Consider the following 72,089-nt stretch of genomic DNA (forward strand, 5'->3'; position numbering starts at 1 on the left):
GTATCATATCCCATCACCTCAAATGAAACCAATACAAAAACCTTATTCACAGAGTATCCCAACACTATCATAGCCAATACCCTATATTGTCGAGGTTATCATGATACTTTTTCTAGGTGTTTAGACCAAAGTGAGGTTACCATGACATTAAATGAGGTACATTCTGGAATTTGTAGTGCTCACATGAGTGGTATAGTCCTAGCATGATAAATCTTGAGAGCAGGTTACTATTGACCTATTATTGAGCATGATTCTTGTGAATTTTTCAAAAGGTTTCTAACTTGTCAACATCATGCAAATTTTATATGAGCTTCAGCTCAAGATATACAACCTATCACTACACCATGGTCGATTGCATGCTAGTGGTTTGACCTTGTTAGTGTAATACACCCCTATCTTTAAAAGGCCACAAATAGAACATCACTCCTAAAAATTATATCATCAAGTGGGTTGAGGAAGTCACACTTGTCACTACCACACATTCAAGTATTTAAATTCATCCTCTATTATATTATATGCTACTTCGGTATCCCTACTACCATTTTTACAAACCAAGGAGGTAAATTTAAAAACCTAAATATGGAAGATTTGTGCACCTCCCTCCACATTCATCACCATTTCTTTAGCCCATACTTTCCACAAGGTAATGGTTAGGATGAAGAAACTAACAAAACCTTACTCAAAATCCTCAAGAAAGATGTTAATTACTCTGGCAGTGATTGGCATCTACAAATCAACCCATCCCTATGGGGTTACTGCACCTCATTTTGCACATCCACAGTCATAACTCCATACTTCCTAGTTTATGATGTTAAAGTAGTCCTACCTATTGATGTTGAGCTCCCATCCTTGCACATATCTTTATGAGGAAAAATATCAAATGAGGACTACAAAGTTTCCTAACTCACACAACTAGATCTACTAGATGAATAAAGGAAAAAGGCCTATGACCACCTCACAATTTATCAAAATCATCTCAAGTGCAACTTCAACAAAAAATTTAACCCTTGATAATTTCAAGTAGGTGACATGGTCCTCAAAGAAAACATGAAGGTATAAGAAAATTGAGAAAAGAAGGGAAAGTTTGAACTCACATGGCTTGGTCTATATGTTGTTACAACATCTTTTGGCTTAGGAGCATATCAGCTATCAACACTAGAAGGTGAAACTCTAAATGATCCCACCAACATTATTCAACTTAAAAAGTTCTATGCATGAGCCCCTCAATGTATCCTGGGTAAAAGTACAAAACTATGTCCCCCTTTTACAAAGGAAAAGGCTAACAAAGGTATAATTGTTCGTCTTCAATGACATAAAACTAGTATTACTATTTAGAATTTGAAAATAAAGTAAACTAATGAAATGTGTAGAAATAGATGAAGTTTAGGATCATAATTTTTAATAATTATTTGGAATAAGAATTGATATATTTTCCTAATTATTAAAGTCAATATTTGAGTTGCTAAAAAATGTTGAAAATTAGGGGTCTAGTTCTCACCACAAAATTATATCGAAATAAAATTAAATCTCTTTGATCTTATTTTATGTTATATATATCATGTATAGATAGAACAATCAAAAATAAAAATTGGATTTCATCCTATATTTTATCTTTTATAACAATTCAAATTCCAACTCACTTGAAATCGATAGTTTCCATCTCCCACCACATTTTTCAAAACAAATTTATTCTAACCAAAAGAAAAATTATACATTCTAGAAGAGGACTCTCTCCTCTAGATCGTCGTATGATTTTCAATTTTTTTATATGATTTAATATTTTTTTCCTTCTGAAAATTGACATCATCCCAAGTGTTAAAATACATACTTGTCGAATTTTGTAATTATAATATAGCATATCTAATTAAAACACTATAAAATCTATATGAGAATATTCTTGACTTTGAGCTCTACAAAATGGTATTTATATGTTATTTAAAAAGTATCATAACAAATAGTAAGAGTTATTGCAACATCAATTTTTAGAGTTTTTTTTTAATATAGTAATTACATACAAAGTAGTATAAAAACATACATTTAATAGATATTTCCAATTGGAAAAGTGTGAGACCATATGCAACTTAGCTAGAGTGAATTTACCTAGATCATATGTTTGAAAAAAAATAACTTTTAGATAGAAATATCCAAATTTAGTCATTCTAATAAGTTAGTCTGGAAGGTGACACAACTTTGTACTTTCACCCTCCTACTAATCTTGAAAAAAGAAAAAATAGTAAAGAAAAAAATGTCCAATGGTGAAAACTTGGTAAATCAAGTGCCTTGGATAGGTGCATTGGTGAAAACCTAGCAATAGGTGCCATGTATACTTGGCCTTCTCATTATCTATTACCAATCCACACCCTCCCACTCTCTCCCTACATCCAATCACCCATCTCCCCACATTCCTATGATGTTCCAACATCACAACACTATCGATACCATTATACAAATTCCTGAGCTTGGAGACAAAATCATACCAGTGTATTATATCATGGTATTCCCACATGTATAATATCCATGTGTCTCATCTATGTATCATATCTCTATATCCTATCAGATGTATTGTATTTTTATATTCTACCCTCATACTCTGTTGTCTATACAATCTCTCATATACTATATCCAACCGCATTCACCCACTATCTCATCATCCTGAGCTTTTTCACATTGTACTATATCATATCCATTCCTCTATCTTCTCATCCAAAGATTTTTGCATTGTACCATATCATATCATTTCCTACACTATCTCTGCATCTTGAGTTTTTTCACATTGTACTATGTCATATTAATTCTGCTATCCTATCATACTAATCTTTTGTATAGTAATTCTTGTAAATAAGTTGGTCAGTTAGTTATAAATCCTATAGAGTCAGTCCTTGGCTTAGTCCCATTATATATATCACAACTTTGTGTAACCATTCATGTCTGGTCACAAATTGCAGTTCTCTTGGTTATGTGCTTTAATGCATCCTTATACGATATCCCTTGTCATCAAAGTGTTATCCTAAAGGTTATGATTGCCCATATTGTGTCATCATAGTCCTAGATGCTACTGATAAGTCCTTGAAAAATGCATCCTTCCTCATGTCTAACCTTGGTTCGTCAGTATCCAATCCTATCGATCTTTTTGGAAAAAGGTTCCCTTTTTATGGATTTACATTTTCTTTTGATTGCTTTTCTTTTTAGGATTTCAAGTTTGGTTCTTAAAGTATCTTTTTCCAAGTGATTTGGCTTTTTTCCTCCTCAAGGTCACCACAGTCCCTTTATATCATGGTGCATTGTAAATGGGGCAATTCGTGTAACAAGGTCTTGATTAGGTCTTTTCATCTTTTTCTTTTCTACTTGTGAGTTAGTAAAATGTGACCCTTGCATATTCCAAACATGTGATCACTTGTGGTTCACGATGCACTTGGGAAATATCATTTTCCTATGGGTTACCCATTGTCATTTCCACTCTAGTTCCTTCAGGATTCACATGTGATGTTGGGGTAATCCTTGCATATTTTTTTAAGTCAGTCCTATGTAATATTGATGAAAAGGCCTTGATGTTCTTCATAACCTTGGCATGTTCCCAATACTCCTATATAAAAATAAGTGCTCAACTACATGATCATGCTCCCCTATGGGGCACCACCATGCTCAAGCTTCAATGAATTTCCTCACCCCTCCATTCTAAAAAAAATACACCACTTTTTCAAATCTTGCCAAATCCACGAGAAAATCCCATCCAAGCATCCAATCCGATCAATTGTACAATCCTAATCTAATAGCTCTATCCATCCCCAAAATATCCAAAGTCTCCAAAATCTCCTTCCTCCCATAGTCTCCACCCCTAGGTTCATTTTACAAAGCCAACCATCCCCCTTCTCCTCTCCAACCCGAGTCCTTAACCCTTGGTTATTCTTGTGTACATGGTTCTCCTTTGTCTCATTCTCTCATAGGGAGAGTTTGAGTCCCTATTAATCCTATCTTAGCCAATATAAGTCCTCCCTATTGCCCTAGATTCTTGTACATTTCAAGAAATCATTGGGCCTCATCTTCTCTCCCCTCTGCCTTCTCAAGGGGGTATCACATAGTCCAGTCTATCCTCTTTCTTTTTGAGATTGGGGCAACTTTGCTTCTTCAAAAAATATTCTTTGTGTTGTATATCTTCAAACTTCTTTGAAATAGTATTGTTCCAACACTACGTCAAAGAGGGGCAAAATGTAGACACCTAAATCTGATTACATCATTTAGTTAATCCTATTTAGTCATCTCCTAAGACATCATTAATTAAGTATTTAATATTTAATTAATTCAATGTCATCCCCTAGTTAATTAATTCAATTAATTTATTGTAGCCCAATTGATAAAATTAATTGATAATCAAAAGTGTAAATTATCAATTAAATCCCTATTCTCCTATTAAATAAAATAATTGCACCATTCCTATTTAATTTAATTCCACATCTCATTTTATTAAATAAATCACTTAATAAATCAATCCCCAACCTATAACTATCCTAAATACCTATCATTACCTAACTCCAACCAATTGGCCCATGCTAACCTTGCTTAGCCAACTAATTAATCCACCTCATTAATGCTAGCCCACTTGCATCCCTCTAACATGCCACTTGCCTCCTAAATCCCCTTGTAAGCTAAGCCTAATCTTTTACCCAAACATGTTCACAACTCTAAGAAAAGGCTAAGAATTCCTAAGCCAAAGAAAATGCAAACTCTCATTCCATCCCACTTATATTCCTATCCAAAAGTATTAAAGGCTCTTACATAGAATTCATATCCTCTTACGTTCCTCTTCCACACTCCATCTCCATCATAACTCCCTTTGACCATCTATTTTTCCCATCCTCTCACATCCAATCTCTTTGTGTCACTTGTCACATGGCTATAATCAATTTAAGAAAGCACAATCCATGTGCTTCCCTCTCCTTGAATCCTAGCCTTCCCTCATCCATCCATTCATCTTGACGCTCCATCCTCACATCCTTGGCTTATAATTGAACCCCTCTCCCTTCACAATTTATCATCAACTCTTATACAAACTTATAATTCCATTTTGGAGAAAAAATCACTAAATCATACCCTTACCATGTAGGAATCCATTCTCACCTCATACACCATGTTTCATCCCTCGAAGGATCTCATCCATTGAAGGCTTGGAGCAATCTTGAGCATACATATCACCATCTTGGATGTATCTACTCATCAAAGGAGGCTTGGAATGTTGATCATGTGGTTTGCATTCTCTTGTGTACCTTGTTTCCTTTTGTCCATTCATAGATGCTAACCTTATTGCTTTTTTTGAGTGCTTTGTCTAATCATTGTATTCCATTGAAAACTAACAATTTTTAGGTGATACATGATGTACTCGCTGATAACAAACACCAATCTTCTAACTATCATGAACATGCAACCTTAATGATACTAGTTATGAGCATAGTAGATAGAAAACTAAACCATAATTATAGTGAAAATATAAAATTAAGTATTTGATTATTCCCAAATGTATGTTATACTATTTCCTAATTGACTTTCAAAGAGTTAATATCTTATAAAAAAAAAAATAGGAGAATGTAATTGATCAAACTAACCTATCCAAATTATTTATCTAGTAGTTAATTTCAAAACTTCAACAAACATTTTTACTATTATTTTTATATGGTCACCTTTAATTTTAAGACTATATTCAAAGAGATTAATTTTTTTTTTGAATAATTTACTATTTATCTAAATAATATAACACATTAACGAAGATATTTCATACGTAGTACTAAATATGAAATGTTTGTAAGTGAATAGCTAAAGAATAATCATTGAAGAGAATGTGGTAGAACATCGTTCCATTTGAAAGGAGCATCGATCGATTCCTAATACTTACATGTAAAATATCAATGAAATAAATTCTAATGCAAATTTTTATTTTATTTTCATTAAAATTATTTATATATCTTCCAATTACAACCTTAGCTAGTCTAATACCAATTAAAATCCTATAATGCTATATGTCTTAGGAAAATGATCTTACTTTAGGCACAAAAAAAGGTATAATTACGATAAAGAATCATAAGATAATCCCATTTTTGTATTAACTATCTTGCATGATATGAAATCATTTTATAGTATATCCACCATTTCCTAAACCCATCTATCTAAGTTCATTATAGATTTTATAAAATATAATATTTGGTTTGGTTAATTCATTCTTCAATAGTAATTTTTAGTACATAGAAATGGATTGTACATTTTAAAAAACTAATTTTATTATATCAGCATTTTATTTGTGGTGTTTACATCAAAGACATTAATATTGCCACAAATTTTAATTAGATAGAGTCTGACAATATGTAGATCAAATCTTTCTCAATCTTATTGAGAAGAGCTTGATCTTTATTTAAAAAAATCTCAATTAGAATGACATGCATTGATGATTGTGTAATATCTATGATGATATTCTAAATGAGAAGAAACCAAATGATGGATTTTTTTATTTAAAAAAATTATGCCTCTCATTAGTAGAAACATATTTTCTAGCATAATTGTGCACCACTTTTTTTAGGATGTAAGAAAATTCCCCATATAGTATTGGCACCCAAACAAATATCTTGCTAAGCGATTTGTATTAAACTAATACCAATTTTTTAAAATACATTTCTCATCCCAAATAAACAATATTATCCTTTTATTTTCTGTTCATATCTTATATAAAAGGAATCTCATTTTTTATTTATTGCATGGGTAGTGGTGTGAAAGAAATTTAATTTTTTTATTAATAAATTATTTAAGTAGAATGATTGTTCTAGCTAAATACGGTTATATCCCCTTTCATGTTGAAATAATTTATTGGTTAGAAGATAGTGACCATTTCAAACATATCAACTTGTGAACACTAGAAAAGAAAGGGGTACATAAATACATGGGAATTCACTAAGCTTATACTTTAAATTTTTGGAGATGCAAATTCTATCATGAATAAGGGCATTGAAAAAGAATATACAAAATGTATCATTTTCTATGGCTTGACAAAATGATAAACAATAACTTTAGAGGGTGTTCTTAATAGGCTTAGCTTTGTTAATAGATGACATGTCAAATTAAACAAGTCATATTAGATGAATTTTCTAGTGGATGATAGGTTTCACATGTTTTATGATTTGTATTCATTTCAAATTATTTTCCCCTTGGCAAAAATGGATTGTCCTTAGCTAATAAGATAAATAGAAAATTATTATTGGATCTCTCTCAATATGACTTGTGAAGATTGAAACCCGTAATACTTTCAATAAAATGGATAGAGAATCTTGCACTAAGGATGCATGAGATCACCTTATATCTCCTATAAATGCAAATTGTATCTTAAATGTGTATAAAGAAGTGTCATATAGAATTGAACATAAATAAATCTATAACTAAATAGTGTAAAACCATGGCTAGAATGAAATTTTCAAAACTAGATTGTATAAATACTAAGTTAAAAGTGAAACTTTTTAAATTAAGTTATTATCTAGAAAATAATCAAAGAAAACATTGTTATAGAACACCATTCCATCGAAAAGGAGCATGGATCCATTCATGACATTTACATGCAAAATATCAATGTAGCAAAATATGACATATTTTCATTTTACTCCTCCATAAAAAATATATTAAATTTCTTTCAATTTTGACCTTAGCATGGATTCTAATGCCAATTAAAATATTCATATGCTCTATCTTTAGAAAAATATTTTTATTGTGATAAAGAATCATAAGATAATCCTTATTTTTTGTATTAACTATGTTTTATGATATACCATTGTTTTATACTATATCCACCACTTTCTAAGCCCATCTATCTAAGTTCATCATAGATTTGGTAAAATATAAACTTTGGTTTTGGTTAATTTATTCTCCAATATTAATTTTTAATATGGAGTAAAGGATAATCTGTAAAATCTTTCAGTTTCATTATATCATAATTATATTTACTACATTAGCATTAAAAGCACTCATATTACAAATAGTTTCAATTAGATAGTGTCTCGTACTACATATATCAAATATTTTTCAAGCTTACTTAAAAGGAACTTGATCTTTATTAATAATAGACCAACTAAAATGGCATTCAATAATAATTGTGTAATACTGATGAAATTTCAAATGCACAAACCAAATGGGAGTTTCATTTATTAGAAAAAACTTTGTGCCTCACCTTAATAAAAAAATATTTTCTTGACATAATTGTATACTATTTTCTTTAGGATGTGAAAACATTCCCATATAATTTTGGTACCCAATCAAATATTTTTTTAAGTGTCTTTTATTAAACTAATACTATTTAAAAAAAAAAAAATTTCATCCTAAATAAACAATAGAATCCTTTTCTTTTCATTCGCAAATTAGATAAAGAAATCTCATATTTTTGTTTATGACATAGGTAGTGGTGAAAGAAATTGAAAGTTGTTATTAATAAATTATTTAGATAGAATGACTCTTTTAGGTAAAGTTGGTGATAGGTCCCCTTTCATGTTGAAATCTTTATTTTCTTAGAAGATAGAAACAATTTCTGACATGTAGATTTGCCAACTCTAGAAAGAAAAGAGTACCTCAATACATGGAAAATTACTAATCTTATACTTAAAAATTTTGGAAATACAAATTTTAACATGAATAAGGGTATTAAAAAAGAATATATGAATTGACCATTATATATGGATTGACTAAATAATAAACAATAATTTAAGAAGGGCTTTGTTAAAGGATGACATGTTAAATATCTTACTTAAAAAGGTTTTGATCTTTTGAACCCTTGATATACATGTCTGATCTTGTTTTAATTTTGTGAAGATTAATTCCAAGCTTAAACATAGTTTACTTTCATGAAAATACATGTTTGATAATTCTTGGTTTGATTGCTCAATTGGTTGATACATAGACTAAAGACAGAGTTTAATCAAAAGCAAAGAGTATTGTAATCAAGACTGAGACTATCCAAGTTAGCTATATTCTCCTATTGTAGAAATATCTTCTAATTCCAGCAGAGAGTAAGTATAGTAGGAAACTGAACTCAACTTAGTTGTAATACTAAATAATTTTTGATTGCTTCCAAATAATTCCAATTTTAGTATGATAAAGTTTCAGGGTATTTTATGGCTATTAAAATTGTGGCTCTTTTCATTGATTTTCTTTCACTCTGAGAGTAATTTGATTTCTGTTAGTTGTATTAATTTTAAAGAATTGAATGCAGCAACGATGAGCTGGCTATTTCTTAGGAACAAAATCATCATGAATATGGTTAAATCAATTGCAAAGTATTTGTATCAGCATGACTGTACTATAGAAATAGCACAAACCTAGATGTATTTAAATTAGTTGCAAAGTACTCAATCAGCATTAAGTGCTCTACTATACCATAGGGAAGAACAATCATATTTGTATTAAATTAGTTTCAAAAGTATACAAAAAGCCTTGATATGATTATTGTACCCTATAAAAGGAATCACCATAAGTGTCCTTTTTAATAAAATTTAGATTTTGTTGAACATCTTGTTGTAGAGTAGCGTCGAGATGTGTGTTTTCCTTCATGGTTGGGTGTAATGTTGCAATTATGGGAAAGATAGATGGATACTTCACATTTAGTTTCTTCTATCTACCAGTTCTAGAGATTGGATACATGTTGTTCTTGTTTCTTCTACCATTAAATTTGGCTTATAAAGTGCTTAGCCAAGCTATTTGATTTTTTAGATAATGCATATGTGTGTATGTGGCTATGTTTATTTGGTTTTACTACATATGTGTAGATGTGTAGTTTATTTGTATTCCTTGCTACATTCTATGATTAGGCTGCTAGGCACATGGTTGGAATGTAGTGCATTTCACGGACGCACCAAATCCATCCAATCCATCTTGTTCTAGGAAGCTAGGTTTCTCATGCCAGGGTTGGGGAATTCTTCTTGTTAGGAAGAATACCAAGGGATTATTCACTCTATGGTTGACAAGGTTAAAAGTGCCTGGGCCACACTCCCATCTTAGATAGCAAATGGACAACATCCTATGACTTTGGAGACAGGATACGCTAAAGAACACAAAAGGAAAGGTTATCTCAGTTTTGATTGTATTTGTTCATCATTGAGATGTATCGATATATGTAATTGTAATTTGAGAGTTATGTAAATTCTAGAAAATTTTTTAAATGTATATATCACTGCAACAGTTGTATGTTGGATCAGCAATCTAGTTTATTATGGATGTAATTTTTTAACATCATTTTTAAACATGTGGAAGATGTGATATTGCAGATCAACATCTTGATGTTATGTTATGCTAATAAACTAGTTGTTAATGATTAATGATTAATCAGTTTGACATTTTCAAAAAAAATTGATTGATTCTCTTCCACTTTTTCTGTAATTTGATGATGTGGTAAAGTTTAAGTAGGGCATGGTTCTTAAACAAAATTGTGCTTTAAAATCATTGCATCAGAAGAATTTTATAAATTTATACACTAGGCATCATTTTTCTTAGATGCATTAGTTTTCATGGCTAACATTTATGGCTCTACATTTATCTTCATAGCCATTTAAGAGAAGATTGTCTAAAATTGAAACTCTGATTATATTTGGTTTCTATTATCAGGGTCAGTGATTAAATCAGTTGCATCCAATAACTATCCAATCATAATGAAAATGTGTAATATAGCTCTTCATGTCCATAAAGAAGATCTGCTAGAGCTAAGAACATGTCTTTGGAAATAAATTAAAAAATTCTGGAAAATCTAAAACCATTTCTTTGAAATCAAGGAGGTAGTCTACTAGAGATAGTAAAAGGCAAGTTAAAGATGGTGTTTGTGGCTGTTAGTAGAAGATAAGGAAGATGCTCAATGTAGTTCCTTTAAAAAACAAGTGAGAAAGATAACTAAAACATCGATAGAAAGGATGAGTGGAAAAAAGGTTCCCTTTGATAATGGTTCTACTAACAAAGGAAAAATGGATACAGAGGGAAAAGAATTGGAGCTTGGAATGGCTACCATTCTAAATATGAAAGGAGGATTTGAAGAAGCACCAAACTCCCATTCTAAACATGAGAACAAATTCCAAATGACTATTCCTTGTCTTGAGTTGGTTTGAAAAGCCAATTATGGTTAGCACCATTTATTAGAGTAGGATGAGGTAAACTCAAAGCACATTATTTAGTTTTAGTTTGTGCAAGAAAGAGCCGTTAGTAGATACAATACGAAGGAAATATTTTGTGAAGGGAATTATGCACCTGTAAGAAAAAAATGTTTTGTGAATAAGCTTATTATATTGTAACAACATCTTCACCCATAGTGTAGGCATTATAGATCAACTTGCAAGATAAATGCAATCAAATTTATATGGCATATGACATCTCCTTAGCCATTATTGAGCCCTTCCCCTACAACCTAACACCAACATAAGTATCAAGAAAAAGTTGGAGCCTTAATTTCAATTCCCTTCTTCCTAACACTGAATTGTTGAATTTTGGAACCCCTAGCAAAGAAGCTCTTAGCTCTAATTTTAATTCAAGAATAGGACACAATGATTCAAAATGGGAGGGATCTATTAAATAGGTACGAATCAAGAGGCACTGATTTGGATGCCCTAGAAGGCTCGCAAAGGGAAATATGAAATGAAAATTCAAGATTATTATTTACCAATGATGCTAATCAAATAAATGACAAGTATTAGTTTTTTGGAAATCAAATTAGGACCAACAAATAGACAGTGTTCACCTTCTTGTCTTGTAATCTCTTCAAGCAGGTTCATCGAGTCACTTAAATCTATTTCCTTTTGCTTATTATATTCAATCAACTTCCATGTCTACAAGTTTTTAGCAGATTCTCTTCTTTTATTCCACTTACATGTGTTTTTCTTATTACTACTATCAAAAATAGATATGAAGATTTTCACAAGCATTGCTCTAACTGAACAAAGAGTAATATAAGTGCAGAGGCAGGAAGGGAGTTTTCAACTGAAGGGATGTAAAAAGATTAGGGTTTGTACAGTGGTGAAAATTAATGCAAAAGAAACATTAACCCTTACTTGTGACATTGTATTGTTGGGGAATAGTGATTCTAGTGGGGTTGCTTATATTAGAGTATTTTTTGTTTTTCTTATTAATTAAATATTATTGATTTAATTATATAAGTTTATATTACTCTAGTTACTTAAGCTTCATTTAGGTACATTATTAATTAATTATTAATTAATAATGTGCAACCTATCTTTTTAGTTTAGGGTTTCTATCTCACCTTTTTAAGGTTGAGCCTTGTACTTTTTTCATTATCTCTTTTGCATTTTTCATTTAAGAGCAAATTTTTTTCTATCTCCATTTTTTAGCAAAACCCTTGCTTTTTCTCGTCTTTTTCTTCTATGATAGGTTTTTGCATGCAGGGATTCGAAGGCTTTGTGGATTTGATTAGCTTATTTGGTCAAATCCTACATGGTGTCAGAGCCAGATCTACTACAGCTTGTTCATGATTTGGAGAAAAAGGAGAAAGAGGGTTTTGTAGAACAGATCTAGAATTTTTTGGGTATTTTTTTTTTAGAAAATAGGGCTGTTACTATTTTTCAGAGTAGGTTGAGGCCAAACGCACATTACAAATGGATCCAAAAGGTGTCAAAACCCCTATTTCCATATAAAATTTGTCTAATTTGACAATGTTGCTCCGAGAGGCAAATTTTTTTAGACTAGTAGGGTCGTACGGCCTCCTGTACACATATCAAGGCATTAAATTAAAAAAAAAAGAATTTTAGGGCCACTCCACCCCATAGCCACTGGAGTGCCTCCTGCGCCTGATCGGAGCTCAACTGCAACCAATGGACCACCCGCAACATGGCCTCCACCTCGCTGCCACCAGCGAACAACCCCGCTGCCACCGCTGCAGGCAGCACCATCAATGTTTACTATCCAACCACCACCTCCTACAGTGGTGCTGCCACCTACAACAACCCCGACATGACATCATTTCTTGGCAGATTACATCAGCTATTCGTGGCATGATGTCAACTTTTTGCAACATGACATCATCTTCATGGCAATGACATCATCTTTTGCAAACTACCTGCTGACGTAATTTCATAGTATGATGATGTCATATTATGGCTACTGATGTCAGCATATCGACTGCTATTTTCTTTTTTCGGTGACTAGTAGTTGACAACCGTATGGCCATTAAATTTTTTCTCAGGTTTGTAATTTTCTAGAGAGCTCCTTTTTTGGATCTACAGTTGATTTTTCTGCCATAACTTGGGCATACGAAGGTCTTTTTTTGATTCGAAAGAAGCGTTGGAACACTGGTTCAAAGATGGAGATAATGGTGCTAGTTTTATTTGATTCTAAGTTTGTTTGAGCTTCCAATTTTGGCATTGACTTAGAGGCTTCTATTTTCCTCTTCTTTGCATCTAAAATATAGGTTCTTTTCTCAGTTTTTATGATTCCTATAGTTTTTTTCTTTTGGTATTTGAGGGATATCATTATCTATTGTGGGGGGGGGGGGGGGGGGGGGTCATTTTCTTTTTTGTACTCTAATTTAGAATAAGAACCTTCTACTTCTATCTTCTTCTCTTAATGGCAGACTCTTATGTTGCCTACCTTACACCACACAACTACCATACTTGGGTTGCTTATGGAAAATGGGTTATGGTCATGTCTTGATGCGGCTCAGCTAGTCCTATAGAGGCCTTATGAGCTTCTTATGTAGTGCAATAAGATGGATGAGGCAATGGGCCTCATTGCAATGAATATTTTAGATGGCTTACTATTTCACCTAGATGGTTTGAATACACCTAGGGCTATGTGGGACAAGTTTGCAATCTTATTTAACACAATGAATCAGTTTAGGGTTCTACAGATAGATGCAGAGTTTACCTCCTTGATTCCTGAATCATTCAGCAACATTGAGGATTTTTTGATGAAATTCAAGGCTCTTCGATCTATGTTACGGGTTGCTGGAAAGAAAAAAATCTGATAATGAGTGTATCTTCCTGATATTGTCCAAGCTTCGAGGACCTTATCAGATTTTCACTTCTACCTTCTATTCCACTATGGATTCTCTAGGTGTACGACATGTTATGCCCTCTTTCGAGACCTTTTGTGACCAGTTGACTCATGAGAAATCAAAGCTCACTCAAATGGATTCTCTTACAAGTTCATAGTCATAGGCATTGATTGCCAAGCCACCTCAGAGTACACATAAGTCCTAGTAGATATTAGATTCCTCTTCTTAGCACTCTATTGGCCCACCATATTCTTCTAAGAAGGAGAAATAGAAGACTAAGAGACCTAAATGTTCCTATTGTTAGAAGGGAACACATGATGAGTCACTTTGCTATCAGAAGAAGTTTGATGGTTATGAGAAATAGATAGCAAATTTGCAAGCTCTTCTTCATAAGAGCAATCTTTCCTCTCCATCGTCTTCTGCCTCATAGGGGTCTGCTTATCAGTCTTCTTCTATCAATCCTACAACTGGACAAGATCTTGGAAAGGGTCATGCATTATGGGCTTCTTTCTCATCCCCTTCACAGGTCCCTTGGATAATAGATTCAGGTGCTTCTCATCATATGGCATGTTCTCAAGAGATCTTCTCTTCTTTTGAGGCTTCTCCTATTCCCCATATTATCATTGGGAACAACACTATTATGACAATCTGTGGGAAAGGCACTGTATGCATTCAGGATGACACATTCAATGATGTGTTGTATGTTCCATCTCTGTCTGCAAACCTTCTCTCAGTTTATTAGATTTCTCATAGTGGGTTCGAGAAGATAGTTGAGTTCACTACAGATTCAGTTTTCATCTGAGATAGTATGATAGGAGGTATTGTTGCTACAGGGATAGTTGATCTTTCCACCTGTCTCTACTCCTTTTCACAGTTTGGTCCACCTTTACCAGAGCATGACTCTCCTCCTTTGAGAGAGCATCATGTGGTACATTCAGGTTTCTTAAACCTCTGTGTGGTTCCTAAGACTACTGTTGTGACTGCCTTGCCACCTCCTCTTGAGCTCTTTTCTATTCAACGGAGTTCTTCTTTAGCACTGCTTGATCCTTCAACTCCATTCGTTGAGCCACCAGGTGCATTTGTTGAGGATTCTACAAAGGACATTCATCTCCTCTTTGATGACAATGTCAACACACCTGTCATACCACTTACATTGGGGATTCCCTTTCAAGATCCTCGTGCCTACTCCTTTGAGCATCAACTTGGCCTTCTAGTGACTCCTCAACTTTTGAGGTTCCCTCTACAATGTCCACTGACTTTCAATCCTCTGCATTGGAGTCACAATGGTTTGTTCATTGATCCAGGGGTTCTTTCATTTCAAGGGGGGCTTTAGAGCCTCAACCCTTTCTCATGGGGGGGGTGTTGAAGTCATGCTTTGTACTTATGGCTTTGAGAGAGTCTCTTGAAGTCATTACATCTCTTTTTGGAGAGGGGTTTTTCCCACTGGGTTTTCTCCTTTACTTCGGTTTATAGAGATTTCCTTATACTGGGTACCTAATCAGGCCTTGTTTGCCAAGACCCATTTGTTTTTTTTCTACTTTCATAGCTTTGCTAGGTAAGTTTACTCCCTTCTTTTGGCTCAAGGGGGGGTATTAGAGTATTTTTCATTTATGCTTATTAATTAAATCATATTGATTTAATTATATAAGTTTCTATTACTCTAGTTACTTAAGCTTCATTTAGGTACATTATTAATTAATTATTAATTAATAATGTGCAACCTAGCCTTTTAGTTTAGGGTTTCCATCTTACCTTTTAAAGGTTGATCCTTGTACTTTTTTCATTATCTCTTATGCATTTTTCATTTGAGAGCAACTTTTCTTCTATCTCCATTTTTTAGCAAAACCCTTGCCTCTTCTTGTCTTTTTCTTTTGTGACAGGTTTTTGCATGCAGGAATTCAAAGGCTTTGTGGATTTGATTGGCTTATTTGCTCAAATCCTACAGCTTATATATCCAAAGAATCAATCTTCATGGAGAATGAGATCTTAAAACTAGATAGGGCAAAAGGAAATGCTCTTGCCAACACCAAAGAAAGAACCCATTTCATGTACCATTCGTTGTGAAAAGCCAAATAGCAACATTTAAGGATTTCATGCATACATGGAATTTGAAGGAAAACATATTTCACGTGGCCTATCAAACATAATATTGCGTGGTTGCAAGCTAAATAATACTCTACCTTACTTCAAAAATAGGTATTTCAAGGTTGAGGAGAGCACAATTTATGATATCTGATATACTACGAAATAGTTCATTTATATGGTATATCTTTACCAAATCATAATGGAAAATCAAAAAGGCAAACCAACAAACCTGTAAATTGGAAGCTTTTGCAAGTCAAGCAAGACAGAAAAGCAAATTTCTTTTAAAAAAATGATGCCTATAGGCAAGTCAATTATAAATCAAGTTGGAGGTAGTTTTTCATGCCAAGAAAATAGGGAGAGCCACTTGCTATCAGTTCGAAGAATGTGCAAACACATCTACATTAATGCCCAGTGAATTACTATTTCAAATATTCATATATTTTCTTACTAAAATCACTTAATCCACTAGAAAAAATGAAACAATGAATCAAAATAAATATCCAATAATAGAAAATTCAACTTAAATAATAAATTTTAGTAACTACTATAGTTGAAGCTATAGATTCACAATTTAGAAAAAAAAATTATAATAAACATAAATGAGGAGGAAACATAAGTCTCCTACCTATAAGGCAAGGACTAATAAGGGCATTGAAAAAATATACAAAATGTATCATTTTCTATGGCTTGACAAAATAATAAACAATAGCTTTAGAGGGTGTGCTTAATAGGCTTAGCTTTGTTAATAGATGGCATGCCAAATTAAATAAGTCATATTATACAAATTTTCTAGTGGATGATAGGTTTCACATTGTTTATGATTTTTATTTTTTTCTAATTACTTTTCCCCTTGGAAAAAATGGATTGTCCTTAGCTAATAAGATAAATAGAAAATTATTAGTGGATTTCTCTCAATCTAACTTGTGAAGATTGAAATATGCAATACTTTCATTAGAAGGGATAGAGAATCTTGCACTAATGATGCATGAGATTAGTTTATATCTCCTATAAATGCAAATTTTATCTTTAATGTGTATAAACAAGTGTCATATAGAATTAAACATGACAAAATAAATCTAGAACTAAATAGTGTAAAACAATGGCTAGAATGAAATTTTCAAAACAAGATTGTATAAATACAACTTGTTAAAAGTGAAACTTTTGTAATTAAGTGATTAGCTAGAAAATAATCAAATAAGAGATTGTGATAGAACACCATTCTATCTAAAAGGAGCATAGATCGACTTATGACATTTACATGCAAAATATCAATGTAGAAATATATGACATAAATTTTATTTTATTGCCCATAAAAAATATATTGAATTTCTTTTAATTTCAACCTTAACATGGATTCTAATGCCAACTAAAATATTCACATTTGCTATCTTTAGGAAAATATTTTTATTGCGACAAAGAATCATAAGATAATCTTTATTTTTCTATTAACTATATTTTATGATATACCATTGTTTTATACTATATCCACCACTTTCTAAGCCCATCTATCTAAGTTCATCATAGATTTGGTAAAATATAAACTTTGGTTTTGGTTAATTCATTCTCTAGTGTTAATTTTTAGTATGGAGAAGAGGATAATCCATAAAATCTTTTAGTTTCATTAAATATCATAATTCTATTTACTATATTAGAATTAAAAGAATTCATATTATAATAAAATTTAATTAGATAAAGTCTAGTACTACATAGATCAAATATTTCTCAAGCTTACTTAAAAGAACTTGATCTCTATTGATAATAGACCAACTAAAATGGTAGTCAATAATAATTGTGTAACATCGGATGAGATTTCAAATGCACAAACCAAATGGGAGTTTCATTTATTAGAAAACTTTATGCATCACCTTAATCATCATAAACTATTTTTCTTTAGGATGTGAAAACATTCCCATATAATTTTGGCACCTAATCAAATGTTTTGATAAGTGAATTTATTTAACTAATACTATTTTTAAAAACATATTTTTCATCCCAAATAAACAATAGAATCCTTTTCTTTTCATTAATCTATTAGATAAAGGAATCTCATATTTTTATTTATGACATAGGTAGTGGTGAAAGAAATTAAAAATTGTTATTAATAAATTATTTCGATAGAATGACTCTTTTAGCTAAAGTTGGTGATAGGTTCCCTTGCATGTTGAAATCTTTAATTGGTTGGAAGATAGAACTATTTCCCACATATAGATTTGCAACTCTAGAAAAGAAAAGGGTAACTCAATACATGGAGAATTACTAATCTTATGCTTTAAAATTTTGGAAATAGAAACTTTAACATAAATAAGGGAATTGAAAAGGAGTATATGAATCAATCATTATATATGGCTTGGCCAAATAATAAACAATAATTTAAGAGAGTGTTCTTAATAGGATGGATGACATGTCAAACAGAATAAGCTATTTATCAATCTCATCTAAAAAGAGCTTGATCTCTATAAGAAAACCCCAACTAAAATGACATGAGATTATGATTGTGTAATACATGATGAAATTTCAAATGTGCAAAAAAAAATAATAGATTCATTTATTAGAAAACTTTGTGCCTCTTCTTCTTAGTAAAACTATATTTTCTTTACATAATTGCACACAGTTTTTCTTTACAATGTGAGAACATTCCCCATATAATTTTAGCATGCAAACAAATAACTTGATAAGTGATTTTGATTATAATAATGGCCATTATCATAAGTTCAAACATAAATAATTAATAGCATTATCATGAGTGGAAACAAAGTAAAGAAAGCATTAACACAAGTAATTGAAGCATTAATTGAAATAAGTAAACCAATATATCCAATCGCATTATCATGAGTGGAAGCAAAGTAGGCAGAGCATTAGCACAAGAATAAGTAATTGGAGCATTAACTGAAATAAATGAAGTTAAAATTCTGTCTCTAGGAAAATACAGTCAGAGATGTCTATTTTATCCTTGGTGGCAATAAGAAACAAATCATAATAAACACCTTGATTGGCGATGGCTTTCAGAAGAGAGCAGAGAAATGGGCGCAAGGTAACCCAAGCATTAGCACGAGAATAAGCTGTTATAAGAATATATAACAGCAAGCCCATCAATAATGGCCATTAGTGAAGGTAAAAATATGTGTCACGGAGAACTATACAGCCCGAAATGTCAATTTTGCCCATGGTGGTAGTGACAAAACGATCATACTCTACTTAGGCAAGTGGCGGCACCATTTCCCATGGTGGTAGTCACAAAACAATCATTCATAGTCATGATGTGAACAGATGAGTTTCTCTTCTTCTATAAATAGGAAGGAAATAACGGTGGAAATCATCAAGCTGCTTGCATTAGGGTTCTTGTTTAAGAGTGCAAGCATGAATATGGAGATCGAGCAAGGAGAGGCTTTGTTTGCTTATTTTGGGCTGAAAGTAGACGTGAGGGGGTTGAAGCGAATAAGAGGGAGGGGCAGTGTGATTCACCTGCCCAACATAGAAGCGTACAGAAAAGGCAGCATTTACAGCGACATTGCTGATTTCTTCACCACCACTGTGGTTGGGGAAGCGGAGAGGATATGGAACGTGGTGGTGTCAGGAGTAAAAGCTCTTGCAAAATGGGTGATGAGTGAAGTGCAGAGTCTGTGGGAGAGTGCGGTTGATGCTGTCACAGACATGGCCGATTTCATTTCAAAGTTTCTTAAGAGGTTTTGGAACGACGCTACAGAGTTTGTGAGGAGAATCCAGGGTGTAGAGGATAATGTGAAAGCCTATGTTGCGGATGCGACATTGAAGACCACTGATAAGATGAAGGATATTGCTCTTGGTTATATCAAGGATGTTCTCAAAAAGGAAGGGTATAGCATTGATTCAATGTCAGAAGAGGCAATCAGAGAAGCGTGGAAGAAATACATGGAGAGTCATCCCATCAGTCAAGAAGACGAGGACAAGGCTGATGACATCCTCAATGGGAAAGACTAAACTAAAGAATATTGATGTGCACTTCTAGAAACTCAAAGAGTGATGTATGTGCACTTCAAGTTTAGTAGTTATGCTGAATAAGAGACACATGTATGTGTCTGTGTGTCTGTCTGTTTTCATGTATTTCGTGTTGTTATCAAAACCGCTCATCTTGCCTAGTGCACTACTGATCCGTCCTTCCTGATATGATTATTGACAAGTCTTGTATGCAAATTATAAGACCACGAATCAATGAATTGTACAGGAATATGTATAGTACTATTATTATAATAAAGAGTGGTTTGGCTTGAGTTTATGCATATTATTTTACCTTTTCAAACCAATGAAAATGGTTTGACAAGCAATCCTAAATATAAATGGGGATGTGTTAGAATAAGAATATTAAATTATTCAATATTTAATATATGTAGAATAATCATGATGTAGATTCAATTATTTTTTGGGCAATGTATAATAATATGAGATTTGACAAGCAGTCCTAAATATAAATGGGGATGTGTTAGAATAAGAATATTAAATTATTCAATATTTAATATATGTAGGATAATCATGATGTAGATTCTTTCACAATTATTTTTTGGGCAATGTATAATAATATGAGATTTAACACTCTAATAAAAAGGTATGGTGTTTTAAAGTTCTTTCTGATATGATTACTGACAAGTCTTGTATGCAAATTTTAAGACTATAAATCAATGAATTGTACAAGAATATGGATGTTACCATAATAATAACAAGGGTTTTAGGCAGCAAAGTTTTTGTCTATGATCGGCTAAACAATTTTTATTTTGTTTAAAGTGTTTATATTAAAAAAATCTTGATTTAAGATAAACAATTGAAATTGAACAAATTAACAAAACCACAACAATAAAATGACAAGGCAACCAAAACTTTAAGCTGATTATAGGATAGGACCCTTATGGTATGTGCTTTTCAAAATGGGATCAAAGCCAAATTAATTGAAATATATCATTTATATCTTGAAGTTAGGATCAGATGGTAAGTTCATACTATAGAATTGTCAAACCCTATTAGGCTAGAGTAAAGATATCAACCTCTATCCTCCCTAATAGAAGCATGAATTATAATGAATTTTTGTTGTATGCTTGTTTGTTCTCCTTGAATGAAATCTTTGGATAATTTGACCAATAAAACTCAAAATAAGCAAACACTATGAGATCTTATATTTTAAATAATATTAAATACATCCATTTGCATCCATTGGTGACAACCAAACCTATATGAATAGAGCTTCATTGATAGTTGACAATTTTTTTTATTTCCTTTTGTTTGGGTTGCTACAAATGATGATCAAGCTTTTATGATTATCTTAGAGCTCTCCATATTTGATTCTAGTGGAAAGGAATCCCCCATGAAGATGATATTTCCCTCAAGGAAAATCCCCATTTCACTTTGGTGGGACAAATATATCATGGAGATTCTAAGTTTGGGCTAGAATGGTAAAACTTGGTTCTGTAATTTCTCCATATATGTTTGACTCTAAAAAAAAAATTGTATTTTTTATTGGATGCATATAACATAACTAGATTTATCCTAGTTTGAAGAAGAAGAGCTTTTACAAGGCTTCCATGGTCTAATATTTTTTATTCAACTCATTTTTTGATTTTTTTTTTTTTGAGAAAAGAGGATAAATTGGCAATCATTGAAAGGGGTGATCCATAGAGGATTATTGTGGTCATTGTTCTTGTAGCACCCACAAGGAATTTCTTTTTTTTTTAATCATGCAATGAAAATAACAAAATTTCTGCAATGGTTCCATCCACCATCAGCATGTTAATTAGCATTCTCATCATTTTTCTAGGCCAATCCATTCATGCAAGATCCCAAAGGTTTACAAATGTTCATGCAAGAGCACATATACGATCATGCTCAAAAGAACATTTGAAAATATCCACATTTGGAATAATTTTAATACATTACATTTTATAATCCTTATTAATTCATAAGCTAAATGCCCTCAGCGTTGTAATCATTTTTTAGTAAGTTTACATTTAATTATTTCTTTAGGAATTTTGGGAGATAAAAATACTTTTCTTCCCCCTCTTGCAAAATTCACTTGGAATGATTGATGTTACTTTTAGGGTTTCAACAAATAAAAAGGAATGATCTTGCTAAATGGAAAAAATCTCCCAAGAGAGTCAGCAATTAGGTTTAGGGTTGGCAAGCAATTAGGTTCAGGGTTGGTGAAGAATCATAGCATTTCTAGTTTGTAAACTGCTATGCACATTGATGACAATAACAATTTGGAGTGGATTACTTCAGAGTTGTGACCTACTTTCAAGCCATATGGATTACCCACAAATGACCTCATAAATCAAAATAGACTAGGATTTAAAAGTTGAAATTCCTCCCTAAAGTGAAGGTTTCCTAGTAGAACATATTTCATAGAAAAATTCCCACTCTGGATAATCTACAAAAAAGAGGGATTCAATTGGTTAATAGATGTAAAATGTGTCATCAACATGATGAAGAAACTATTCCTCATGTTCTTTTTCCTAGTTGTTTTACTTAGCAAAATAGACAACATATTCTTTATATATTCAAAATTTAAAGGTTCTACAGTAACACTCCTAGGTTGGTCGCAAATTCTTGGACTCCCCCATATAACCATTCTTTAACTAATGAGATTGAGAGATAGAATCTTTATATGGTAGTTGGTCTTAATGAAATGAGAGGAATGCTTGAATCTTTAAGATAAAATAAAGGATCTCAACATGGTTGTTCCATGCATGTAGATAATTCAACCTTTGTCTAACGAAGGGGTCTATTTATTGTATATTGCAAGAATGTGAAAGCTTGTAAATTTCTTTAAAAAATATAACTCCTCTAATATTGGTTTAATAAATAATGTCAAACTTCCCCTACCCCCCTCAATTGGAAAAGCTTAATTCCAATGGACCTTCTATTAGGTTGGGTGAGTGGAGGTGGCCTCATAAGAGAATGGACAAAGGTAGAGTTATGGTTAGTTATGTTGTCAAAAGGGGAGTCCAGATGGTCACTTTTTGTAGAAAAATATAAAGTCAAAGGTGGAGCCCCTCTACACCACATCTTGATCTTTTGGCTCTATGAGTTTCACTGTGTTTTGACCCATCAAGCTAAGTCATCCCCTACCGTATCTATTGAGTTTAAAAACGTAGTGTTCACCCCTATTTCTTCATCACCTAAATTCCTAATAGCTCCCAAAAATGTTCCCTCTATTTTAGGCACAAGGGTTGACCCTTCCTATAAGGCAGAGTTTAAAAGTGCTTCTCAAAATGAGGAGACCATGCAAGTTTTGGATGACTTGGCTTTGGCTTCTTCATGGTCTACTAAATCTTTCTAGATCTCCTACCCTTGACCACCTTGTTCTTTCCCTCCCTTATAAACTATCTTAGTTACCCTCAAGACCCTCAAATCCCTTGGTCTTTCTCCCCTACCCTACTTCCTAAGTCAGGAGATGGTGATATTGACTTGGAGGATTTTATGAATTTTCCATCTACCACAATAGATGCAAAATCACTCTTCCTCTAGCTTTAAATATCTAGAAGGAAGATTAATAAGTTAGAAGCTCTAACAGAGGTTGGGAAAGGTAGAAGATTAGACTAAGGGGAAGAGAGATGATGCCCTTTGGGAGGCCACAAGAGAATTTGTGAAGAATATGCATAATTGATAAATTTTTGAGGTGTAGGTTTTGTAACATAGAGAAAAAGGTGCCCTCATATAATTTTAAAAAATGATATTTTGATTTCCTTAGCCTCTATAAAAGAGTCTTAGATGCAATTGGGTAAACAAATGAAGGATTTGGAAACTCTACAAAAGAAATCTTAGGATAAGGTTGAGAAATATTAGGATAAGGATCCCCAATTGGAAACTAAGGAGAATGTGGCTTCTAGGGATGGGGCTTTATGTAGGCCTTTCAATTAGGACTCCTTCTTGGAGAATCTTAAAGAGTTGAGTATATAGTGCTCCTAGTTTGTGTCTATTTGGTCCTCAGTGTTGGTCTACAGTTAATGATTTGTTTAGTTTTGTATGTTGGTTACTAGTCTCTACTAGTTTAGTTGTAGTTATTAGCTATGTCTATTTTCTAGTTTAGTTTTTTTTTGTTGGTTGTTCTATTATATAGATTGGATCTCACTTCTTGTGAACCCTTGTAATTTTATCCACTAGACTTGATGTTACATTTTTATTTAAGGGTTCTGACTCTATCACACTTTATCTAACCAAAATAATGACTAAACAAAGCATTCCAACTATTTTTGTCCATAAGGTCCAAGTACGACAACACTTGTTACTAGCATGAAGGAACTTACTAATTTGAAAGTGATACATAGTAAGAATTCTTTAAATAAATAGATAAAATATATAAATACTTGAAATAATCCCTTTTCAACAATAAAGTTATAGCTTATTGAATAAATTTAAATCTTATTCTCCTAAGAAATCTTGATAACTGAAACATCTTATCAACTATAAGGGGAAAAATGATGCAATTTCTCTTTTGTCCAATTTTCTTTACTAGGGATGAGAGAACTAGATCATGGACTTAAGACCAAAATTAAACAAGTGCCACATAGTGGCATGTATTTTCCCTAATTTATAATAGCTTAATTAGATAGAGTAGTAAAATTTAAAAATTCATAAAATTTAATATAGTTTTATTAATATTTAATTAATATTATAAAATTTTAGTCATTTAAAAAAAATTTAAATTATACTTTTACGTTAAAAACATAATTTTTATTTACAAAAAAATTATAAGGTCAAATAATTTATAATTAAATATAAATGTCATTGTATTATTATAACTATTTAAGTTGTATTTTAAAGTATTAATATTTTATTTAAACTAAACAAATATTATATAAAATATTATTCATAAAATATAATCATAATTTATTATAAAATAAAATATTTTATTAAAATAATTATATATAATAGATTTATATAAGAAAGTATTTTTACATTTAAAATAGTGGGTAGTGCTTCTCAAAATCTATTCCTATAAGACCCAAATTTGTAAGCCAATGAAATTCAAGTAAAATAAATTTAAAAATTTTTAAAATTAAAAATATCATAAATAAAAATTATAAAGATTAAAAGTTAAAATTAAAATGAAAAATTCTTACATATAATTGGTTCAGATAGAAAAGTTTAATAACTAGTTAAGTACAACTGATTACAATTGTATAGCCTACTACAAATACAATAACATAAAAATGAAGCTTAGAAGCATAATAATTTTAATGTATTTCAAGATTGATCTGTCTAAACATATAAAGTACACCATTAAGATTGACAATGCAAAATGATTTTGTCTCTCCAACTATATTGTACAAAAGAACCATTCAACAACATTGATTTTTTCCTTGTAGGTACCATCATCCATCACTTAAATAAACCTCTTTATAGTCTAGTATTTTGACTAGGATCATTGAGTAAAATAACTTTTATGATGGATGTATTAACCAATAAAAAACACCAATATGTCTCTTATTGTTGTTGATGTCAAGATTCCAAGTGGCCCTAGTAAAATAATGAGACAAAGTACAAAGAAAGTTTTAGTTGATACCTTTAGTTCTATTGTTGATGACATCCTACAAGGTATTGTGGAGGCTAGCAAGGATTTAGCCAAGGTTATTAAAGAACTAATTTAGTTGTTGGTTTTGGTCCCTAGTATCTGACCTCTAGTTGGTCAGTTGGTCTTGGTTGTCTTGTTTTTATTTCATTTCCATCTTTGTTTTGCCATCTACTTTGGGTTCGAGGTCCTTGTAAAACTTGGTTTTGAACTATGAATAGTTTATTTTGGTGGTTCCAAGCCACTGTAAGACCTGGTTTAATGTTGGTTTTGTTAATTTAGGTTTTAGGTCCTTGTAAAATTTGGAGTTCCTTATTTTTTTATCTTTCTTCTTGCTATAAGGGTTTTTGGGTCCCCTCAAAACCTATTTTTGCCATAATCTCAAAACAAACACCAATATTCTAACTATCATGCACATGCAACCTTAGAATAATTTAAAAACTAAACCATGTTTATAGTGAAAATATAAAATAAAGTATTTGATTATTCTTAAATGTAAGTTAAAATATTTCCTAATTGAATTTTCAAAGAATTAATTTCTCATCAAAATCTTATGAGAGCCTAACTAATCATGATCAAACGAATTTAAGAACTTCAAAAAACACTTTCACTATTATTTTTAATATGGTCACCTTTAACTTTAGGAATACATTCAAAGACTTTAAATTTATTTTTGAACAATATTCTATTTATCTAAATAATATAACATAGCAAGGAAGATATTGTATATAAAGTAATACATATGAAACTTTTGTAAGTAAGTGACTTGCTAGAAAATAATTAATGAAGACATTGTGGTAGAACATCTTTCGATTTAAAAGGAGCATGGATCGATTTTATATAAGCAACTAGAAAGCATCAAAAGATAACCGATCAAAACTCAAATATTACACTAGGAAAATTACACCATTCACCTTAGTCCTAAACAAGCAACTGGAAAGCACTAGCAAGAAACTTGATAAAAAATGATCATAGAAATACGTGAATACATCACAATGATTAGGAATAAAAGATCATGACCAAGCAATAAGTACTGATCCATATCTCAAGGATTAAAACATAAATCACAACATCTCATATAACATCATAAAATAGTAACTCCCATGCCTTTGGTACACATCCAAAACTAGTCAACATACTAAGTCAAACCCAACCCCAACTCAAAATAAACCATACCTCACACTAAAAGTAGCTTCATAAATCATTTGATTTAAAAGCACACAAGTTTGATTTTCGCAAATAGGTTCAAGTTTTCTCATTTAAAAAGTGTCACAGTTGCTAAGGTTTTTGAGTTACAAGTATCCCAAAAAGAAAAACCCAACAAACCATTAAAATCACCTTGGTATAAAGCCCATTTCATATAAAAAGAAATACCCTTTTAAAATCAAAATCTTAATTTTATAAATAATTTCTCTTACTTAAAATTCAGAATTTTCAATTATGAATCTAATATATGTATATTTAATAATAACCAAAAACAAAAATCTTTAAAACTTATAAAAATCTAATAATAATTATAAAATTAATAATAATAATACTATTAAATTATTAATAAATGATATTTAATAATTATTATTATTAATATTTAATTTTATTAAAAACACATTTAATAATTATTATATTTAATAATTAAATTTATTTATTTTTAAAATAAAAATTAAATTCACCTTACCTTCTCCCATAAAGGGATGTGATCTACACAAAGTAGTTGCAGGCTATCTTTGTTAGTCACAGTCTACTTAGGTAGTCATGGGATGCCTTTGGTAGTCATGGTTTGCCTTAAGTAGTTGCGGTCTACTTAGGCAGTCGCGTGCTTCCAAGCCATCAACCAAGAAAAATCAAGGAGCAGGCGAGGTGGGGAGTGGTGACCCACCTCCCAATTTTATATGTTAAATTTTTTTTTTTTGAAAACAAACCAAATTCAAATCTCCCCATAATAAATTGCATATATATATATATCATGGTGTGCCAAAAAGTGGCGATGTGAAAAAAATAGAGTTTGAAGACGTCTAAAAGTGCTTCAAAATTCGCTCTAAATTTTTTCCACTTATCCAAGTACCAAACCTAGAAGGTAAGGCCGAGCCTTATCGGATATCTAATTACAAATCGGATATCCGATATTATCAAATATTCGACAACATATTGGAAATCTGATATGCCAGGAAGCCTAATATATTATTACTATTATTATTATATTATAATAATAATAAAATATTACCTTATAATATTATAATATAATATAATACATTATAATATTATATTATATTATATTATATTATAATTATATACATTATAATATTATATTATAATAATATAATATAATATTTAATATTATAATATATAGTAATGATATATTATATACATATAATATAATGTAATATAAAATATCATATCCAATATATCAGATATCTGATCCCTGTCATCACATATATAAAAAAACACAGACTTGGGGCCTTGTATTTTTTGAATTTTGAGGCCAAGCATGACCGATATTAGGTTCTACATCGGATATCGGATTCTATATTGGATATCAGATATCCAAGTAAGTTTTTTTTGTTCTTTTAATTCATTTTTAATCTAAATTGAATAGATTTTAGCATAATTTTTTTTTTTAGTTGAATCTAGGGTTTTTTTGAAAAAATTGGTTAAATTAAGGTTTTTTTTAATATATATTACGTTTTTCAATTCAATAGGAATGACTAATCAGAATGATGACACTGAGACACATAATAATATTCCTCGTAACCCACTAATACATTTGGCATCGATTTGCAATGGCCAAGTGTCGCCATTGCGACGGAAATGTGTCGCCACTACGACAGCAGCAGACGTCATTGTCTTTTAGTCGCAAATTGCGACGTCCATCCTTAGACATCGCACTTGCGATGCCTATTCGTCGCAATCTCACCATTCTAAACCGGCACGGCTTTTGTCGCAATGCATGCGGATCCCATCACAATTTCGACGGCTTCCCCCCGTATTGCGACGGGGTGGCATTGGCATCTGCCCACAGGTTTGTTGATCCTCAGGCGTCGCACTTGCGACGGTCATGGAAAATTGTGACAGAGACACGATGGTGCTAGCGGCGCGGTAAGCGCTAGTGTCAATGTCACTGGCCATCGCAATGTTTCCATATGTGTCGCAATTGCGATGCATAGTCAGGAATTGCGACGGCGTCGCTAAGCATGTGAGGCACATTTCGTCGCAATGCATGGGCGGGCGTGACAATTGCGACGTCCACAGTTAGCAATATGGCAAGGCCACTATGGCGGCGATGCCAACTTCCGTCGCCGCCATAGCGGCCCTGCAACAAGCATGATGCATCATGGGGCATATGAATTCATATGCCCCCCAGGTGACAGAAAACATGCATTCTTTCCAAATGACAGCAATCTCTTTTAGTGTTGCAGGTGTAAACAAGATATCCCAACAGGTAGAAAATTTGTCAAATGTCAATTTCATTTTAGAAAGTCTAGAAAAGAACACAATTTCTGGCCAGTCATGCAGTAAATCCAGATAATCAGTAGATCATGGTGCATTATGCTTGCGACGAGGCCGCTCACGTTGCCGCCACAGCGGCCCCGCCATAAGCATGATGCATCATGATCTGCTGATGATCTGGATTTACTGCATGACTGGCTAGAACTTGTGTTCTTTTCTAGACTTTTTGAAATGAAATTGACATTTGACAAATTTTCTACCTATTGGGATATCTTGTTTACACCTGCAACAGTAAAAGAGATTGCTGTCGTTTGGAAAGAATGCATGTTTTCTGTCACATACGGTGAAAAGGATATTGTGAATTCGGAATGAATTATAAGATTAAAATTACACTTTCAAAACTAAATATGGTGTTCTTATCAAAAGATTGTAGAAAGGGATACCAATAATAAAACTATAAAAAGACATCAAATAGTGGGAGAGAAAGCATCTAAATGTTTATTCTCAAGAGGTACACGTTGAGATAAATCACCATATTCCTCAAAGAGATAGGAGATGGCATACTTTCTCTCTTGGATGCATAGATAATGAAGCACTTTATCGGTTGATGTCTTGAGATAAGGGGGGCACATCACTATATGTAGAAAAACTTAGAGAAAAGTACCTAGTTAGGTTTATGTATTAGTCTAGTTTTAGATGTACTACTTGTTGAGCAATTTTCACAACATCACCCCATTGCAAATAGTGACCCCCCCTCCTCTTTTTCTGATGAGCATGGCTAGTTGAGTAGGTTGGCAGCAATTTGGGGTGCAAAAGGCTGTGTTTGGATAGAGTATGAAAATTGAGAAAATTTGGCTAACTCTAAAAGGGGGAGTAAAGATAGAAATTGAGCTAAGGAAATGTAAAATTCGCTGAAGTAGTAAATGGAGCTGAGACTCGTCTTTGTTCCTAGCAAATGGAAATGAGACTCCAATTCATTCCTAGAAAATGGAGATGAGACTAGTCTTCATTCCTAGCAAATGAGATTCCTCTTCATTCCTTGAAAATAGAACTGAGACTCTTCTTCATTCCTAGAAAATGGAGCTAAGAATCTTGTTCATTCCTAGCAAATGGAGATGTGAAGGGAGAAGCGGATAAGGCCCGAGATTGATCCTATGGGCCCAAAATTCAATCCCACATGGCTCAAAACTCTTAGTATTAGTAATAATGCCCTACAGCTAAGAATGTAAACTTAGGCTTGTGAGCAACATCTAATGCATATAGATAGCCCTTGGGGGTAAAATGTGGGGGCCATGTCTACTAACACCAAGCCACAATTCCATAAGAATGGGGCTTAAAATTGGGCACTATGGTTGGTGAATGGGCTTGAGAAGGCCTAAAACTTAATAATCAGGTCCTGGCAATGAAATGTTGTGACCTTAAAAGCCTGCTTAAGCCAAGATTCGAGTTTAATAAGCTCCAAATGGCCTTGAAATTTGCATTTTGAAAGTAATTACAACTCAAATCTACCCTTTACTACAGAAGGCCAGATCTAAATCTGATAACAGTGGATTTTAAATTTGCATCTTGTGCAAAGTGTAGCCCTATATGAAGTATGGGGGGGATCTAAGGCCTTACTATAAGAACAAATAATTGAATGTATGCCAGATCTGTGCCCAATTTCAAGGTGGATCAAGCCCTAAGACAATGGGGTTATACTTGAAATGAATTGAAACTTGCCCCTATTTGAGGTGTGTGGATGTAAGGCTTTTAATTAAGACCCATGTATAAGACGTGTGGCCTAATATAGGCCCAAATTATGATCAGATCAGAGAGTTCAATCAGCTAAGCCCTATCCTAAATAAAATGTATGGGCTGAGAGCATCAAAATGTGTTTGTAATTTGAAATGGGGTCTGCCCTATGGCTAACTTAGGGGGAATTAAGCCCAGATCTGTGCTCAAAGACCAATGAAATGAAACCTTATGCCCAGAATGTAACATCAGTTGGCTAAATTAGGCCCTAAAGATGTAGCATCTAGCCTTAAGGATTTAAATTTAAGTCACTTAGGCCCTAGTTCAATCCAAACAGTTGGATCTTGGGCATTAAACTCGAGTAGGGGTATGGAGGATTAATTGAATTAAATACATGCAGATCTGGGCCCAAAAGTCAATGGAAGCCCTTGCTATCACTGTCTTACCTTAACCTTTGTGAATCGAGGCATTAAATTTAATATCTTTTATTAGGTTCTACCCGATGCACAATCTTGAATTTTAGATTTCAAAGGGAAATGAATTAAATGCCATGTCTCTCACCCTCAGAACTCGAGGCAATCTTCATTTAATGAAAATTTGCAAGCATTTAAGATTAAGTTGCACTGATAATTGCCCCATATACCAAGACATTTTCTATGAAGGCAGGGTAGCAGGGCTCTATTTTTAAGATCTCTTGATTGCAATTGCAAGACAAGGACAAAATTTTTGAACTTTCAGAGGCAGATTTGAATAAAGTTGTTTCATTTTACTGAGACTATTGAGAGTAGCAGAGGTCTGATCCATCATTATCACTTGCATTTGCAAATTAAGACTATTCTGGTGCCTGTATCAATCATGATAATCCATCCTCAAGCTGGTACTGTTAAGAAGATTATATCCCAAATCAATTAAAATTAAATAGGCTTTGACTTTAGACTAACACCATTATCAAATTCTGATTTTAGATTACAGTGAGGCCTTCACCAGTAAATTAAATCTGATTGTAGGTCTGATATCAACCTTTTATGAAGACCTCAGTTTCGAATTAGAGGGGCCACTTCTTAACAATCCAAATTTGATCACAAGCATTAGACTCAAGGAGATAGCTTGATCCTAGCCTGCCATCGCAGTTTTAGCTCCACTCATTGAGGTTTATTTTAATCGTCAGAGTTGTATATCAGACCATATTTTCAAACCTAATCACATCATTTGGCTAAATGTAGTTAACAGACTAGACTAAAAACTGAGCTAAGAAAAAACAAAAAGGAAAAGACTAAGCTAAGAAACAACAAAACCCAACCTGGAAAACAATCATAACTGATAAAGCTTCAAATCCTGTCCATTGTAAGACAGGTATTTTGGTTCCATCCAAATACCTTAGTCTGAAAGAATTAGCTCCAAGCACTTTGCAAATTAAACATGTCTTCACAACTGTAGCAAATGTATACCCGATTATCATCTAAAGCATGCCAGATGCCTATGGATGAACGAATAAAGAAGAAATAATGACTAGAATGTGTGCTTCAACCATCATGAACAAGAACACCATAAAGAGTGTTCTTAAAATTTCCCTCCTGTGATTGATCAATAGACAGAGAAACTAGAATATCATTCAAATGTGCAATATTTATTAAAAAACCAGTAGATATTACAAAAACTATATTATTGGATTCCACTGAAAATGTGATCCATTGGCAAATAATATTGTAAGGGCTACTTACATGTGAACTGCTAACAAATGGTTTGAGATCCAACATACAACCAAAGTCTACTTTTTTGCCAATTTTTCCTCCAGATCCAACTACACTGAAGCACTTGAGATGAATTGCAAGAACATGTGGTGCTTTATCAATTTTGAGTTGTTCTAGAGCCTTCACTTTTACTTTGCATCGTTCACATTGATCTCTTTTCACACCCCCATCTAACTGCTCCACTACCATGTAATGGGATAATGCTTTCAACAATAGATCATTTCAAATCTCAGTAAAACCTCAACGATGAACATAATTCAAGAACAAAACTTATTTATTGACCAAAAGAATACCTTAGAGCTTCTCTTAGATTGAGATTCCTGTGTATATTTACTATTATTTGAACTAGACATTGATGTCCAGGCATGGTTCAGCATAACTTGAGTTTCTAAGCCTAACTTTCTAACCTCTGAAAATGGAAGTTCAAATGTTGATCCCAAAAAATTAGTTGAATAATTGACCTACAATAAAAGAAAGTGAGAAAAATTCATATACATATTCTATTAAATGTTTGAAGACATGAGATTTCTACATTCCATCAAGTGAAAATTGAAAGAGCTTCTAGCAATAACTGTGTAGACTTTTTTCAATCTAACTAAATCAAATTAAAACAAAAATTATGTTAAAACACCATACAATTAGAAGTTACAGACTGCACAACATTTTTGTAGTAATAGAATCTCGACAAAAACGTAAACCATATCTAATACAATGCAATTACATACCTAGGTCTTCCCAAACAACTAAGTGGTTGGTCATGACTAAAAATCTGAAGTATAGGATCAAACATTGTTGGATAGAAAGGTTTTCCATCTTCAAGCCATCCAATCTCATGTTCCAATCTGTGAAATTTTAAAAGGTTATTGTTTCAAGTGGTTCATTTACAAATCTTGTTTCATTTGAGATGGTTAACAAATTGAATCTACCAAGAATAGCACATGTTAGGCCTTACAAAGCACAAGGATTGGATGTTGGATGTTGTGTTGATGTGAAGGAGCAAGCTTATGTTCCCTTCACCATTGGACCGTATAATGATGTTGTGTTGTGTGACATTGTACCTTTGAGTGGTTGTCAAATAATTTTAGGAAGGGCTTGGCAAGTTGAGAAGAGATCCCTACATGATGTCAGAAAGAACACCTACACTTTCACAAATAATGGAGAGAAGATGGTATTAACACCATTGGAGGAGCACAAGACAACTTCGAAGGTGTCAGCGAGCATTGGCATCTTTGAGAGGGAAAAGTTCCTAAGAAAAGAGGAACATGGTGAAGCAATGGAAGATGTTTTGATCAAAAAGGATGATGCTTTGAAGCAAACAGCTAATGAGGATGAGGTTGAGGAAAAGAACCTAGAAAAGGGTGATATGAAGACAAGTTGTCCATTTGAAGGACAAATAACAAATGAGCAGAAATCAAGTGTTGAAGAGCAAGGAGAACCTAACACCAAAAAGGTTCAAAAGGTTGTAGCAAAGGTAAAGAGAAAGGATGCTAATGAAGACAGACAAAGAATTTTGTTGCAGGCATATGAGAATATGATGGTGATTCCTAGTGTGGGGAAGATAGCAATAATTGGTAAGAGTTATGTTCTAGAAGGAGCTTGTTATTGCTTCTTGTTTCTACCTATTGTTAGTATCTTATTGAGCTTCACTTTGTTTCAAGAATAGTTTAATATTCTCTACTAAACAGGGCCAGCCACGTGAAGTTGGAAGCTTGTTTGGCCCCACCCCCCTCCCCCTAACATCACTCTACATTCCTCGTTAACATCTAACATTCATTCATTCTTTCAACCATTAATAAAATGTAACATTCAATCAATATCACATGATAACATTCAATCAATATCACATGATAACATTCATTAACACATTAGATTTGTTAACATGCAACATTCATCAATATTCTGCATTAACACATAATTCATGAACATTCATTAGCACATAATTAAATTCATTGAGACATAAAATTCATTCATTATCAATTAATGTATGTAGATGACAATCATTTCTTTTTTTTCTTTCTAATTCTTTTTTCTATGTAAGCTCTAAGAGGAGCATCAGTGTCATCATCAATTCCCCCCTCATCAGTTGTTCTATTCTCTGTTCTTGATGATCTCAAATTCCTATGCTGTTGCAAAGGGGGGTCCTCTGCAATAACAAATAAAAGAGTTAAATTAAAAATAATTTATTATAATTGTTACAAGTATTTAATTATTTTAGATAACATAACTGTGGCGCTCTTTACCTGATCTGACCACATCATTTTTTTTGGACTCAACGTCAACACGGTCATGAACATCAACCCCTCGATCCTCTACAGCTACTATAAAAAATGTTACTTTAATCCAAACACCAATTACAATTACATATAAAAAATTTAATAGAAAATGTATACCTCCACCACTGGGATGCACATCATGCAAACCTTCGGCATCCACAGATTGTGTAGAAGGATTGTCAGGCTGCATTCCAACATCCTACGCATTGTTATCATTGCTTGCTTAAAACAAATATGCTCACTTTATATTGGAACTTAACATCAAATAGACTAATTGGTAAAGTATTCAATTTGAAATAAATTTCATTTAGCTTATTTACCTGTGGCTTAGATGCATCATTATTAGAACCTTCCAGACTGATTTCATCTCATAGCCGTTCAGCCACAGCTACATAGCCTTGTTGGAAGCCAATTCTCTTATCCTCTTCTGTGAGGCATCTCTTGAACTCTGAGCCCTACATTTTTGCATGGTATGGTGAATTTTACTTGCATTGTTTCATCAACCAATGGAGGGTAGTTAAAATATCAACAACAAATCATCTATATCCATCACAATATAATAGGAGAAAAATCGAGCAGTTTTGATGGAGCAATCTACTATATAAATTTGCATGTTTGTATGCTTTGCTTGTACCAACATATTTTCTCCAAATTCTTAAGTTGGGTAAGAGTTAGTTCAGCTCTTTGGAAATAAAAATGGCTGCAAGTGCTGCTGCATTCCCTCATTCTTTCAATCACTGCCTTTATTCTCAACTATTGGAGGAAAATTCAGTCTCAACCATGGCCTCCATTTGTGAGATTTCTTCATATGAGGATTTTGTGAACGAAGAGAAAAGTAAAATATTAGTGATTGGAGCCACTGGTTATATTGGTTGCTTTGTTTCTCTTGCAACTGTAAATAATGTCATATTAGTAAATGAAGGAATCTTCACTAATCTAGATTGCAGAGTCTGACTTCAATTGTTGAATTGTTTATATTGAATATGAAAATCCACTACTGTTATTATATTCTATTGACCTATTTATAATTGATGAGCTAAATAAGGGAGTCCTAGCATTTCCCATCACATTATATAAAAAATTTGATACAATTTTTCATTTACTAATACTTACAACTCTTGCTTGAAGTTTCGAAAAACCACCAGAGCCGAGCTTGTGTGTCCCGTGCTTTTCTAGTCTTGCCTTTGTTGCCTTTGATGTGTCAGGCAATCTATGAAAAGTTTGAAATATGTTAGATAGTATAAATATAGAGGTTAATTAGTACATAATTTGATTCTCAACAGTATCACATACCTTGCTGTACTCTCCACTAGTGTAATATTATTTTTCTTGTCAACTTTATACTTTCCATCCAAAATCAGAGCCTGCCACTCAGCCTCAGGAACATAGGGCGGACGCTCGTACCTGGGGTTATCCCGTAAATTTTTTCTGTACTGGTCCCTAATATACTTCAAACATAAACCAGCTTTTTCAAGGAGCTTGTTTCTCTCGAATGCATGAGGTCCAAAGAGTTGGGTCATGCTCTCTATAAGATCATCCTTCAACGGTTTGCGTTGGTTATTCCAACTTTTAAGTAAAAAAAAAACATGTTAGACTCATAAATGAAGTGAACCTACCTTTAATATATATAGTTCAAGAAATGGATGAAAAGGAAAACTATTATAGAAATGATATGAAATCAAAATAGTGGTTTGGGGTTTTAGTTAGGATATGATGTTCCACCAGGTACGCATGGTGGGCCCGAATATTCGCAAACGCTCATCACCAAGTTTTCTCCAAAAAAGATCATTCCCTACAAAAAAATCATGGGATCATTAGTCGATGAAGAGTGATCAAAAACTAAATTACTATTATATCACTATAGAATAATAATAACTGTAAAGTACCTGGAACTTTGGCTACTTTTAATGGAATGCCTTCATCGTCGCTAACGATCAATGTGACATCCTTCACCGTTCCCGTACTAGGAACATAGGAACATCTAGGAAATGATGCTGCAACTCCTATTGCAAAAAGTTTCATAAGTTTCATATGTCTTTGTCATGAAGTATAAAAGAACAAATGATAATTGATGTTAAAAATTTGTAAAAAAAAAACTGTTTGTTGCTATCATAAGAGAGAAAAAGAGGGATTTGTGTACCAGCAGATGGTGCAACAGTTGATGCCTGTAAGCTACGTGTTTCTGACTCAGCAGTTGGAAAGAGATTTGTGGTTGTCCTAGATGGAGGCGACATCATCATAGGATTCAATTGATGTGAAGCTGAAGAATAAAATTGTTAGAGCATGCATAAATATAGAACGCGTGGACTAGCATGGACAAGATTATTAGAGAATTAAACAAAGGATTGTTCAAGAATATATTGTCAATGATTATGATCATTCCTATATATATTCAGTGGAAAATAGAAGTGGGGAATGGAACATGCGATCTACCTGAACCACCTGCAGCACCCTCATCATGGGAACGGGGCTCAAAATCATGCAAAAAACTCTATAAAGACAATGCATCCATATTTTAATTAATGCCATAAAAGAGCATAACATAAAAAACATTATTGAACTCTTGTTATAATTAAAAAATTTATTAATACTTACTTTTAAGGTTTCAGAGGTGTGCATCAATTCAGCTCCCCTTTCTCTTATTTCCTAAGTAGTAGGCTTTATGGTTGCCAAACGTAAAATTTCTCTACCAATTTTCTTTAGCAACTTTATAGTCGAACTGATCGAGTCATCAGTGTCTACTAAATCAATATAAAAAGGGTCCTCCTCAGGGGGGGGCTGCTGATCAGGGACTGCAGGTTCCTTTCTCTCCCTCCGACCACTGGCCCTCTGTGACAACAATAGTATTAGTATTATCAAAATTACTCCAAAACAATGAAGAAAACAACATTAAAAAAATAACATTTTGCTTCTATCTAGTTTGCACAATTACAATGAGTTTTACCTGCTCGTGTGTAGATGAGTCGGGAACATCGCCAGCATCCCCTCCGGGCGGTTGCTCCATATTGTGCCCCTGTGTCAAAGATCAAGTATAAAAATATTAGCGAAAAATTTATTGACTAAATGGTATGTTGGAGTCATTGATTAGAAGTCGGTTTAATAGTATGTACCACCCCCATGATAGTAGCCTCATTTGTATCTATGTGGTTCAAATTGTAATCAATAAGAAGCTCTTCCCCTGCACGTATTGATTTTATCGCACAGATGAATACATGATTTCCCTCGTGCACCTCAAATATGCAATTGGGTTGCTTTATAGTTGACCCAGGTCGAATACTATTTATAAAACCTGCAATATTCCCTGTTGCTTTTGGCCTTCCATCAATGTATATAGCCACACTTTTACTTTGATTATTGTCTTGCTATTGTATATAATTTGCCGAGAGGGCATACCTATGCATACTTTTTTTATATTTAACAATATGCATCCAACTTTTGTAATCGTAACATGGTCCAACATACTCCATCAATTCAGAAACTTTGTTGCAAGAAAACTTTATGCCATCCATAGAAAATAGGCCCAAACCATGTAGTGATGATGGTGCTATGCGATATATCCTCTCGTTAACACAAAAATCAGTGTTTATTGGAGGAAGTTCCTTGGGTACCCAATGTTTCTGTAGATGTTGGTACCTCAAGGGCACCTCGATGTCACCTTCCATCTCATCATCATAAGAACATGACCCCCCTTGAGCAAGGAAAAATTTCTTGCATTTATTGAATTTCCTTCTAGTCCTTTGACCTCTAGTTAATCTCCCTGTTCTAGATAAACTGCATGTCTCACTTTCCTCTTCTATTCCTCTATTTCCCTCACTCGAGGAAGACACTTCTAACAAATACCTATTCGCTGGTACCTGCAAATGGGAGAGATCTTAGAAGACATCAATCTTACTATTGATAAGTGTATTAAATAGATTGTCTATAAGGAGTATTGACTTATACCTGTCGATCCATGAGATTGTGCGCGATGCTCGTAAAAGGGGTTCAGTTTCCTGCAAATGTAATTCAATTTTTGTGAGCATAATCACATCATAATCATAATCACATCCATCATTAGCATCACATAAAATTTAAAAACATTAAAAGGTACACAACAAAACACTTAAATTAGGCTCACATTATAAGCCTAGTAGGGAAGTAGGCCTAGTGAAGGGCTAAAACTGGGTTTTTGCATCAGCTGATGAGTTGAGGGCTTCATCACCTTGGGAAAATGCTATTTGAAGTTTTTTGATGTGTGTGAAGGTGGAGGAAACACCTAGTTAAGGTGAAGTCAAGTTTGGCGCCTATTGAGGCATTGTGAGCATTTGATAGTTTGTTGATTAGATTGCTTGGATGAATCTATTGGATGGATTGAGGGACATTCATGGGATTATTCCAAAGATGTAGAACCTAAGGTGGCATAAGGATTTGGTGTGCACTCTGATAGGTTATGGAGTTGGCTTGGATCAAGGAGAGGGATCTTATGAAGATGCTTGGATGGTGTTGTGAGAACACTGTGGAAGTCCCTCTTGTTATGAATGATTGCAAGACCACCTAGGGTCTCTGCATCACCTATGGAGGCAGAATTATTAACCAACAAATTGGGTAAGCACTTATATTATGTTTTCCCTATGATATTCTAGGTACAACTCCCTTTTATAAATATTTAATGAATTCCCTTTTCTAAACTAAACACTTAGAAATGCTTTTGACCTGAAAGAAAATAAGGCTCAATACATTCACGCATCAATATGTGTTTTAAATAGTTTTATTTAATTAATTTAGATTAATAGTTAATTTAGATTAGCAGTATTCTATTTGTAGTTGAAACTTGTAGCTTTTAAATAGATAATGAATAAACTATGTAACCATATATATAAGACAAATATATTTCTATCAAGAAATGAATATTAAATAGATTAAGGATTGATGGCATACCTCTAAATTCCATCATCATCATCCTCATCATCATCATCATCATCATCATCATCATCATCCTCGTCATCATCATCACTGTCGTCATCATCATCATCCTCGCCATCGTCGTCGTCGCCATCATCATCAACATCATCATCAACATCAACATCATCTTCATCATCATCATCATTAGTAGCAGCATCATCGTCATCATCATCATCTTCTTCTTCATGAAAATTTGTGTCAGGAACATCAGCCAATAACTGTCGATCGTGATCACCATCTACATCATCTTCTACTTCTTCAGTATCTTCTTCTTCCATTGCATTATACTTTATTGGCCTTCCTCTCAGTTCATGTCTAACAACAAATGACCAACCTGATTTATGTGGAACCTCTGAGTAAAATACCTGCTCACATTGGCTTGGAAGAACATAAGGCTCATCCCCAACTGGCTCAAATGACCTTGTATTAACCATTGTAAATCCATTATCATGTTCAATAACAGTTCTATCAAGATCATTTGGATTCAGTCGTAGCCTGTACCATTTGACAGAAAAGAGTACTAATTTGAAGGAACTAAAGTCACACTCAAGTATCTCATCCAAAATGCCATAGTATCAATTTTCAGACTCTTCAGGATGTAAGTCGTTTCTAGATGAAATATTAGTCACTTGAAAGACTGCAGTTATTCCTGAATCACAAGTTTTCTTCGTGTCATCCAACACTTTGACGCGAAATTTTTGGCCATTACAGAACATAGCCTTGTGGTGTTTAACCTGCAATAATATGTGAAACATATCAAAATTATTGTATCCTGAATTGATAAACATACGGGTGATTAATAAATTTGTACGTACCTAGAAATCTCTTAAACCACGTGCTAAATATATTTCCCTTTGTGTAACATTGGAATCTCCATTACGATGAGCTTGTTTAACCAATGAAGATACACCTTCCCATGTTAATGTGCGACCAAAATTTTGACATCATTCAATCCATACCGTCATCCAATCAAGATTGTTTGCAATATACAAATGTGGTGCATCCCACTCTTGAGCACCTACACACAAAAAAAAAAGACAACTTACAACTGATTTATTTTGAACATTAAGAAATAATTTATTACAATAACATCTTATAATTTATTACCTCTCACTTTCCTCAATGTACCTTTCCCCATCAAATACTCCCCTTCTAATTTTTTAAAAGGATCGAGATCCCAAATGCGATCTACATGGATATTTGATGCAAACTTAGGAAGATATTCAGTAATGTACACCATAGTCTGGTATACCATATATCCCTCTACCATAGAACCCTCAGGATGTGCTCTTTGTCAAACCAAAGCCTTCAAAGATTTCAAATGCCTCTCAACCATCCACATTGACCTAGTGTGTACAGGTCCACACAATTCAATCTCCTCAACTAGGTGTATGAGGTAGTGTTCCTGTGCATTGAAAAAAGTTGGAGGTAGACACTTTTGCATTTCACACAGTAAATGAGGAATTCTTCTCTTCCAATAGTTTATATCTTCTTTATGGATTTCTTTAGATGACAACCACCTACATTAAGAGATTCAAGTCACAAAAAATATATAGATATGAGACTTTACAAAATAATATACAATAGATTACATAGCAAGAAAAACAAATCGTGAATATAATAAATATATACAAAAAATTGAATAGATATTACTGCTTACCTCATATATTTTCCAAGATTTTATATCACTTGTTTGATGTTATTGTTGAAGTGCTTTGGGAGAGATAGAGGAAGCATGTACTACAGTAATTATAAACCAATCATTTCATTGTTTTCTAACATAACATAACAAACAGTACACGTAGTTTATGAATATATTGTAAATATAGAAGAACATAAGTTACCTTGACGAAAGTATGCCAATAATGCATTTTGAGCCCTGGCCCAAATTCACTTTTTTTTATATGAGATTGTTTATGTTTGCAGCAAATCCTGTGGGAAATCAAATTTTTTTGTATGACTTCTTTTATGGCATCACTTTGCTGCTCCGTTAATAACCATGGAAGGGCACTTATATTAATCTGATCTCTATTGCTATTTGAGTGATGAAATTTTTCAATGCATGATTGGATTCATGTATCTCATTACAAATTTTGACAATTTTTTCTTTGTCACGCCTTCCATCCAATATTTTCCACAATGTCTCTGTTATATTCTTTCCAATATGCATAGTATCAAACAAATGCATAATTTGTAAGTGCTCGTAGTAGGGCAACCTACTAAATTTTTTGGGATAGCTTTTTAGTCCCTTTGGAAGGTTGTCAGTATTGCCTTGACGACCTTCAGGATCATCAATTACACAATTAGTCAACAAAAATCACAATAGAAATATATAAATTACAAACATAAACCATTAGGTGGAATGGCATTACCTCGACGATTAATTCTATTATATTCCAACTTCCATAGGTGAGGTGTCATTCTTCGTGGCTTTGATGTAGTCTCTTCTTTCCCATTGAAAAGAGGTTTTTTCGTACTTCGATACTTATGATTCCTATGGAGGAAGTGTCTACACTCATCAAACACCTTCTTTCCTAAACTTTTTGAATGACAAGATTTCATCTTTGGACCACAAATTGGACATGCAAATTTTCCCTTTGTTTGAAGACCTACAAGATAATGATGTAATTGGATTATTAAATATGTTGATTTTTATAATTAGAATTATTGTGCGCAACTTGAATTCACTATAACATACCACAAAAATGTGTTAGCCCTGGGGCATCATGTATTGTCCATGCAAGTATTGCATGGAATTGAAATTCTCTTTTTCCTATTGGTCTAGACACGTCATAGATTGGTGGTGTTATTTTGTGATGGTCTTGCTAATCCATTACGAGGTTGGGTGAAGGGACATGATCCACTCACCTTAGCTGAAGCAACTAAAAAGGCACGAGATTTAGCCCCTTCGGTATACAAAGAAAAAAACTATTCAATAGATTCTTCCTACCACAAGGACAAAGACAAAAAATCATTTCAGAAAGAGTATAGCAAACCCAAAGAAGGATCAAAAGGACTAGACAATGAAACCTTGAATGAACTTCAAAAGAAGAAGTTGTGCTTCCATTGTAGAGAGCCTTGGGACTTATCTCATAAATGTTCTCTCAAGGCTAAGGCAAATCAAATGGAGTATTTTTCAGCAGAAGAGTCAGAGTCAGAAGGGGAGGATCAACACTCTGATTCAGATGAGGGTAACACTATAGAGGAGAGCAACATTCCTAAGGATGATAGTTCATTGGCATGCTTGATAGGGGCCCAAAAGGCAATCACATTGAAAGTCAGGGGTACTATCCAGGGGCAAAAAGTGATATCTCTTATTGACACTGGGGCTACACATAACTTCATAGATGCACAGTTGGTAGCCAAGAGAGGGTTATAGACAGAGAAGGATGATGGGTTTAGAGTCATGGTGGCTAACGGTGATAAGTTATTATGCACTCAGAAGATATCTAATCTTCGCATCAAGTTTGGAGATGGCTACGAGTTGGAGGATGAGTTCTATGTTGTGGACATGGGAGATTATGATGTCATCCTTGGCATGACATGGATGGCTTCACTAGTTGAGTTCACACTCAATCTAGCGAAATTGGAGATGAGATTCCAGCAAGAGGGCAGAACTATGGTACTTAGAGAACTTTCAGATGGAGGTTGCAGAGTAGTGTCCTTGAAGAGAATGCAGCGACTTTTTTGTCATGATGACATAGAGTGGGCGGCAGAATGCTACATTATGCCAACTTCACCAGAGCCACAAGAAAAGAGTCATCCACCAGATATTCAGAAGATACTTGATAGACACGCTAAAGTATTTAGTGATATTCCTCATGGGGTTCCTCTTGATAGAGGGATGGAACATGTTATTGAGCTCGAGGAGGGAGCCAAACCAGTTATGATTACTCCCTATCATCATCGTAAGAAACACAAGGATGAGATAGAGAAGGCGATTAAGGATTTGTTGGAGATGGGGCATATCAGGCCCAGTAAGAGCCCCTTTGCTTCAGTAGTAGTATTGGTAAAGAAGAAGGATGGGATGATGCGCATGTGCATCGATTATAGGGCACTGAATAAGAAAACAATTAAAAATAGGTATCCCATTCCTAGGATTGATGAGCTGATTGATGAGTTGCATGGGGCATGCTTCTTCACCAAAATTGATTTGCGATCCGGATACCATTAGATCAGGATGAGAGCAAAGGACATTGAGAAAACAGCCTTCCGATGTCACTATGGCCACTTTGATTTCATGGTTATGCCATTTGGTCTAACCAATGCACCTGCTACATTTCAAAGTTGTATGAACCAGGTATTCAGGAAGTAGCTGAGGAGATTGGTCTTGATCTTCTTTGATGACATCTTGGTCTTCAGTAAGACCTGGGAGGAGCACTTACATCATCTGGAGGAGGTGTTATCTATTCTTGAGAGAGAGTCATTGTATGCCAAGGAATCTAAATGTGAGTTTGGCATGACTGAGCTCCTTTACCTAGGGCATATCATTAGTGCAGATGGCGTTTGGGTTGATCCTGAAAATATTAGAGCTATTGTAGAGTAGCCTACTCCCACAAACCTTACATAGCTTAAGGGATTCTTTGGTTTATGTGGTTTTTATAGGAGGTTTGTTAAGGGATTCTCACATATTGCTACACCTTGACAGATCTTACCAGGAAAGGAGCCTTCATGTGGACAGGGGTAGCACAGAGGTGTTTTGAGCATTTCAAGCAGGTAATGTCTTCATGTCTAGTTCTAGCTCTACCAAATTTCATGAAGCCTTTTGAGCTTCATTGTGATGCATCAGGTGATGGGATTGGAGTAGTATTGATGCAGGAGAAGCATCCCATTGCATTCGAGAGTAGGAAGCTCTGGGGAGTTGAGAAAAGTTATTCTATCTATGACCGGGAGATGTTGGCCATAATGCATGCATTGGCCAAATTTTGATCATATTTGGTAGGTGGATGTTTTGTGATCGAGACTAATCACAAAAGTATTAAATACTTCATGAGCCAGCATGATCTTAATGACCGGCAACAAAAATGGGTGACTAAATTGCAAGCTTATGACTTTGACATAGAGTTTGTCAAAGGTAAGAAAAATGTGGTGGCTGATGCCTTATCTCGGAGACCTCACTTATGTGCTCTAGTAGAGATTTCAGGAGATTGGAGAGATCAAATTATAGCAGAGTATGTTGGAGATGCTTGGGCTTCTGGATTGATTTCAGGTACCATACAGGATGATCGCTATGAGGTGATAGATGGATTGATCAGAGTTCAGGATAGGGTTTATTTGATTCCATCATCACATTTTAGAGAGTCGATACTAAAGGCATTTCATGATGCACCCACAACTGGACATCCGGGGGTCTTCAAGACCTACAGGCAGATCTGAGAGCAGTTTTCATGGAAAGGGCTCAAGGATGATGTTCAGAGGTATGTCAGGGAGTGTGTGGTTTGTCAACAGAATAAGGGAGAGCACACATTTCCTGTAGGTTTATTACAGCCCTTGCCCATTCCTGATAGGAAATGGGAAAGTATTTCGATGGACTTCATCACTGGTTTACCATGAGTGCAGGGAAGGGATTGCATCTATGTGGTGGTGGACCACTTGACGAAGTTTGCTCACTTCTTTGCTATTCTGTCCACTTATACAGCAGCACAGGTGGCAGATCTTTTCTTTAGAGAGATATTCAGGTTACATGGGCTACCCAGATTCATTGTCAACGACCGGGATAGTAAGTTTATGAGTGTTTTTTAGCAAGAGTTTTTTAGGTTGTGTGGTACAGATCTTACACCTAGCACTAGTTATCATCCACAAATAGATGGGCAAATAGAGATTGTGAATAAATGGAAGGAAGGATATTTGAGGAACTATGTAACTACACAACCAAAGGCTTGGATCAGATGGTTGCATATGGGAGAGTATTGTTATAACACCACTTATCATATGTCCATCAAGATGACTCCTTTTATGGCACTCTATGGTTATGAAGCACCTAGCTTCATGGATTTAATTTTGGGGGACAGTAGAGTGCCCAAAGCAAAAAACTTATTGTAGGATAGTCAGGACATCCTGAAAGTGCTCAAAGAGAATATACAACAGGCCCAAAATCAACAAAAATTCTATGTTGATCAGCACCGAATAGAGCGTAGCTTCGAGGTAGGGGATATGATTTACTTGAGGCTACAACCATATAGACAGTCATCGCTCAAGAAGAGTAGAGCTGAAAAGTTGAAACCTAGATTTTATGGTCCCTACAGGGTGATTCGCAAAGTGGGCAAAGTCGCCTATGAGCTTGAGCTTCTAGAGGGCAATCGAGTGCACAATGTGTTTCATGTGTCTAGGCTTAAGAAAGCCATTGGTCAGAGTGTAGTGCCTTCTGTAGATTTACCCCCTTTGGATGAAGAGGGGAAGCTTGTGTTAGTACCCGAGGCTATTCTAGACACCAGAGAGAGGAAGCTTAGAAACAGGATAGTGAAGGAGTATTTGGTCAGATGGAAAGACCTGCCGAAGGAAGATTCTACATGTGAGAGTGAGCAGGTTATTCAGCAGGCTAGACTGAGATTGCTTGAGGATAAGCAATTTCAAGGGGAGGAGACTGTAATGTCCCCATTTTAGCAGTTGACCAAGTGTGTGTGTGTTAGCCTTGTTCTACATGGTCCCGAGGGCTAACGAAGGGTTTAATGGGATCCTGGAGTGTTTTGGCCTAGTCATTTCCAGTTTGGGCCAAAATGAAGTTGATTTACTCAGTTTCAGGCATACTTACTATTTTTAGTAAGTCGGCAGGACACAGTGCAGGTCAATTTTGGTGATTGGATTCGATACTCCTCGGTGAGAGCTTTTCGATGAGCTATCACTCGCATTATTCAGAGTCCGATTGCTAATACATTTTAATGCCTGAAGTTTTATTAAAGTAACGTCTAATTTAATTGTAAAATATTAAAGTGTTACTTTAATATTTATTTTATGGTGATGTGTACCCAAGGGAGACATAAGGGGTATTTTAATATGTGTTTTATATATTACACATCTTTTATCCCACATTGCCCATATGAGTTGAGCGGACCCTTGGAAATAGAATAAAAGGAAGCATTTGTGGCTTCATTAGGCAGGTTGAATATGAGAAGAAATTGGTGTGTGAGTTGTAGCTCTGTTCTTGGCATTTGAGGATGTTTATCCTCTCTTGTAACATTCTAGATGTCATTCCCTTCGGGTTTGGCCTTTGGAATTCTTTGTTATCGGCTTCATTATCAGGCAGTTTAGTTGCATTTTCGGTTACAGGCAGATTTGGTATTTTGCTCATATCTTCTTCACTACTTGTCCGACGCTTATGCCGCTTGGAGGGAATGGTATTATGAAGGTAATGGACTGATTAAAGGAAAAAGTATTGTAGTAGCAAGTTCGTAAGCATGGGCTGGAGTATTATGTCAATACTGTTGAAGTAATTAGTGAGTTGATAAATCAGCCATGTATTTGGTTTTATGAATTCTGAAAATAACATTTTATTAGCAGTAGTTCATTTCCACTTTGCATATCATTGTAGTTTCTTTATTGTTTATGTTGTATGATACCAATTCCATGCATGAAACACAACAAACAATAAATGTTTGATTTCTGGGGTTATAAAGGGTTTAAAACATTAAACGGAGAAATAAGAAGTTGAATGCAAACTATTTGACATAATTCCTTTCAGCAATTTGGTTTAGTTTTTTGGGACATCCAGGGGTGTCCATTACACCCCCTTTGACCCATATGAATGATTCTAATATGTCCTTAGGGGTCCTAGGACCCCTAGGGACATATGTCATCATTTAATAGGTCAAAGGGGGTCATAGGTGTTCACCAATATGAATGATTCTAATATGTCCTTAGGGGTGCTAAGACACCTAGGGACATATGTCATCATTTAGTGGGTCAAAAGGGGTCATAGGTCAGCCTATGACCCCGTTTGACCCATATTAACCATTGTAATATGTCTCTAGGGGTCCTAAGACCCCTAGGGACATATGTCATCATTTAATGCATCAAAGGGGGTTAATGGTTGACCTATGACCCCCTTTGACTCGTATATATTAATAATTTACATATATATTAATAACATATATATATATGTATCTATATATGTATATATGTATATATAGATGTATATATGTATATGTATATGTATATATATATATAGATGTATATATATATGTATATATATATGTATGTATATATATATGTATATATATATGTATATATATATATATATGTATGTATATATATATGTATATATATATGTATATATATATATGTATAAATGTATGTATTACGTTATTATATTTAATGAAAATATTACATTATTATATATATTAATAACATACATATTAATATAATGATATATAATAAATATTATATTTAATGAAAATATTACGTTATTATATATTAATAACATACATGTTAATTTAATAATATATAATACATATTATATTTTATATATGATATATTACGTTATTATACATATATTATATTATTATACATATTAATATAATAATATATAATACATATTTTATATATATATTACATTATTATATTTAGTAAAAATAATAATAATATAAATTATATTTATAGATTGTAATAAAATTAACATAATATATTATTGTATATTAATAGATTATATCTTATATCTTTACATTACGTTATTATATATATAATATAGTAAAATACGTCTTTAGGGTATGTGCAGGATCATTGTGTGCCAAAAAGTGGCGATGTGAAAAAAATAGAGTTTGAACACGTCTAAAAGTACTTCAAAATCCGCTCTGACTTTTTTTCACCTATCTAAGTACCAAGCTTAGAAGGAAAGGCCGAGCCATATCGGATATCCGATTTAATATCAAATATTCGATATTATCGGATATATGATTATATATCGGATATCCAATAATTATATTACATTATTATTATGATATTATAATAATTTAAAAATATTATATTATAACAGTATAATACATTATAATATAATATTATTATTAAATATATAATATAATATTATTATATTAATTATTATTATAATATAATATAATACATTATAATAATATAATATAATAATAATATTATATTATATTATTATAATATAATATTTTATATTATAATATATATAAAATATAATATATGGCCATGATCGGATATTCGATCCAATATCGGATATCCAATCCAATATCCGATATTCGATACCTGTAGCATACATTAAAAAAAAGAACAGACCCACGGGCACTTATTTCTCACTTTTTGAGGGCCAGTATTACCATGTGACCGGATATCAGATACAAAATCAGATATCAAATATTAAGGTAAGTTTTTTTGTTTTTTAAACTAATTTTTAATCTAAATTTGATAGATTTTAGCATGATTTTGTTTGTTTTAGTTGAATCTAGGGTTTTTTTGAACAAAAAGGTTAAAATTAAGGTTTTTTTTTAATATGTATTATGTTTTGCAATTCAATAGGAATGGCTGATCAGAATGATGGCACTGAGGTAGGGAATAATATTCCTCTTAACCCCCACCAAACGATCTAGTACCCCCACAAAACTGTCCACCAAATGATCCTCTACCCCCTCAAAACCCTCCTCAAATTGAGGATTTGATAAATGAAAATCTCACCGAGTTGAGAGGTTTGCATAGAACATATAATAATGTACCCGCATTGGCTCCTATGTTATCCACATTAAACACCATAGTGGATAACATTGAAACCCTTACAAACCAACAAAATGCCTCTCTTTGTTGGCGTGATCAAATGTACGATTTTTTTGATGATGGTTTGGATTATGATGAGGTTGCGGCCCTCAACATAAGTAAAGACAATTTGGCCAGCCTTTTTGCGAACTCGAAAATGGGTTTACCAGTTGACCCAAAAAAATCCAAACTATCGATTAAATGGTGTACAAATGACACCATACGTGCAAACTTTTGGAATTGTTGGTGGATGGTCTTTGATATCCCTCCACATGGAAATTTAGACATACCATTTTATTTCCTTAGAAAATTATATGCTGAATTTGTGTTGAAACTTAAAGTGAACTATTGGAGCATGAAGCCCAACATGGGCTTAGGACTAGGAGCTCCTCAGGATAGACCCTCTTCCCAACAGAATAAAGATGGCACTTTTGTCCCCCCACCTGATACCTCCCCTCCTCCTCAAGAGTAGCATCCAGATATTATGATAGAGGCTAACTCTCAGACTATCAGAACCATTCATAGGTTGAGTAGCCTAATGATATCTCAGGCTAGGTCAATCCTACCTCCTTGTGTTGATGATGCTGGTGCCAGTTCATCATCAGCTAGCTCATCACATGTTTGTGTGCCTCACACTTGCATTACATGCAAGAATATTTGCTTGGGTCGCATAGGTGATCTTCCTAAGTATCATTTTGTATTAGACGAGGATACACTAGACACACACGCAGAGGCTACAGACTCTGATGTGAGAGAGGAGGGTAATGCAAAGGCATGGACTCCTTCGGTGTCGTTACATGTATATATTTTTTTGTTATGACATATGTGATTTAAAGTTAATTTTTATAATAGAGTAGTTTTAATTTTTAAGCCATATTGACTTTTATATGTATGTGATCTTCATTCACATTTAGTTGATGACCGAGGAGGAGCTCAGGCATATTGATGATGCCATGCTCTCAGCCATTTCATTTGGCCTTGAGACATCTACAATACATTATGTTGTGTTCGCATTTTTTTTTCTATTTGATATTGTAGCATATATGGTTGCTAATCTTTCTTTTATCTTGCAGGTAGCACCTGTCTCGGAGGGACAAAGTGCAGAGGGTGAGCCAGCACACACTGACAAAGGAAAGGTAATTAGGTGCTTTCTATTTGATTAAATATTGATGCATTCTTGTAAAATTTTTGTGGTAATCCCATTTAATTACATTTTTTATTATATATAAGGCATCACTACTGGTGATGAGCATGTATAGATTTCGCGTCGTAGACCATCAGGGATTTTCATTCGCACTGAGAGCCCCATTGTATGTATAAGTATCATTTATTTTTTATTATCCTTATCTTCATAAATAAATTCAAAACTGATTTTTGTGATATTAACATCTACTATTTTGTATCTCATAGGAGACTTCTAGTGCACATGAGGTCCGACGGGACAGTTATGTAGATTTGATGACGCAACCACTCACTCTCGAGGAGGAGCCTACAATAGTAAGTTGTAGTTTTAATTCATGATTAAATATGTTATAAATTTAGCATGCTATGAATTATAATGTTATAGTTTAAATTGTAGATTCATCTGACAAAGGTATTTGAACATATACAGCCCATAATTAGAGAGGTACTAGCATTGTCAAGGTCATACAAGAGGACTCTTGACCAGCACAGGAGGTCGACAAGATTGGTATTTATTATGAAATTTTGATAGTATTAATCTCCATTACAAAAAAGATCATTATGCATTTGAGTAATTCAATGTTAGATACGTTGAATCATATAAATTTAGTAGTCTAACTTTGGGTTTTCCTTTTTTGTTTATTTAGGAGGCATCTGATCCACCTAGTGCAGCGAAGAGGCTGCATTTTGATCATCCACCTACACCCTAGGATAGTATAGTTTTCGTAGGATGCATCATGAGACATTTTGAGATGGCATATGCCACATTGTATACAGAAACGTTGATATTATACACATTCTGATGGCATGATTAGCCACATTTTGTATATGGTTGTATGTATTTTGATATATATTTGAGTACTTTGTCTATGGATACATGATCTTTGATATATATTTGTGTAAAATTTTGTCTATGGATACATTTATTTTGATATATATTTTTTTCATTTATGTGCACAATGATATACATATTAATTTAGTATCTAGTATTGTTCAATTTATCGTGGATCGTGTGTCATGCCCTAAATTTTACTAGTAAAAACACAACAATTTTTTATTTTTTTAAATTTTTTTTGTATCTTATGAAGTCGCATAAGAAATTACATATTGTAAAACAAGGTTATCATTGAATAGGAGTTCAAGACTCATGTGGATAGTGTCATCCGGTTATAACATTTTTGTCATAGGTGGTTTTCAAATAGATTGGATGACAGTCTAGTTCAAGTTAGCGTCACAAGTCAAAAGATAAAGTTCAAGATACAACACTCATAAATTAGTGAGGTAATTCATATCCTAACAAGCCTTTGATACTAATATTCTATTAGGGTCTATCGGTTGTATCATATGGACTAGGTCGTGATTCTAGCATGTAAGGGAAGGGGATCAAAATTACTTATTATCCTCATTACCAATGTACACACATTCATTAATCATTACAATATATATAATGTGAAAATTACTAGATGGTGTGGAAATGTGGTATATCTTAATCGATTAAACATGCGTATCTAGAGAATTTAGATTTAGTACTCATCACATGAGCACCCTTAGTCAAATAAGAAAATGTGCACTTATCTACCACACTATATCAGATCTAACCACTGGAAATTAGAAAAGATATGCCCCAAAGGTAGCTTCGAAGTCTACATGATGGAGAAGGGGCCACTTGTATTGATAGTATCCATCATTCAACACATACTATACACAACTTATTGAATAAACAATTTGTTTTATGTGCCAAATGTGTATCATGTGCTTGCATCCATATCTTACTAGTTACAGGTCCTCTCAAAGATTGGACCAATACTGAGTCATTTTCTCCCTCTTTACTCTATTTAGTCATCATTATGCATTCTATCAACATTGCTTCCTCACCAAACTAGCACTCACTACAGTTTCCTAAACACAAAAATTACTATTTCAATACATAAACTAAACTCACTCTAACAAAAGACAATTACTAACTATCTAGCTCATCAACTACTAACTAATCTAGCTACATTGCCATGCTTTTACATTTACTATTTTAATTACTATAATTACTATACTATTACATTTACTTTTTACATTATTACATCTAATTATTCACCATAAGCTCACTTTCTCGCTATCAATATTATTATTATCAAAGCATGTTAAGATTCAAAGTAGTTTCATAGTATGAATTAGTAAGCACATAAAATTAGGAACTCTTAGTAAGTCTAAGGGCCAATTCAAAGTACTTAACTCAATAATAATTCATGATCAGTATTTAAACACATCGTACTACACCATCGTATTGAGTGTGTCAATTTAAATTTGTTAGATGAGTTTTTTATGCAAGGATTAGGTGCAAGCATATAAATAAGGTTTGTATATAACATACCTTGTCATTCTGACATATATGTATTCATCATTTCATGCAATTAACATAGTAAAATATGGTGTACATGAATCATATTATCATTAATTATACATAGGGTACATGAGCTGACGAGCTACCTCTAATGACATGCCTATTGACCCTTATTACATACTAGCTAACTAATGCTTTCTTCCTACACTAAATTTTCAAATTGGTATATATATTCTATCAACTTTGATATTCTACTAATATCTTCAATCGAATCCACAACATTCATTATCTAACTAACATTCCCTCAAGCTAAATATAAAATTCACTTGACATTAAATCCAACATCTACACAGGTTTTTCATGCATTCAATTCTATCTAGTAACCCTTATCTATCAATGTGCTTTATTGACTAGATAAAACTAGATTTGAGTTATTATTTTAATCCACCATCCATCCTTATCCTTGATTCTCCAATCCCATCATCTCGACAACTTACTTCATATTAACCCTATTATATCTACATCCAACTATCCTAATTTATAGTCTTAACACTAATATAATTAAACCCTTTGTACTTAACATCATGTTCAATTATATATGCATTCTTGTAAACTTATTTATTTCATTTAATTTATTTTCCTATATTGAGCTTTTCCATTACCATATGGTTTAATTGTTACATGTTTCTAAATGATCCCCTTGATATAAACATTACCCTTAAACTAAGCTCAGATACACTAAGTGTCATTATCCTCTATTCAAGACTTGAAATGATTAAATAATTATCTAATAAAAATAAAAATAAATCTAAAGGGTGAATCTCCTATCTATCTTAAATCCTCATCATTCCCTAACTCTTACCAAGGCCACATTTCTTCCTACACGTGGTTCCCACAAGGTCCCACGTGGGTCATGTGCAGAATTTTGACTAATCCAAGCCTTAGGACATCTTTTTCCCATCCCTCCAATCAACAATCCTAATGTGAACGAGTCATATTAAATGTAAACTAAGTACAAATCACTTGGGATTGCTATCCCACTCCCCCTTAATTTCAAGTCGACTACCTATGCTTGGGAACATGTGACCACTACTGCAAGGAGGGGAGGACTAGTGCATAAGACAAGGATGTGACATAAACCCTTTCTCCTATGCACCCAAGTATATTAATGGGGATGAAACCCCTTTTCAAGGAGGCAAGCTCAAGGATAAAAGTTTTGACATTACATGTCAGAATGAATGTCAGATTTAACAATACGCCTTGGGGAGTGGAGAAAACTTTTTTCATTATGATGGCTTAGGAAATGTTGGGGGCTACTCTAGAAGGGCGGTCAAGATCAATCTTGGCTTTTATTTTATTTTTGAGTTAAATATTTAAATTTTTCATATTCTCTAACATGCACACTAATATGCCTTTATTTATTTAATTACTAATTTATTATTTGAGTGTTGGATGTGACTTAGAGGTCACAAGATTGTAATGTGTACCATTCTATCACTTAGGAAATATAGTAGTCTAGGACACTCATTAGTCTCTATATGCTATTATTATTTTTATTTTTATTGGATAGTAGTCTAGAATCTAGGAATATTCTTTAATATTTTATTGCTCTATATTAAGGAAGGGATTTATTTTCCTTTAGCATACATTTTCCAGAGAGGAAAATGCATGCCTACAACAATGTATCTCATAGATTTTATTATGTCTTCTCTTACAACAAGCTTCATTTTGTTATATCATGAAATTAATTTGATGATTTACTTGCTTAGAATTACATTAAGCTTGGTAATTAAAATCAATTTTATCCATGCATGTGATATGAACATAAAATTTTCCTTCCAAATTATTGAGTGCACAACAAGATTGTAAGCAATCTACTGAGTTTTAAATTTATACAATCAATGGTATCACATAACATCTATGGATTGTTATTATCAACTAGTCATTTACAATACCACAAGGAGAAAACTTTCTTTCACATTTTCAAATGATAACAATGATGCCAAAGCAAATCTGTGACTCATACCAATGCTTTCATAACAATATAAACTCCAAATGAAACATGCATATACAACCTTATCAATTATTTCCTCTACACGTACATTAGGTAACAATGATACAATCTCCTTCCATCACAATGGGGAAACATAAGGGAATTTCTAAAATCATAAGGAACATGAACATTGAAAGATATGGACAATAATTAGCATGAACATTGTCCAACATGATCGTTGAGAACATGAACAAGCTGGTGAATCCTCCTTCACAAATGAGGGCACAATGTCAAGTTTTCTCATCCAACATCAATCTGCAAGATGATCATTCCAAGCCATTTCCATTGCTCCCTTGGACACAAATCTGCATATTCAACAACACAAAATAACAAGGACCATGGGTGCTTTCCACCCAACCATAGGCCTCAAAGAGACCACCCCCGCACTAAGGAACAAGGCTCAAACTGGGATACACATACAATCTTTCAATGCATAAACATTACATTTCAAACTTGAACAATTCCCCCCCAAGGTTATTTCACAATGGCTTCAAAAATGGAACCATAAACATAGGGTGAAGGTGTGTTCTAAAATGGAGACTTGCCATACCAAACCATATCTGCAATAAACAATTTTCATGCCCTCTCGGGCTATCATAATTCAGCAAATTTCATGCCCTCTCAGGGCTATCATAAATCAAAAAGTTAATGCCCTCTTGGGGCCTCCACATTTCCTCCTCCAAACCCACTACCATCAGCTGTAACTCCTCAAACTTCCTTTCTACACCATACTTTCCTTATCACCCCCAACAAGATATGAATGGTTATGGTATACAATGGAGCCCATACTCTAAGGTTCTCAATACATTTTTCGAACCCAACTTAAGCCCTTCACCCTGGACTTCTCTTCCCTTCCCACAAGGGTGAGTGTAAGTCCCATGCCCATAACAACACTCAAGCACAAAACAAGGAAACAAAACCAAGTATAAATAAAACAAGAAATTTTCAAGAGCACATCGCATTTTCACAACACAATATCAACACCCATAATACAAAAAGGAAATAGAGGAAATCAAAACCTCATACTCGCAATACTCCACACAATACAACAAGATGCACAATGGTGTCACACTAATCTACATGGAATGAACACCATTCAAGCACTCACATGAATGCTACTCCATAATGTAATGCAATGCATACTCCATTGATAAACTCCACACTTGCATATTTACTTAACCATGCTAAAAGAAAGAAATGGAAAAGAAGCAAGTTTGAGATACCAACCTTTGTCCAAGCTAGGGTAAGGATAGTTGTAGTAGAGCTCCCCTAATCTCCCTCCAAAACCTAATTGTCTCTAAAATTAGAGAGTGGGCAGACACCCCACTAGTTTGGCCAAGACCCTCTAATAAAGCCTTCCCACTAACTTATTTTAGCAAAAACACTAAGCCACTACTTCTTACAAACTTGTCTCCTCTAATGGTTCATTGATAGCCCTCATAAGCTCTGAGTTATGACTCTCAAAAGATCGACCTCAAAATGCACTTAGAGCACCTTGGAGACTCCTCAGTATGGGGTGGCCACAAATGATGGATGGTATCCGTGGCCAAAACAAGGGTGTGATAAGGGTTCATACACCCATCCAGAGCTAATGGCACTGATGATTCAATGCCAAGATCAGCAGTTTCAAAGTTACACTGTGGTGCACCTATGAATTGAGGCACACTACAAGTTTTGGCATCGAGTGAGATCATTGTGTTGAATCCAAACATAATGTGATCTCTCAAAACTGATATAGGTTATTTTAGGCCTCAGTATCACCATCTTGTAACATTTGACAATTCATCAATAGCCCTCATGAGCTCTGAGTTATGACCCTTGAAAGATCGACCTCAAAATGCACTTAGAGCACCTTGGAGACTCCTTGGTACAGGGTGGCCGCAAATGATGGATGGTCTCTGTGGCCAGAACAAGGGTGTGACTAGGGTTCACCTGCCCATCTAGAGCTAATGGAACTGATGATTTGATGCCAAGATCAGTGGTTTCAAAGTTACACTGTGGTGCACCTATGAACTGAGACACACTGCGATTTTGGCATCGAGCGAGATCGTTGTGCCGAATCCAAATGTAATGTGATCTCTCAAAAATGAGATAGTTTATTTTAGGCCTCAATATCACCATCCTGTAGCATTTGAAAGTTCATTAATAGCCCTCATGAGCTCTGAGTTATGACCCTCAAAAGATCGACCTCAAAATGCACTTAGAGCACCTTGGAGACTCCTCGATATAGGGTGGCCACAAATGATGGATGGTCTCCATGGCTAGAACAAGGGTGTGACTAGGGTTCACCTGCCCATCTAGAGCTAATGGCACTGATGATTCAATGCCAAGATCAGTGGTTTCAAAGTTACACTGTGGTGCACCTATGAACTGAGGCACACTGCGAGTTTTGGCATCGAGCGAGATCGTTGTATCGAATCCAAATAGAATGTGATCTCTCAAAAATGAGATAGGTTATTTTAGACCTCAGTATCACCATCTTATAGCATTTGATATTTCATCGATAGCCCTCACAAGCTTTGAGTTATAACCCTCAAAAGATCAACCTCCAAATGCACTTAGAGCACCTTGGAGACTCCTCAGTACGGGGTGGCCACAAATGATGGATGGTCTTCATGGTTGGAACAAGGGTGTGACTAGGGTTTGCCTGCCCATCCAAAGCTAACGGCACTGATGATTTGATGCCAAGATCAACGGTTTCAAAGTTACACTCTGGTGCACCTATGAACTGAGGCACACTGTGAGTTTTTGCATCGAACGAGATCGCTATGTCGAATCCAAACAGAATGTGATCTCTCAAAAATGAGATAGGTTATTTTAGGCCTCAATGTCAATGCCCTATAGCATTTGATAGTTTATCAATAGCCCTCACGAGCTCTGAGTTATTGACCCTCAGAAGATCGACCTCAAAACGCACTTAGAGAACCTTGGGGACTCCTCGGTATGGGGTGGCCACAGACGATAGAGGGTCTCTGTGGTTGGAACAAGGGTGTCACTAAGGTTCACCCACCCAATAGGATCTAATGGCACTAACTTGTAGCTGTTAGGAGTTAGATTTTGAAAAGTTGTAAAGAAAGGTTGACCCCTTTGACTTGTATCATGAAAGGTTGCTTTGTGCCTTGCTCGATTGTTTGAAGACTACTCCATGTGTCACTATCTTTCTTGGAAAAAAAATTGCTTTTGAACATCAAGCTTACAATATTATCAATTATTGTCAAAAAATTTCAACCAAGTCAAAACATCAAGTGCAAATATTTGTTTGCATTTTTTGCTAAGGGGAGTTTCATAAATTGACTTTGATTTTCTATGTCTCTAGTGCTTGAACATGCTTAAAATGGCTCTTTGGTCTTAGAGCTATTGGTGTTTTCTAACTTCATGGTCTATGATATGCATACTAATAATTTATTTCACTAAATGGTCTCCTTGATCTATTGACTACACTTAAATTTGTTCACTTGTCATCTCTCTTTCTTTATCTACATTTCTATTTGGGATTTTTTCGTAGCTCTTGACTTGAGTCACTAGTGTTGTAACCTGCTTGGACAATTTGTTTGACAAGTCACTCATTCATTTCTACCTCTCTTTGACATGTGAAAACTCTACCTCTCTAGTTTGGACATCAAGTTATCTTGTGTCACCTTATTAGCTTCCTCTAGTCTCCTTCATGCTTTATTATCTATCTACCACTATGGTATTCAAACCTTGTGCTACCAAACCTCAACCAAATCTAGATGATCATGATATCCTCCATGCCACTAAAGAGTTTCAAGATCTATATGTTCAATACAAAGAGCTAGAAGAGACAAATAATCTTTCTTACCTTCATCTCTCTAAGAACATGATAGAAATTAATTCTAAACTTGAGAAAAGGTTAGAGGAGAATATTGCATTCTTAAATTAGTCTCCCTTAAGACCTTTACATACACATGGGTCATCTTCTTCAAGGTCTACATATTCTACTCCAAGACATCAAATATCTTCATCTTCTAGATCTAAAGACCTCTTTAGAGAACAAGCAAGTGATACCTCCTTTGAGTCTATGACAAACTTTCATTATGGACCTATCTTTGACCAAGATAGTGATGAAGACACGGATGCATTCTATTCACTTAAGAAACAACAAAATTATCATAGAGAAATTTATTGAGAGAACTTTTACTCTATTGGAATATTCTCATGATAACATCTTGCAAACACTTCTTGATAATGAATCCATCGCATTACTAGACAACTCTAGATCTTATGAACCCAAAATCAAACCTCCATGGTGGAGAAAGTATCATAATTGCCACTTCCATGGAAGAAAATTTCATAAAACTAAAGATTCCATAATGTTGAAACATAAATCCAAGATCTCATTTATGATGGGATTGTTGATACCTCTAATGACTCATGTGTCACAAGATCATGCTAATGAACCTAAGTCAAGTGATGATTTCCTTGACACCTTCACTTCTTATAACACTAATGAACCTCCAAAAGTGTCAAAGCTTTCCAAAATGCCTCCACCAAACAAAGGACCTAATTCTTTCCATATAGACCATGCATACCCTCAAGGGCTACAACTAAAAGAAAATCAAGCTAACCTTCAATTGTCTACAAACCTTTTCCATGCTACTAAGACTAAATATCCTCAACATTCATGCAATACTATGATTACTATGCCCACTTTAGCTAATCCTGCATTATTGCTTTAAGATTATATCATGCACACCTCACATTTTCCCTTGTCCTTAAAAGGTGCTCCAAATCAAGAGTACTCTCAAAAAGAAAAATATATAAATAAAGATCAAGATCAAACACCTTTTCATCTCATCCAAAATTTCACCTTTCTATATCCTGTGTGTTATCCACCTTCTACATATGATGAGGATACCATTTCCACTACCTCCATTAAGCTTACTGAAACTTATGGTAAAAGTGATCTTTCTATGCTATATAAAGAAACATGTCAAGATCAAAGTGTCCCCTCATGTTCTACTTCTCCATATCCACTTCAAAACTATGCTCAAGATTCAAACACTCCTATCAAAGGTCTTTCTCCTATAAAAGGTACTCATGATTCTATTGATGACTTTGGTCATGCTACTCACTCTAAAGATGTTGAAATCCCTAGTCACTATCCCTTTGCATTTCCTAATTCTATCCTTGGTCCTTATCCATCTAATATAAAGTCTTCAAACCTTCTCCTACACTTTCTACTTCTACCTCTCCTAATGTACCTCAAGATCAACAAGACATTCATCCTAGAAAATAACCGTCCACTCAACCATCTAAACCAGTCATATCAGCCTTATTCATCCATAAGTCCCAAATATTTTGGAAGCAATTTGGATATTCAACACAAGAAATACAATAATACATTAAAAAATAGAGATCATTATGTCTCATCCAATCAACATGTGAATGGACATAACGAAAATATATTGAAGATACCACAAAGCTTCACTATTCAAAAAGTGAAATCAAAGAAAATATGGGTTCCTAAACCCATTATTGAAGAAATGTGTTATAAAGTATCCAAAGGAAAATCTAAAGCTATATGGATTCCAAATTCTCTCTTGAAAGACTTTAATATTCAACATAAATCTAAGTTGGCATTCAATATTCCAAAGGCTTCTACTCCATTTTCTTCCAAACATCTTTCTCAAAAGCTTACAAATATTCCACTCAATCTTCTTCTAACATTGTCCTACTAGCTCATACATCTAAACCTTGATTTATTTCCTCCATGATTCCTCCATCATTCGGAAACCCTCCAAGGTGTGTGTAAATGTTGATCTTCCCCACTTTGTCACCTACCCTTATGCAATGTTTTCAAAGCTACACTTACCTACTATCCATACTCATACAATCCTTCCAAGGAATGAACTCTTATCCTACTATCATATCACTTCCTTCACCCTATCAACATCATTGAGCATACTTATCTATGGTCTTGGCTTATCATAACTTATCTTTCCTATAGCAACACTATCTAACTTGAAAAGAGTTGACCTATTTCTTTAAAAAAAAAAAAATAGAAAAGAAGATAAAAAATGTGCCTTGGTGAAAACCATTATTTGTGGCACCTTGGTAGAAAAAGTAAAGAGAAATAAATTCATTCTATGGTGAAAACCACTTCTTGTCTCTCTTTGGATAAGTACCATGATGAAAACCTAGTAAACATGCATCATGTGTAATTCTTCCATCATCCATCTATTCCCTCTTCCTCTTTGATCTTGACAATTTTGAGCTATCCTTACATATTGGCTATCTTATCCATGAGATTCCCTATTTTACTTTCTCATTCACTCATAGCCTTCATATCCAACTTCATATCATGTCATTATGCATATGCTATCTTGCTTATTAGCTTTAATTGCTTATCCTACATGCTATCTTCTTTTATGGATTTCATGGCTTATCCCAAATGTGCTTCATACAACTTTTCAATATGAAAGTCTTTCAAAACATTATACAATATTATGACTCTTTATGCTTTCAAATGTCATGATTGGTTGCAAAATGGAAGAAATCAAGTATTCTAATTCTTCATCCGTACTTTCTAGATTTTTCTTATTTGATTTGTTTGATAAAAATAGTTTCAATAATCATAATGTTAGCTTTATGTCAAATAAGGAAAAAACCAAATTTGTAATAAGATATCTGCAAGCAATTATCTTTCATATAGTTATAAATGCTCTTAAAAATTTTCTTACAGCCTTGTATCACATGCAAATATGATTCGTAAGAACTTATTCTATATCTTCCTCTTATAATTTCTTACAAAGAACCTGGCAAAATAAAAAAACCATATAAAAAAAAAGTACACATTTTACATCATAATATATCATAAATTTTAGAAATTCTCCCCAATACCACCCCCCTCTAACTCTTCATGATGTACCTACATTCCAATATCATAAAAAAATTAGTAACTTATTGTATTAAAAAAGATAATCATCAATTCATTAAATCATTATGAAAAAAATAACATAAGAAGTATATATACCTAGTCAAGTATTCCAATAGGGTCCTCTCTCTATTTTAGGGTCTCCAACAGGGCTTCATGATCAGCATTAGCAATAGTAAAAAGTTCTTTTACTTTTTGTCTTCCTTGATGCTTCAATAACTTTACATTTGTTTCTATAATAAGATGTGAATATATGAGAATTACTTTGTGCTTCTGATAGTTTTCGAATGCAGGAATTTTGTTCCTTCTAAGCATGTATGTCTGCAACCATGTTCTAGCAACAACCACTGAACTAGTAGGATATGTGAATCCATCATCATCTATGATCGGTTGTGCAAGTTTTTGTTTACCTCTTACACAATGTGCTAACCAATAATCGGATTTCTCATCATTCCCCTATGGTGCAACCAATGCAAAGACATATCCTGGCTGAAGTAGATCTGATAGATGGTTATGCTCAAGTGAACTTTCCATATCATCATTTTTGATAGAGGGTATGATAGACAATGGATTAAGATAATGTGGAGCCCATGTGTCCACCCACTCACTTGACTCACAGTGATCCCAATCACACTAAAAACAAGTATGACAAAAACAAGCTAGTTGTCGTGTCCAAATGGTCCATATACTAGAATTAGAGCTCCGAAATGAATGCATTTTTTATGAGTCTCTCGTTGTAGCACAATCTGATCTATCACCTATGGACCCTTCCTCAACCAACTAAAAGAACCTACGTGCAAAAAAATCAAGAGTCCCCCCCTATGATAATGCTAAACTACACCAATCAACAATGCTACAAGCATCAAGAAGCTCTGTTGTTGAAATCTTCAGTTTCTCCTTAACTAGAGCTCTCCTCACACATGCCCCTACTCCATCATGTTCCCCTTTTCCATGGCCGAACTCAAAAAGACTCCAAATATGAGCCACCCCTCTCTCTATGTGCATGCTACACAACCAATAAAACATGAGAGCATTCTTGAATTGACCTATACAATTATCTGACCAAATAATATGTCTATCCATAACAATTGCATGCTCAATTAAGAAATCAAAAAAATTTTCGAAACAAGGTTGCACAAACTCATGAGAGTGAGATCTATCATCACTCATAAAAAAATGATACTCTCTAATAATCTTTCGATTATCTTCCGCACTATCAGGGGCATGTCTATATGTTATGTGAACAAAAATTGCAATTTGAATGGAGTTGTAATACTGAGATTGTGTCTCATTTTGAGGTGGCAATGTGTAGTTCTCAGCAAAATCAACAATAGATATAATAGTGCCAATGGGAAAAGTCTCCTTACACGTTCTAAATTGTTGATCCAACCACTAAGACTTGTGACTATGTCTAGCATACTTGTAAAAAATATTTGCCTTGAAATCTGAAATAAAATTAGCTACACTGATATCTTTTTGAACCAATTCACATCTAGAGCTCTCACTCCCACTCTTCAATGTGTATTTCACCATTTCATATACCTTTTTTTTCAGTATTGTCTTTCAACGATCTTGTTCACACCCCTCATGGAAACGTGTGTCAAACTTGGATAAGCCAGCACATTTTGAACACTTTTCATTTAAGCAAGCATTTCTATAAAAGGAACAACCATCAACTCTATAATATAAGAGTTGATCTAGCAAGTCTCTTGATGATTTTGGAAGCCCACTAGCCTCACAATTCTCCAACATTTCTTTACTATGAAAAGTAGAACGGATGGAGTGTAATAGTTCATGGTGCATAGAAAACTCAACATGATATTTGTAAAAGCGTTTATTTCAAATTTTGAGTGGCACACAATAAAATGGCTTCAAAGATTCAAAAGCCCTTTGTGATATATGAAGACTTGGATGACTCTCTCTAAATTGTTTGAACAACATAGTTTGACTTACCTCCAAATGGTGTTTAGGATGTGGCATGTGGTCTCTGATGTCAATTCTCAACTTTAAGATGTCTTTAGCATTGGGTGATACTCGTGAGTTAGAGTGCCAAAATTGTGTAATTTCTTCTTTCACATCGTCAGATAGCTTCTTATCAAAACGTGAAAGTCTCCCACCAAATGTCTGTGTTTCATTTTGAAGAGGATTATCAATTTTCTCTCATCGACTAAGTGCTCTTCTCAAAGTAATATGATTTATATTCAAATCAATACAAGTTTGTCTCATATATCTACCCTTTCTCAAATGATGACTTACCAAAGAGGTTGTAATAACCCTTCAAGTAGCTCTATTATCCTTCTCTCTACTATTTTTCTCAATGCTATTGAGAGCACTGAAAAGATTCTTCACAATAATGGCATTTCTTTTCAACTTTTTATTGACACGAATCTTCAATTTGGAAAGCATAGGTCTCATCTTTTGCATCTTTAATAAGTGCATGAAAAGCTAACATTGCTCTACCACTGTCTTGTTGCCGAAAAACATATGATATAGTCTTGAAGCCCATAATCAAATGGTTCTTTCTAATTATTTTTCTTCCAAACTAGTAATAATCGTTTCATCAATTTCAATTATTCATTTTGGTGTTTTAGAACTTTCATGTCGATTATAATTAGGAGATATCTAAGGTTCTTGTGCATTAGGTTCCTGTGCATTGTCATCTTCGACATGGTCAATTATGCAATTTGGATTATGACTTGGTGGCATTTTTTCTTCAAAATTTTCATTCTCTGAATTTTCAATTTCGGCATTATTGTTTTCAATAGGTACATTTTTATTCCCCAACTATACATATTCATTATCTAACTCTATGATTTCACCTTCGATTAATTCATCATCAACTTGACTGATATTTAGCATACCTTGTCTTTTTCTTCAGTGTTCCATTTTGTCCCTTTCTCTATATGCCGCAATGTCTTCATTGGATATCTTCCTTTTGCATTTATCCTTTCGACAACTGCTGCTCCCCATTTAGATGACAAATTTTTACACCTAAGGTTATATTTTCGAAAAAATTTCGATTGGTTGGGCCCCAAAACGTCACTTTTTAAAAAACCCGTGAAAAAAGAAGTGAAAAAGTGATGTTGTCAGGTCTGTAGGGACATGGAAATATTGGAAATTGGTGCAAGTAAAATTGGATATCCAATTTTGCAAAGTGATTTTTTGGGAGGAAAACTTGCTATAATTTCCTTCCTTTGCCATAATTATATTAATATTATGAAAATCATTGGGACGAAACTGACTTTGGTTTATTACCAAGCTAATAGTATAATAGTATTAATATTATTACTATAGATATAATAGTGTAAATATTTAGTGTTTATTTATATTATTATTATTATTATGCTACATTATAGTATTAATATATATATTATTATTATAGTTATAATACTATTATTATTATTATTATCATAAAATAGTATAACTAGTATACATATATATATATATCCTTTCATTTTTAACCCATATACATATGAACGATTCGATTATGTCCCGAGGGGTCCTAGGACCCCTGGCGACATATGTCATCGTTTAATGGGTCACCTATGACCCCTAGGGACATATCTCATTATTTAATGGGTCAAAGGGGGTCATAGGTCACCCTATGACACCCTTTGACCCATTAAATGATGACATATGTCCCTAGGGGTTCTAGGACCCCTAAGGACATATGTCATCATTTAATGGGTCAAAGGGCTCCTAGGGGTCCGAGGGCCCCTAAGGACATATGTCATTGTTTAATGGGTCAAAGGGGGTCATAAGTCACCCTATGACCCTTTTTGACCCATATGAACAATTTGAATATGTCCCTACGGGTCCTATGTCATCATTTAATGGGTCAAAAGGGGTCATAAGTCACCATATGACCCCTTTTGACCTATATGAATGATTTGAATATGTCCTTAGGGGTACTAGGACCCCTAGGGACATATGTCATCATTTAATGGGTCAAATGGGTCATAAGTCACCCTATGACCCCTTTTGACCCATATGAACGATTCGAATATGTCCCTAGGGGTCCTATGACCCTTAGGGACATATGTCATTGTTTAATAGGTAAAAAGGGGTCATAGGTCACCCTATGACCCCCTTTGACCCATATTACCCATATCATTTAATGGGTCAAAGGCACTCATAAGTCATCCTATGACCCCATTTGACCCATATGAACCATTCGAATATGTCCTTAGGGGTCCTAGGACCCTTAGGGAAATATGTCATCGTTTAATGGGTCAAAGGAGTTCATAGGTCACCCTATGACCCCCTTTGACCCATATGAACGATTCAAATATGTCCTTAAGGGTCCTAGGACCCCTAGGGACATATGTCATTATTTAAAAAGTCAAATGTGGTCATAGGTCACCCTATGACCCCCTTTGACCCATATTTCACATTCAAATATGTCCCTAGGGGTCCTAGGACACCTAGAGACATATGTCGTCATTTAATGAGTCCCCTTTGATCCATATGAATGATTTGAATATGTCCCTAGGGGTACTAGGAACCCTAGGGGCATATGTCATCGTTTAATGGGTCAAAGGGGGTCATAAGTCACCCTATGACCCCCTATGACCCATATGAACAATTCGAATGTCCCTAAGGGTCCTAGGACCTCTAGAGACATATGTTGTTGTTTAATGGGTCAAAAGATGTCATAGGTCACCCTATGAACCCCCTTTGACCCATATGGCCCATTCGAATATGTCCCTAGGTGTCCTAGGACCGCTAGGAACATATGTCATCATTTAATGGGTCAAAAGGGGACATAGGTCACCTTATGACCCTCTTTGACCCATATGAACAATTCAAATATGTCCCTAAGGGTCCTAGGACCACTAGAGACATATATCGTTATTTAATGGGTCAAATGGGGTCATAAGTCACCCTATGACCACTTTTGACCCATATGAACGATTCAAATATGTCCAGGACCCCTAGGGACATTTGTCATCATTTAATGGGTCAAAGGGGGTCATAGGGTGACCTATGACCCCCTTTGACCCATATTACCAATTCAAATATGTCCCTAGGACCCTTAGAGATGTATGTCGTCATTTAATAGGTCAAAGGGTGTTATAGGTCACACTATGACCCTCTTTGACACATATGAACGATTTGAATATGTCCCTAAGGGTCCTAGAACCGTTAGGGACATATGTCATCGTTTAATGGGTCAAAGGGGGTCATAGGGTGACCTATGACCGCTTTTGAGCCATATTACCCATTCAAATATGTCCCTAAGGGTCCTAGGACCCTTAGCAACATATGTTATCATTTACTGGGTCAAAGGGGGTCATAGGTCATCATATGACCCCCTTTGACCATATGAATGATTTGAATATGTCCCTAGGGGTCCTAGGACCACTAGGGACATATGTCATCATTTAATGGGTCAAAAAGGGTCATAAGTCACCCTATGACCCCCTTTGACCGATATGAATAATTCGAATATGTCTCTAGGGGTCCTAGGACCCCAAGGGACATATGTCATTATTTAATGGGTCAAAAGGGGTCATAGGTCACCCTATGATCCCCTTTGACCCATATGAATGATTTAAATATCTCCTTAGAGGTCCTAAGACCCTTAGGGACATATGTCATCATTTAATGGGTCAAAGAAGGTCGTAGGGTGACCTATGACCCCCTTTGACCCATATTAAACGTTCAAATATGTCCCTAGGGGTCCTAGGACCCCTAGGGACATATGTCATCGTTTAATGGGTCAAAAGGGGTCATAGGGTGACCTATGACCCCCTTTGACCTATATAAACAATTCAAATATGTCCTTAGGGGACATATGTCATCATTTAATGGGTCAAACGGGCTCATAAATCATCCTATGACCTCCTTTGACCCATATGAACAATTCGAATATGTCCTAAGGGGTCCTAGGACCCCTAAGGACATATGTCATCGTATAATGGGTCAAAGGGGTTGATAGGACACCCTATGACCTCCTTTGACCCATATTACCCATTCAAATATGTCCCTAAGGGTCCTAGGACCCCTAGAGACATATGTCATCATTTAATGAGTCAAAGAGGATCATAGATCACCATATGACACCATTTGACTAATATGAATGATTTGAATATGTCCCTATGGGTCTTGGGACCCCTAGAGACATATGTCGTCATTTAATAGGTTAAAGAGGGTCATAGGGCCCTTTCACTCATTTTACCCATTTGAATATGTCCCTAGGGGTCCTAGGACCCCTAAGGACATATGTTGTCGTTTAATGGGTCACCTTTGCCCCCCTTTGACCCATATGAATGATTTGAATATATCCCTAAGAGTCCTAGGACCCCTAAGGATATATGTCATCGTTTAATAGGTCAACGGAGCTCATAAGTCAGCCTATGAACTCCTTTGACCCATATTAACGATTCGAATATGTCTTTAAGGGTACTAAGACCCCTAGGGACATATGTCGTTGTTTAATAGGTCCAAGAGAGTCATAAGTCACCCTATGACCCCCTTTGACCCATATGAACGATTCGAATATGTCCTTAAGGGTCCTACGACCCCTAGGGACATATGTCATTGTTTAAAGGGTCAAAGGGTGTCATAGGTCACCCTATGACCCCCTTTGACTCATATGGCCCATTCGAATATGTCCCTAGGGTTCCTAGGACACCTACAGACATATGTCATTGTTTAATGTGTCAAAGAGGGTCATAGGTCACCCTATGACTCCTTTTGACCCATATGAATGATTTGAATATGTCCTTAGGGGTCCTAAGACCCCTAGGGACATATGTCTTATTTTAATGAGTCAAAGGGGGTCATAGGTGAATAATATGAATAACTTGAATATGTCCCTATGGGTCCTAAGATCCTTAGGAACATTAGTCATCATTTAATGGGTCAAAGGGGGTCATAAGTCACCCTATGACCCCCTTTTACCTATATGAATGATTTGAATATGTTCCTAGAATTTTTAAGACCCCTAGGGACATATGTCATCATTTAATGGGTCAAATAGGATTATAAGTCACCCTATGACCCCCTTGGACCCATATGGTCTATTTGAATATGTCCCTAGGAGTCCTAGGACCCCTAGGGACATATGTCATCATTTAATGCGTCAAAGGAGGTCATAGGTCACCTTATGATCCCCTTTGACCCCTATGAATGATTCAAATATGTACTTAGGGGTCCTAGGACCCCTAGGGACATATGTCGTCGTTTAATGTGTCAAAGGTGGTCATAAGTCACCCTATGACCTCTTTGACCCATATGAACGATTCGAATATGTCCTTAGGGGTCCTAGGACCCATAAGGACATATGTCATCATTTAATGGGTCAAAAGGGGTCATAAGTCACCCTATGACCTCTTTTGACCCATATGACCTATTCGAAATTGTCTCTAGGGGTCTTAGGACCCTTACAGACAAATGTTATCGTTTAATGGGTCAAAGGGGGTCATAGGTCATCCTATGACCCCATTTGATCTATATGAATGATTTGAATATGTCCGTAGGGGTCCAAGGACCCCTAGGAACATATGTCATCTTTTAATGGGTCAAAGGGCATCATAGGTCACCCAATGACCCCCTGTGACCAATATTACCCATTCAAATATGTCCTTAGGAGTCCTATGACCCTTATAGACATATGTCATCGTTTAATGGGTCAAAGAGGGTCCCCTTTCACCCATATGAATGATTTGAATATCTCCTTAAGGGTCCTAGGACCCCTAAGGACATATGTTATTGTTTAATGGGTCAAAAGGAGTCATAGGTAAAACATATGAATGATTTGAATATGTCCCTATGGGTCCTAGGACCCTTAGGAACATATGTCATCATTTAATGGGTCAAAGGGGGTCATAAGTCACCCTATGACCCCCTTTGATCCATATGAATGATTTGATTATGTCCCTAGGGGTCTTAGGACCCTTAGGGACATATGTCATCATTTAATGAGTCAAAGGGGGTCATAGGTCAGCCTATGACCCCCTTCGACCCATATGGCCCATTCGAATATGTCCCTAGGGGTCTTAAGACCCCTAAGGACATATGTCATCGTTTAATGGGTCAAAGGAGGTCATAGGTCACCCTATGACCCCCTTTGACCCATATGAACGATTTGAATATGTCCTTAGGGGTCCTAGGACCTAGGACCCCTAGGGACATATGTCATCATTTAATGAGACAAAGGGGGTCATAGGTCACCCTATGACCCCCTTTGACCCAGATTACCCATTTAAATATGTCCCTAGGGGTTCTAGGATCCATAGGAACATATGTCATCATTTAATGAGTCAAAGGGGGTCATAGGTCACCCTATGAACTCATTTGACCCATATTACCATTTCAAATGTGTCCCTATGGGTCATGGGACCCCTATAGAGATATGCCATCATTTAATAGGTCAAAGAGGGTCATAGGTCACCCTATGACCCTTTGACCCATATGAACGATTCGAATATCCCTAGGGGTCCTAGGACCCTTAGAAACATATGTCATTGTTTAATGGGTCAAAGGGGGTCATAAGTCACCCTATGACCCCTTTTGACCCATATGAACGATTCAAATATGTCCCTAGGGGTCCTAGGACCCCTAGGGACATATGTCATCATTTAATGGGTCAAATTTAATGCCCCGCCAAGGGATCCAAAGAATTAATCTAAAATTTCACTAAGTTTGCCAAACAATTTTTTTGAAATATGAAATATAAACCATTCACAACTTATACATAGTAACAGAAGAAATAGAAAGAATTCAAATGAAAGTAAACATAACATACATAACAATTATATATTCTTTAAAGATCCCTTAACGTTGTATCACATCTAAATTAACTATTCATCTAACATCACATCCTTAGCAATGTTACATCCAATGTTCTTAAACAATATACAAGTATCCTTTTTGTAATTACATTTTAGTTTAGCTCAATCATCCACTATACATGTTAGAAGGTATGAAAGGCTTAAAAGAATATACATCCATGTAAATAAAGTACATCTTCATCTAATATTAATCCGTAATGCAATTAAAATGAAACCACATATCATACATGATACATCATCACAAAAGATATAAACATCCATCATAAAAGATAACCATATATAACAAACATAAATAACTAAGTGCACGGTTCCTCCCAATCGTTAATAGCATCATTAGACCATCGTGGATCTCAGCCATCCCTCCGTGCGTAACATTCCAAAGCACCAAAGAGATCATCGATATTAACATAGTAGGAATGTCACTCATAAACATGCTACTACATATGCAGAAAGTAATCTAACATATAAAATAAAGCATAAGATAACATCATGCAAATCATCAATGTAAGAAACTTACTAGTAAATACATTCATCATAAGGTATACCATCTATCATAATGATCCAAGAATAGAATGAAAAATGAATACTAGCCAAGAATTCTCCAGCCATGGTGTCTTGGACAGATCTTAAATGATAAGAGTGGAAATACACTACCACCCGACCGCGTGGAACCTAAGTGGTCCACTCCCACCGTGCTGAGGAGATAATCAAAAGTTCCAAACAGGCTATCAAAAATCACATAGAAAAGATACTCTTTAAGTCCAAGAATCTTAAAAGTATACTAACTCAAAGGTTCCAACACAAAACTGACATCTAATTCTCAGAGGCACACAATGACATGTAAGAAACCTACTGTGCAAGTGGGAAAGTGTCATCGCATATATCATGTACAAGTTACCCTGGCAGTTAGCTAAACTCCACGGGTCCATACTGATCTCATGCGGCCACTAGTATCCTCTCATACTGATGAGGCATACTATGGAATGCAAGGTCGCAACCATGCATTCTCTCTACTCCCATCCTAGTCTGTACAGGCACTCGAGGCATGGGTGAGAACCAAAACAATTATCTTTTTAGGTTCATTTAATCCCCATTTAGTGTGTAAATGTTATTACTTATTAATCAAACTTACAATGAGTTACCCTGGCAGCCACTTAGGGCCTCGGCTCCCATTGCAAGCCACTTTCCGACATTACAAGTAGATTACCTACCCTAAGCTCATGGAATCTTAAATCACCCCAGTCCTATACAAGCGACTGGAAAGATAATCCATAAAAAGAATCATCAAATATCCATGATAAAAGCATCAAATATCCACAATAAGAATCATCAAATCTCCATGAGCATGTGGAAAGCATCCATAGAAAA

This window comes from Cupressus sempervirens, chromosome 10 (assembly GCF_028749045.1).
Source record: "Cupressus sempervirens isolate cs-2001-9-10 chromosome 10, ASM2874904v1, whole genome shotgun sequence".
NCBI lineage: Eukaryota > Viridiplantae > Streptophyta > Pinopsida > Cupressales > Cupressaceae > Cupressus > Cupressus sempervirens.